The sequence below is a fragment of the Hordeum vulgare genome, chromosome 4H (assembly GCF_904849725.1).
Source record: "Hordeum vulgare subsp. vulgare chromosome 4H, MorexV3_pseudomolecules_assembly, whole genome shotgun sequence".
NCBI lineage: Eukaryota > Viridiplantae > Streptophyta > Magnoliopsida > Poales > Poaceae > Hordeum > Hordeum vulgare.
In genome coordinates, this window is record NC_058521.1 from 29,763,920 (window position 1) to 29,835,420 (window position 71,501).

Consider the following 71,501-nt stretch of genomic DNA (forward strand, 5'->3'; position numbering starts at 1 on the left):
TAAATGGCGCTTTCGTACCGTGTACTACCATATACGATCCCTGAAATAAACTAACCCGTCGTCTTCGTCGTCCATCCGGGAGAACAGAACAAGAGCACTCCATCCATTTCCCTCAATCAAAACAAGTACGGGAGAGAGTCACCGGCCCCGAATTGTTTTCTCCCGCTTCGCTTTACTGGCGGCAGGGCCAAAGCCCTGGGAGCGTGTAAAACAACGCCCGCACCGGCGCATCCCAAGAGCCCGGTTCTTGGAGCATTGCCAAGTTCACAACGCCTAACGACGACGCACCGGATGTACTTACTTGCGCTCCTTGTAATCTTCTCTCCGCGATTTCTTCTATACCGTACGTAGCAGCACGCGTCGTAAACAATTCGCTTTGGTCTTTTGTGTTCGTGCTCGACCCGGGTTTTTTTTGTATATAAACGGCCACGGAAAAGTGCGAGACTCTCATGCAGAGTTCGGCACTTGGGAGGAGACGGAGACAGACCAAGGCACTTGCATTGTAGCTTGTGTGCCGGGAGAGGTCGGGTTGGGAGCGATGGCGGGAGCGGGCGCGAGGACGATGACGGCGTCGCCGTTCCCGACGGTGGAGAAGTGCGCGTCGGTGGGCCGGAGCGGGGACACGGTCGTGGCGGACCTGGACGGCACGCTGCTGTGCGGGCGGAGCTCGTTCCCCTACTTCGCGCACATGGCGTTCGAGACCGGCGGCGTGCTCCGGCTGACGGCGCTGCTCCTGCTGGCGCCGCTCGCGGGGCTGCTCTACTACGTCGTGTCCGAGTCGGCGGGGATCCAGGTGCTCATCTTCGCGTCCATGGCCGGCGCCAAGGTGGACGACGTCGAGGCCGTGGCGCGCGCCGTGCTGCCCAAGTTCTACTGCTCCGACCTCCACCCGGAGTCGTGGCGCGTCTTCTCGGCCTGCGGCCGCCGGTGCGTGCTCACCGCCAACCCGAGGATCATGGTGGAGGCCTTCCTCAAGGACTACATCGGCGCCCACGTCGTGCTCGGCACGGAGCTCGTCGTCTGGCGCGGCAGGGCCACCGGCCTCGTCCGCTCCCCCGGCGTGCTCGTCGGCGAGAACAAGGCCGACGCGCTCCGTCGGGCGTTCGGCGACGCCGCGCCGGAGGTCGGCCTCGGCGACAGGAAGACGGACTACCCGTTCATGAGGCTCTGCAAGGAGGGGTACGTGGTGCCCCCGACGCCCAAGCTCAAGCCCGTGCCGCGGGAGGACCTGCCCAAGCCGGTCATCTTCCACGACGGCCGGATCGTGCAGAAGCCGTCGCCGGCGCTCGCCCTGCTCACCTTGCTCTGGATCCCCATCGGATTCATCCTCTCCTGCCTCCGCATCGCCGCGGGCTCGCTCCTGCCGATGCGCATGGTGTACCACGCCTTCACCGCGCTCGGCGTCCGCGTCACCGTCAAAGGCAACCCGCCGCCGCCGGCCAGCCTCGAGACCGGACAGACCGGCGTGCTCTTCATCTGCTCCCACCGCACCCTCCTCGACCCCATCTTCCTCTCCACCGCCCTCGGCCGGCCCATCACCGCCGTCACCTACTCGGTACGTACTATACATACATGTGCACAGTACAGCAGCGACGACACAGAGCCTACTCCATTGGTCACGTGCTGACGACAGGCAACGGGATCTGGTGCAGGTGTCGCGGCTGTCGGAGATGCTGTCGCCGATCCGCACGGTGCGGCTGACCCGCGACCGGGCGGCGGATGCGGCGATGATCCGGCGGCTGCTCAAGGAGGGGGACCTGGTGATCTGCCCGGAGGGGACGACGTGCCGGGAGCCCTTCCTGCTGCGCTTCTCGGCGCTGTTCGCGGAGCTGACGGACGAGATCGTGCCGGTGGCGATGGAGAACCAGATGAGCATGTTCCACGGCACGACGGCGAGGGGGTGGAAGGGGCTGGACCCCTTCTACTTCTTCATGAACCCGAGCCCGGGGTACGTCGTCACCTTCCTCAACAAGCTGCCCCACGAGCTCACCTGCAAGGGCGGCAAGACCAGCCACGAGGTGGCCAACTACATCCAGAGACTCATCGCCTCCACGCTCTCCTACGAGTGCACAAGCTTCACCAGGAAGGACAAGTACAAGGCGCTCGCCGGCAACGACGGCTCCGTCGTCTCCAAGCCCAACATCGACAAGAAGAAGTTCATGGGCTCCTAATGATTAAACTTTGCCAAGGATCCTCAAAAGAAAAGAAATTACGACACCAGCACTGTCAGTCAAATATTAAAAGATGTAACAAAGAACATACTCGATGCCTTTGTGCTATTGATCTGAGAATATACACTATTCTAATGCGGGTTGCTGGATTAATGCACCTTTCTTCTTTCCTTTTTTTACTTAAAAAGACAAGGGCAATTGTTCTACACCCAGCTGGTCGTCACCAACTGTCGTACCCATCCATTCTGCATCCAGTGGGTGATGAAACAGCTTTGCATGTATGACCTGCAATGAATTCGACCTGCAACGGTTGCTGAAATACGATTCTCTGGTGCCCACACGCACCTGTACCAATATTAGGATATTAAGAACAACTTTAACCACACGACCCAAACGAACATGTCAGTAGCAAGAGTTCATGCCGACGATATGTCAACGGTCGACATACATATGCCAGCCTATATAAAAATATGCAGTTTTCGAGCTGGACGTACTTGTCATCGGGCCAAAACACATGCTAGCACACAAAATGAGGATGTAGTTCTACCACGCTATCTCGTTCGTGATCATCATGCCCACACACCACAACATGAATCACTCGTCATCGAGGTTGAGTATGTCGGTCTGCATCTTCTCGAACCAAGACCGCCTCGAAGAGACCGAGCTCAAGTCCACCTTCATGATCTCAACTCCCTTCGTCATGCAAGCGAGACGGACTTCTCTTGCTCTAGTGGCCTCGGTCTCTGTGGCATCTTCACTTGCTTCTCCGCCTCCAACGCGAGCTTCTTGTTTTGTATGTCCATGAAGGCCTTAATTTGCTCCTCCTTGTCTTGCCGGTGCTTCTCCTCTCTTGAATCCTTGTTGGTGATCATGCCTTGCGAAGTAGCTTGCATGGTAAGGGATGTCGCCTCACGCTTGTCCTCGTTCTTGGAGTTGGTCTTCCCTCACAACTGCGGTGGCTCCCCCTCACCATGGTCTTCAACGACTGCTCTTGGGGTCTTGGTTAATGTCTCTCCAACATTCACAAAAGAGTTTGCCCTTATTTTGTGTGTATGCTTTGGTCTGTTTGCTCTTACGCTTCTTCTTTGCATTGCCTTGGGCGGGGAGCTCATCAAACAATGGCTCTCCATCGATGTCCACTTTGGCATCCTCTTCGTCAAGGCCATAGTCTTCCGGAAACTCATGATCAAGCGGGGAAGACCTGCCCAAGCCGAGTTGGTCCGTCATGAGAGGGTCGGTCATGTCTTCACCAAACGGGTACCCAATGCCATCGTGCCCGACCATCAAAGGTGTGCGGCCATCGTCTCTGTGCGTCTCGTCGGGATCGAACGTGTAAGAGCACAATTTATCCCAAGTAGTTTTCGTGGTTGATGACGATGCCCCTTGCGGACTAATCGTGTGCATTAAACTTCCACAGAATTATCACGTGACACGAGACGGTTATTTCCCCTCAGTGGTTGAAAGAGAAGACGGTGCTTATCTATCGATTTAGTGTTGGTGGACTTGAATCATAGGTAAACCCGTACTATCAAGAGGGGATCCGCGTATGGAAAGGTTGGGTGGAACAAACTCACACACACTTGCACCCCCATCCAATCCCCTGAGCAATGGAGCTTCCTTTCTGCCTCTAAGTGTCGAGAAGTTTTATAAGCGGAAGTACCGCTCTGGGGAGCGATAGTACGGCTCGAGCGGTACTGTGGCCCTCCAGGGTCGGCCTCTCTTCCGCTTATATTTTTCTTCTCGCACCTTTGGGGTCCTGTTTCATTTTGAGCGGAAGTACCGCTTAGGGGGAGCGATAGTACCGCTCCAGCTGTACTACCGCCTTCCCATACCATTCTTTCTTTCGCCTATTTTATTCTTCTGGTATCATTGGCCCCTATCGTCAAGATTGAGCAGAAGTACTGCTTGGAGCTTGGCGGTAGTACCGCTCTCGCGGAACTACCGCCCCCACCAGCCGTGTTCTATCACATGTGATGGCTGGTACTTCCGTGCAAGCGGAAGTACCGCTCCACTGCGCTGTACTACTGCTTAGTTGCGACTTTGGGCAGAATAACGACCAATTTTATTCCCACTATAAATAGAATTCTTCTTCCTCAAAGAGACTTAAACTTTTTCCTCTCTAAGATTCATTGTTGCTCCTAAGCTCAAACTTTCCCGATCTCTCTCTCTCTAGCCATCGATTCTTGTTGATGCTCTAGGGTTTGGAGGAGAAGGCCTTGATCCACACTTCCACCAAGAGAAAAGGTGTTCTTGTTGAGGAACGTCGCATGGGAAACAAAAAAAATTCCTACGCGCACGAAGTCCTATCATGGTGATGTCCATCTACGAGAGGGGATTTCCGATCTACGTACCCTTGTAGATCGCACAGTAGAAGCGTTAAGAAACGCGGTTGATGTAGTGGAACGTCCTCACGTCCCTCGATCTGCCCCGCGAACCGTCCCACGAACCGTCCCGCGATCCGTCCCACGATCCGCTCCGATCTAGTGCCGAACGGACGGCACCTCCGCGTTCAGCACACGTACAGCTGAACGATGATCTCGGCCTTCTTGATCCAGCAAGAGAGACGGAGAGGTAGATGAGTTCTCCGGCAGCGTGACGGTGCTCCGGAGGTTGGTGGTGATCTAATCTCAGCAGGGCTCCGCCCGAGCTCCGCAGAAACGCGATCTAGAGGAAAAACCGTGGAGGTATGTGGTCGGGCTGCCGTGGCAAAAGTTGTCTCAAATCAGCCCTAATACCTCAGTATATATAGGAGGGAGGGGAGGGAAGAGGCAGCCTCAAACCCTCAAGGTTTGGCCAAAATTGGAGGTGGAGGAGTCCTACTCCAATCCTACTTGGAGTAGGATTCCACCTTCCCACTTGGAAACTCTTTCCACCTTGTGTTTTTTTCCTTCTCAAACCTTATGGGCCTTAGTGGGAACTTATTCCAGCCCACTAGGGGCTGGTTTATCTCTTCCCATAGCCCATGAGACCCCTTGGGGCGTGACACCCCTCCCGATGGTCCCCGGCACCCCTCCCGGCACTCCCGGTACACTATTGATGAGCCCGAAACTTTTCCGGTGACCAAAACAGGACTTCCTATATATCAATCTTTACCTCCGGACCATTCCGGAGCTCCTCGTGACGTCCTGGATCTCATCCGGGACTCCGAACAACATTCGGTAACCAATCATATAACTCAAATACGCATAAAACAACGTCGAACCTTAAGTATGCAGACCTTGCGGGTTCGAGAACTATGTAGACATGACCCGAGTGACTCCTTGGTCAATATCCAATAGCGGGACCTGGATGCCCATATTGGATCCTACATATTCTCCGAAGATCTTATCGGTTGAACCTCAGTGTCAAGGATTCATATAATCCCGTATGTTATTCCCTTTGTCCTTCGGTATGTTACTTGCCCGAGATTCGATCGTCAGTATCCGCATACCTATTTCAATCTCGTTTACCGGCAAGTCTCTTTACTCGTTCCGTAATACAAGATCCCGTGACTTACACTAAGTCACATTGCTTGCAAGGCTTGTGTGTGATGTTGTATTACCGAGTGGGCCCCGAGATACCTCTCCGTCACACGGAGTGACAAATCCCAGTCTCGATCCATACTAACTCAACGAACACCTTCAGATATACCTGTAGAGCATCTTTATAGTCACCCAGTTACGTTGCGACGTTTGATACACACAAAGCATTCCTCCGGTGTCGGTGAGTTATATGATCTCATGGTCATAGGAACAAATACTTGACACGCAGAAAACAATAGCAACAAAATGACACGATCAACATGCTACGTCTATTAGTTTGGGTCTAGTCCATCACATGATTCTCCTAATGATGTGATCCCGTTATCAAGTGACAACACTTGCCTATGGTCAGTAAATCTTGACCATCTTTGATCAACGAGCTAGTCAACTAGAGGCCTACTAGGGACAGTGTTTTGTCTATGTATCCACGCATGCAGTTTGTTTCCAATCAATACAATTATAGCATGGATAATAAACGATTATCATGAACAAAGAAATATAATAATAACTAATTTATTATTGCCTCAAGGGCATATTTCCAACAGTCTCCCACTTGCACTAGAGTCAATAATCTAGTTCACATCACCATGTGATTCCAACGAATCCAACACCCATATAGTTATGGGGTTTGATCACGTCTTGCTCGTGAGAGAGGTTTTAGTCAACGGTTCGGAAACTTTTAGATCCGTGTGTTCTTTATAAATCTTTATGTCATCTTATAGATGCTGCTACTATGTGCTATTTGGAAATACTCCAAATATCTACTCTACTATAGGAATCCGTTTCACTACTCATAGTTATTCGGATTAGTGTCAAAGCTTGCATCGACGTAACCCTTTACGAAGAACTTTTTAACCACCTCCATAATCGAGAAAAATTCCTTAGTCCATCAATTACTAAGGATCAATTTTGACCACTGCTAGTGATTCAATCATGGATCACTCTCTGTACCTCTCAACAGACTTTGAGTCAAGGCACACCTCAGGTGCGGTACCTAGCATGGCATACTTCAGATTCTACGGCCAAGGCATAGAAGACGACCTTCGTCTATTCTCTTTATTCTGCTCGGGTCGGGTTTTGAGTCTTACTCAAATTCACACCTTACAACGCAACCAAGAACTCCTTCTTTGCTGATCTATTTTGAACTCCTTCAAAAACTTGTCAAGGCATGCATCTTGTTGAAACTTCTATTAAGCGCTTTCGATCTATCTCCATAGATCTTTGATGCTCAACGTTCAAGTAGCGCAATCCAGGTATTCCTTTGAAAATTCCTTTCAAACAACATTGTATGCTTTACAGAAATTCTACATTACTTCTAATCCACAATATGTCAACCACATATACTTATCAGAAATTCTATAGTGCTCCCACTCACTTCTTTGGAAATACAAGTTTCTCATAAACCTTGTACAAACCCAAAATCTTTGATCATCTCATCAAAGTGTATATTCCAACTCCGAGATGCTTGCACCAGTCCATTGAAGGATCGCTGGAGCTTGCATACTTGCTAGTATCTTTAGGATCGACAAAACCTCCTGGTTGTATCACATACAATGTTTGCTCAAGGAAACCGTCGAGGAAACAATGTTTTGACATCCTATGTGCAATATTTCATAAATAATGCAGCAACTACTAACATAATTCTAACAGACTTTTAGCATCGCTACGAGTGAGAAAGTCTCATCATAGTCAACTGTTTGATCTTGTCGGAAACATCTTTGCGACAAGTCGAGCTTTTCTTAATAGTGACTTATCACCATCATCGTCTGTCTTCCTTTTAAAGATCCATCTTTACTCAATAGTCCTATGACCATCAAGTAGTTCTTCCAAAGTCTACACTTTGTTTTGATACATGGATCCTCTCTCGGATTTCATGGCTTCCAGCCATTTGTCGGAATCCAGGCCCACCATTGCTTTCTTCATAACTCATAGGTTCACTGTTGCTCAACAACATGACCTCCAAGACAGGGTTACCGTACCACTCTGCAGTAGTACCCGATCTTGTCAACCTACGAGGCTTGTAGTAACTTGATCCGATGCTCGATGATCACCATCATCAGCTTTCACTTCAATTGGTGTAGGCGCCACAGGAACAACTTCCTGCGCCCTGCTACACACTGGTTGAAGTGATGGTTCAATAACCTCATCAAGTTCTACCACCCTCCCACTCAATTCTTTCGAGAGAAACCTTTCCTCGAGAAAGGATCCGTTTCTAGAAACAAACACTTTGCTTTCGGATCTGAGATAGGAGATGTACCCAACTGTTTTGGATATCCTATGAAGATGCATTTATCCGCTTTGGGTTCGAGCTTATTAGACTGAAACTTTTTCACATGAGTGTCGAAGCCCCAAACTTTCAAGAAACGACAGTTTAGATTTCTCTAAACCTCAGTCTATACTGTGTCATCTCAACGGGAATACGCTGTGCCCTATTTAAAGTGAATGCGGTTGTCTCTAATGCATAACCCATAAACGATAGTGGTAATTTGATAAGAGACATCATAGCATGCACCATACCAAATAGTGTGTGGCTATGACGTTCAGACACATCATCACACTATGATGTTCGAGGTGGCATGAACTGCGGAACAATTTCCACATTGTCTTAACTACGTACAAAAACTCTTAACTCAGATATTCATTTCTATGATCATATCGTAGACAGTTTATCCTCTTGTTACGACGAACTTCACTCCTGAAACAGAATTGAACTTTTCAATATTTCAGACTTTGTGATTCATTAAGTAAATACTCTTGTATCTACTCAAATCGTCATTGAAGTAAGAACATAATGATATCCACTGCGTGCCTCGGCACCCATTGGACTGCATACATCAAAATGTATCACTTCCCACAAGTTACTATCTTGTTTCATCTCATTGAAAACAAGGCCTTGCTCAGGTGGTATGATTTGCATGTCACTAGTGATTCAAAATCAAGTGAGTATAAAGATCCATCAGCATGGAGCCTCTTCATGCAATTTATACCAACATGACTCAAGCGGCAGTGCCACAAGTAAGTGGTACTATCATCATTACCTCGTATCTTTTGGCACCAATATCATGAACATGTGTAACACTACGATCGAGATTCAATAAACCATTGAAGGTGATTATTCAAGCAAATAGAGTAACCATTATTCTCTTTAAATGAATAATCGTATTGCAATAAACATGATCCAATCATGTTCATGCTTAACGCAAGCACCAAATAACAATTATTTAGGTTTAACACCAATCCCGATGGTAGAGGGAGCGTGCGACGTTTGATCATATCAACCTTGGAAACACTTCCAACACGTATCGTCACCTCGCCTTTAGCTAGTCTCCGTTTATGCCGTGGCTTTCATTTCGTGTTACTAATCACTTAGCAACCCAACCGGTATCCAATACCCTCGTGCTACTAGGAGTACTATTAAAGTACACATCAACATCATGTATATCAAATATACTTTTTTTGACTTTTGCCAGCCTTCTTATCTACCAAGTATCTAGAGTTGCTCCGCCTCAGTGACCGTTCCCCTCATAACAAAAGCACTTAGTCCCGGGCTTGGGTTTAATCTGGGGTCTCTTCATTAGTGCAGCAACTGCTTTGCCGTTTCATGAAGTATCCCTTCTAGCCCTTGCCTTTCTCGAAACTTAGTGGTTTTACTAACCATCAACTATTGATGCTCCTTCTTGATTTCTACTTTCGGAGTGTCAAACATCGTGAATCGCTCAAGGATCATTGTATCTATCCTTGATATGTTATAGTTCATCACGAAGCTCTCACAGCTTGGTGACGGTGACTTTGGAGAACCATCACTATCTTATCTGGAAGATCAACTCCCACTTGATTCAAGCGATTGTCGTACTCAGATAATCTGAGCACACGCTCAATGATTGAGCTTTTCTCCTCTACTTCGTGGACAAAGAATCTTGTCGGAGGTCTCATACCTCTTAACAAGGGCACAAGCATGAAATCACAATTTCATCTCTTTAGAACATCTCTTATGTTCCGTGACGTTTCAAAACGTCTTCGGCGCCTTGCTTCTAAGCCATTAAGTATTTTGTACTGAACTATCGTGTAGTCATGAGAAACGTGTATGTCGGATGTTCACAACATCTATAGACGACGCTCGAGGTGCAGCACACCGAGTGGTGCATTAAGGACATAAGCCTTCTGCGCAGCAATGAGGACAATCCTCGGTTTTACAGACTCAGTCTGCAAAGTTTGCTATTATCAACTTTCAACTAAATTTCCTCTAGGAACATATAAAACAGTAGAGCTATAGCGCAAGCTACATCGTAATTCGCAAAGACTATTAGACTATGTTCATGACAATTAGTTCAATTAATCATATTACTTAAGAACTCCCACTCAAAAAGTACATCTCTCTAGTCATTTGAGTGGTACATGATCCAAATCCACTATCTCAAGTCCGACCATCACGTGAGTCGAGAATAGTTTCAGTGGTAAGCATCTCTATGCTAATCATATCAACTATACGATTCATGCTCGACCTTTCGGTCTCATGTGTTCCGAGGCCATGTCTGCACATGCTAGGCTCGTCAAGCTTAACCCGAGTGTTCCGCATGTGCAACTCGTTTGCACCCGTTGTATGTGAACGTTGAGTCTATCACACCCGATCATCACGTGGTGTCTCGAAACGAAGAACTGTCGCAACGGTGCATAGTCGGGGAGAACACAATTTTGTCTTGAAATTTTAGTGAGAGATCACCTCATAATGCTACCGTCGTTCTAAGCAAGATAAGGTGCATAAAGGATTAACATCACATGCAATTCATAAGTGACATGATATGGCCATCATCATGTGCTTCTTGATCTCCATCACCAAAGCACCGGCACGATCTTCTTGTCACCGGCGTCACACCATGATCTCCATCATCATGATCTCCATCAACGTGTCGCCATCGGGGTTGTCGTGCTACTCATGCTATTACTACTAAAGCTACGTCCTAGCAATATAGTAAACGCATCTGCAAGCACAAACGTTAGTTTAAAGACAACCCTATGGCTCCTGCCGATTGCGGTACCATCGGCGTGCAAGTCGATATTAACTATTACAACATGATCATCTCATATATCCAATATATCACATCACATCGTTGGCCATATCACATCACAAGCATACCCTGCAAAAACAAGTTAGACGTCCTCTAATTGTTGTTGCATGTTTTACGTGGTGACCATGGGTATCTAGTAGGATCGCATCTTACTTACGCAAACACCACAACGGAGATATATGAATTGCTATTTAACCTCATCCAAGGACCTCCTTGGTCAAATCCGATTCAACTAAAGTTGGAGAAACCGACACTCGCCGGTCATCTTTGAGCAACGGAGTTACTCGTAGCGATGAAACCAGTCTCTCGTAAGCGTACGAGTAATGTCGGTCCGAGCCGTTTCGATCCAACAATACCGCGGAATCAAGAAAAAACTAAGGAGGGCAGCAAAACGCACATCACCGCCCATAAAAACTTTTGTGTTCTACTCGAGAAGACATCTACGCATAAACCTAGCTCATGATGCCACTGTTGGGGAACGTCGCATGGGAAACAAAAATTTCCTACGCGCACGAAGTACTATCATGGTGATGTCCATCTACGAGAGGGGATTTCCGATCTACGTACCCTTGTAGATCGCACAACAGAAGCGTTAAGAAACGCGGTTGATTTAGTGGAACGTCCTCACGTCCCTCGATCCGCCCCGCGAACCGTCCCACGAACCGTCCCGCGATCCGTCCCACGATCCGCTCCGATCTAGTGCCGAACGGACGGCACCTCCGCGTTCAGCACACGTACAGCTCGACGATGATCTCGGCCTTCTTGATCCAGCATGAGAGACGGAGAGGTAGATGAGCTCTCCGGCAGCGTGACGGCGCTCCGGAGGTTGGTGGTGATCTAATCTCAGCAGGGCTCCGCCCGAGCTCTGCAGAAACGCGATCTAGAGGAAAAACCGTGGAGGTATGTGGTCGGGCTGCCGTGGCAAAAGTTGTCTCAGATCAGCCCTAATACCTCAGTATATATAGGAGGGAGGGGGAGGGAAGAGGCAGCCTCAAACCCTCAAGGTTTGGCCGAAATTGGAGGTGGAGGAGTCCTACTCCAATCCTACTTGGAGTAGGATTCCACCTTCCCACTTGGAAACTCTTTCCACCTTGTGTTTTTTCCTTCTCAAACCTTATGGGCCTTAGTGGGAACTTATTCCAGCCCACTAGGGGCTGGTTTATCTCTTCCCATAGCCCATGAGATCCCTTGGGGCGTGACACCCCTCCCGATGGTCCCCGGCACCCCTCCCGGCACTCCCGGTACACTACCGATGAGCCCGAAATTTTTCCGGTGACCAAAACAGGACTTCCTATATATCAATCTTTACCTCCGGACCATTCCGGAGCTCCTTGTGACATCCTGGATCTCATCCGGGACTCCGAACAACATTCGGTAACCAACCATATAACTCAAATACGCATAAAACAACGTCGAACCTTAAGTGTGCAGACCCTGCGGGTTCGAGAACTATGTAGACATGACCCGAGTGACTCCTCGGTAAATATCCAATAGCGGGACCTGGATGCCCATATTGGATCCTACATATTCTCCAAAGATCTTATCGGTTGAACCTCAGTGTCAAGGATTCATATAATCCCGTATGTTATTCCCTTTGTCCTTCGGTATGTTACTTGCCCGAGATTCGATCGTCGGTATCCGCATACCTATTTCAATCTCGTTTACCGGCAAGTCTCTTTACTCATTCCGTAATACAAGATCCCGTGACTTACACTAAGTCACATTGCTTGCAAGGCTTGTGTGTGATGTTGTATTACCGAGTGGGCCCCGAGATACCTCTCCGTCACACGGAGTGACAAATCCCAGTCTCGATCCATACTAACTCAATGAACACCTTCGGATATACCTGTAGAGCATCTTTATAGTCACCCAGTTACGTTGCGACGTTTGATACACACAAAGCATTCCTCCGGTGTCGGTGAGTTATATGATCTCATGGTCATAGGAACAAATACTTGACACGCAGAAAACAGTAGCAACAAAATGACACGATCAACATGCTACGTCTATTAGTTTGGGTCTAGTCCATGACATGATTCTCCTAATGATGTGATCCTGTTATCAAGTGACAACACTTTCCTATGGTCAGGAAATCTTGACCATCTTTGATCAACGAGCTAGTCAACTAGAGGCCTACTAGGGACAGTGTTTTGTCTATGTATCCACACATGCACTGTCTTTCCAATCAATACAATTATAGCATGGATAATAAACGATTATCATGAACAAAGAAATATAATAATAACTAATTTATTATTGCCTTTAGGGCATATTTCCAACAGTTCTCCCCATTAATCCCTTGTGGATCTTGTTACTCTTAGGTGTTTGATCACACTAGACAAAAGAGGTCACGTCGAAGCCACAGTCCATTGTGGTGAAGCTTCGTGGTTTCGTTGGGAGCCTCCAATTCAGTTGTGGAGATTGCCCCAACCTTGTTTGTAAAGGTTCGCTCACCGCCTTCAAGGGCACCACTAGTGGAATCACGTCATCTCGCATTGTGTGAGGGCGTGAGGAGAATACGGTGGCCTTGGTGGTATCTTGGGGAGCATTGTGCTTCCACACCGCTCCAACGAAGATGTACTTCCTCTCAAAGGGAAGGAACTTCGAAAACACATCCTCGTCTTCATCGGTTCCACTTGTGGTTACTTCTTACTTTTACTTGTATTAGTTACTTGCTTGTTATTATTGTTGCTAGCATCATATAGGTTGCTCACTTAGTCCCATATCGAGACAACCAATTTGTTGCTAAACTTAATTTGTTAAAGAAAAGCTTAAAATTGTTAGTTTCCTATTCGACCCTCCCCCCTCTAGTCAACCATATCGATCCTTTCATTTGGTATCAGAGCTACGTCTCTTTATTAAGGGTTTCACCACCCAAAGAGTATGGTTGACAAAGGGAAACGGGTTGTGGAGTTACCAGGGGGAGGGGCTGTGAACTCGGTCACCCAAGAGGATTTAAATGAGGCTATTTCCTCTCTTAGATCCTCAGTGGGCTATCGATGACAAAAACATGCTTAAAGATGTCCTTGTTGGCTTCAAAATTCCTATCGATCCATTGCATGTGGTTAACCCCACAACTTCAGAGTCGGAGACCAACCCCGAGAAGGAGAATGCTAGTAGTGATAGAAATAAGTTGCCTCACGGAACGAGTGGGGCAAATACCTTTGCCTCGGTTCCTCCTCTCGTGGTACATGGAGGACCGGTTCACCCACCGCATACTATTAACGTGGGACCTCCTCCTAAAATTGTTAAGAATGATTTTGCTAATTGGGTTTTTCGTATCAAGGCTCATTTGAATAACAGATCAACACAACTTTGGAGAATCATTGAGCAAGGGTATTACCCACATGATCCAAGCAACCTCACGCCAAGAGAAGAGGTCGACAATCAGCTCAATCACTCTGCCTTGTTCATCCTCCAAGCAGTTGTTCCCATTGAAGATCTTGCTCACTTGCGTCCTTTCACTCGTGCCAAATATTGTTGGGAGCACATCATTTCCATGTACAATGGAAGATCAAGTATTCAACGGTCCAACTATGAACTGATTCTTGATGCGACCAATGAATTTGTGATGATATAAGATGAGGACCCTCGTGAGCTCTACCGCAGAGTGACAACTCTTGACATTGCTCTTGAAGATCATGGAAGAAAGGATGTGGATAACAATTGGATCAAGCGGAAGTTTCTCAAGGCCACCATGCCTTTTAACAAGGCCATGTCCTCCGTCATCCGACAAAGGTCGAACTTTCACTCATTGTCCTCAAGTGATGTGTTGGATGAGTTCATAACCATGAACATTTTAAACAAGACCACTAACAACGCTCTTGATCGTGTCCAACGTTCAAGAAAAGACTCCTCCAACCTTGCTTTGAAGGCCAAGGTTGCTTTGGAGGAAGATGAATAAGAAGAAGAGGAAAGTTGCCCCGAAGACACCAAATATGCTTACCACGAGCACATGGCTCTTGCGTCAAGGCAATTTTGGGGCAACAAGAGAAACTCAAGTCCCGACTTCTCCAAGAACAACTCAATTGGGTCCAAGGTCAAGCAACGCGTGAGGACTTGCTACAACTGTGGCAATGTGAGTCACTTTGTGGCAAACTGTCCTTATGAGAATAGGGAAGACAATGGTGGCAAACTTATTTACAAAGACAAAGCCAAGTCCTTCCCCAACAAGAACAACTTCTCCAAGAAGATGACCAAAAAGGTGTTGGTGGCTCAAGAAGAGTACCTCTCCGATGAGTATGATGGCAATCATGAAAGTGGTGAGGTTATGGGAATGGCCTCGGTGGCTATTGCATCCTCTTCCCCAATCAAGGTGTCCCTTTTCGACGCCCCCAACAAGAACCGCATTGCCAAGGGCCTTATGGCCAAGACATCCAACAAGGTAACCTCAAACATCAGAACTACCATTTACACTACCCCTCCCCCTATGGATAGTGGAGACGAACAAGACGAGGTAAATGTTGAGGAAAATTCCTTTGATAGATTCATGAGGAAGGTCAAGGGTAAAACCAAGAAGCATTTTGTTGCTCTCTTGGAACAACTAGGAGAAGCTAGTTACCAAATTGAAACTCATTAAGAAAATATCTCTATGTTACAAGGACATAGTCGTGACTATGCCGATGAGATAGCGGATATTTCCATTTCTCTTGAGAAAGAGCAATGTCTTTGTTTGGCTCTTGAGGAGTCACGCAATGATGACCTTGCTAAATTACAAACGAGTCATGATCATGCTCTTATTCTTACTCGTGTGCTACGATCCAAAAAGGTTGCACTTGGGGTTGACCTTGATAGACTCAAGGAAGAGTTTACCACACTTGAAAAGGCTCACAGGCTTTGAAGAGTGTTCATGCTTCTCTAAAAGAGTCTCATGTTCAACTCCAAGTAAAACTCAATAAGGAAATAGCCACATGTTCTCCTTTTGTATTAATTGATAATGCTCATGCTACTAACCCTTGTTATGAGCATGTGCATCTTATGGAGGAGAATTGTAACAACCCGAGACCGACGCTCCAGACGATTCACCTTTTATTTCGTTGCCGCCATGCGATTAGATTGTCTGTTGCATTCATCATCTGCATTGCATCACCACTCCATCGCGAATTTTCAGAACTTGCATCCGTTACTAGTTGCCAATTCTATCCGTTTCGTCATTGATCGTTTTGAGACCAACCACACACGCACGCATCCGCGACATCGATAAAATATTATTTTAAAAGTGTGTATAAAAATATTCTCGGATTGAATTGAAACTTGGTGTGCCGTCTTGTTTTATTATAGGTAGGACGCATGTCCAATTTCATCGCAATCAGAGTCCGTTTGATACCCGAACGGTCGACCGTAGCGGCACTGTCATCTGTTTATCGGCGGACAGGTTTTCGATGTTTTAAAATATTGTGTCAGGCCGTAAACCTCCCGCTCTTCTCAGCCCAACGCCCCTCTACACGGCCTACCCATCCCACCTAACCCTAGGGCGCACCTGAGACCGTCCGATTGCGATCCTACGGTCGAAATCAGGGCTTAAAACTCTAAACCCTAACCCCTACCTATAAATAGACCCCCGTGCCTAATCTGGACCTTCCCTCACCTCCCACCTCGACTTCAGTGCCACCCCGCTCCCCTCCGCCACTTGGCACGACACCCAGCCACCCAACCGCCGCAGCCGCCCCGCGCCGCAGTTGCAGCGTGCCGCGGAGCTCCCCTGCCCAGCCGCCCTAGCATTGACCGGCGCCCAAGCCTCGTGCTCGTGCACAGGCACGAGGGAGACCGAGCCCCGTCCGCCTCGCCCCGGTGCACCCGGTGGGCCGTCCCACCTCCCTCCGTCGCCCCTTCGGCTCAGTCGGCCCCGCCCCAGGCCTGCCTCAGCATCTCCCGGACCGGCCCATGTAGGCATGTGATGAGCATCCCGTGCCCCTCCATCCCTCGCCCGTGCGCGGCATAGTTGCCCTGCGCTCATGCCCTGTTGGCCCAGCAGCTCGGATCCGGCCCGTAGTTTTTTTAAACCTGCGATTTTATTTAATTTTAGGAAAACAATGCATTATTTTCAAAAGCATGTAGTTTTTAAACCGTGCGTCGGATCGCGACAAATTATATATGTAAAACGTGTAGATTTTTTGCGTAGAAGAATATTTTCCAACTCTCGTGCATATTTAAAACTGTTTAACATGTTGTTTGCATCGGTTTGCGTGTCGACTGTTGTGAATTGCCATGCCCTGCCTTGCATATTTGAAACTGATCATGCATCATATGTGAATTGCATCATGTCGTGCATGTGTTGTGGTGAATATCGTCTGGTGATTCTTATTTTCGGTTTGCTTCACCTCGATAGAGTTCTGCAAGCGTGTCAGAATGTGAGGATCCGTTCGGCTACACCGGCTCGTATGCTTCACGGATTCGATCTTCTTCCAAGCGAGATCACAGGCAAGATGATCATTTCCCTAGATATCATTACTATCATTGCCATGCTAGTTGTCTCGTTTCTTTCGCTATGTCTCGCTGCTACCACCTGTTAAATATCAGCCTCCCAACATTGCCATGAAAACCTTCAACCTTTCTACAACCTAGCAAACCACTAATTGGCTTTGTTACCGCCTGTTTAACCATTGGATAGCGTTGCTAGTTGCGGGTGCATTTGCTTCCATGTGATAACATGGGTTCCTTATTATATTACCTTATTAATGTTATTTAATTTTATGCACCTATATACTTGGTAAAAGTTGGAAGCCTCGGACTTCTAGCCTTGTGTTTTGTCCCACCTTTGTCACCTTAGTTTCAGCTACCGATGTTATGTTCCATAAATGAGCACTCCTAACATGCTTGGAGTTGTTAGGGGACCCCCTAGATTCTCGTTTTGGGATAAAGCTCGTCTAGCAAGGCCCAACATTGGTACTATATTTGCCCGACATAATAATTCTGATAATGATGAAAATAATGCTTGGTTTTGGGTTCATACCGTGCAGTGACCTCACCCAGTGACAGAAGGGGTAGCGAGGCACGCATCATGTTGTTGCCATCAAGGGTAAAAAGATGGGATTTTCATCATTGGTTTGAGATTATCCCTCTACATCATGTCATCTTGCTTAAAGCGTTACTCTGTTCATCATGAACTCAATACACTAGATGCATGCTGGATAGAGGTTGATGTGTGGAGTAATAGTAGTAGATGTAGAAAGTATCGGTCTACTTGTCTCGGACGTGATGCCTATATGCATGATCATTGCCTTAGGTATCGTCATGACTTTGCGCGGTTCTATCAATTGCTCGACAGTAATTTGTTCACCCACCGTGATATTTGCTATTTTGAGAGAAGCCTCTAGTGAACACTATGGCCCCGGGGTCTACTCCACACCATATTTTCAGCCTTACACCTTTTTACTTGGTTGCACTTTCCGCCTTCAGATCTCACTTTGCAAACAATCTTGAAGGGATTGACAACCCCTTTGAAGCGTTGGGTGCAAGCTCGTTTGTGTTTGCGCAGGTACTCTGGACTTGACGAGACCCTCCTTCTGGATTGATACCTTGGTTCTCAAACCAAGGGAAATACTTACTGCTCCTGTGTTGCATCACCCTTTCCTCTTCAAGGTAAAAAACGACGCAAACAAGAGAAGTAGCAAGAAGAATTCCTGGCGTTGCCGGGGAAGGACTTTTGTTGCCGTAGCAACGTCATATGCTTGGGAAAGATCTATATTCATATGTCAACTTGGAGGTAAGCATTCATGAGTTATTATTGTTGACATTACCCTTGAGGTAAATGGTTGGGAGGCAAAACTATAAGCCCCTATCTTTCTCTGTTTCCAGCTGAAACTTTGATCTCATGAGTACCACGTGAGTTGTAGCAATTGTGGAGAACGAAAGGATGATTGAGTATGTGGATTTGCTTTACAAGATCTTATTTGACTCTTTCTGATGTTGTGATAAATTACAATTGCTTCAATGACTACAGGCTATCAGTTGTTAATTCTCGATAAGGTTCTTGATCCATGCTTTACTTTGTGAAGGAATTGTCACTTTAGCATGAGAGATGATATGATGGTATTGTTGTTCTGATCATGATCATGATGCTTGCATATTCGTATCTTGTTTTGTTGACACCTCTCTCTCTAAACATGTGGGCATGTTTATTGATCTAGGCTTTCGCTTGAGGACAAGCGAGGTCTAAGCTTGGGGGAGTTGATACGTCCATTTTGCATCATGCTTTCATGTTGATATTTATCGCTTTTTGGGCTGTTATTACACTTCACGGTACAATCGTTATGCCTTTTCTCTCTTATTTTTGCAAGGTTTACACGAAGAGGGAGAATGCCGGCAGCTGGAGTTCTGGTCTGAAAAAGGATCAAGTTTGAGATGCCTATTCTGCGCAACTCCAAAAGCCGTGAAAATCAACGTGGATTTTTTTGGGTTTTATAAAAAATACTGGGCCGAAGAAGTGCCAGAGGGGCGCCAGTAGGTGGCCACAAGCCTGCTAGGCGCGGCCACCCCCCCCCCCCCGGGCCGTGCCTAGGGGCTTGTGAGCTCCCTGCTGGCCCACTGGCCCCCTACAAGAAGGGTTTCGGTCTAGAAAAAATCAGGAGGAGGCTTTTCGGAGGATTCGCCGCCGCCACGAGGCGAAACTTGAGCAGAACCAATCTAGAGCTCCGGCAGGACGATCCTGTTGGGGGAAACTTCCCTCCCGAAGGGGGAAATCGTCGCCATCGTCATCACCAACACTCCTCTCATCGGAGGGGACTCATCACCATCTTCATCAGCACCATCTCATCTCCAAACCCTAGTTCATCACTTGTAACCAATCTCCGTCTCACGACTCCGATTGGTACTTGTAAGGTTGCTAGTAGTGTTAATTACTCTTTGTAGTTGATGCTAGTTGGATTACATGGTGGAGGAGTTTATGTTCAGATCTTTGATGCTACTCATTACCTCTCTGGTCATGAATATGATTATGCTTTGTGAGTAGTTACTTTTGTTCTTGAGGACATGGATAAGTCATGCTATAAGTAGTCATGTGAATTTGGTATTCGTTCGATATTTTGATGTGTTGTATGTTGTTTTTCCTCTAGTGGTGTTATGTGAACATCGACTACATAACACTTCACCATTATTTGGGCCTAGAGGAAGGCATTGGGAAGTAGTAAGTAGATGATGGGTTGCTAGAGTGACAGAATCTTAAACCCTAGTTTATGCGTTGCTTTGTAAGGGGTTGATTTGGATCCACTAGTTTAATGCTATGGTTAGACTTTGTCTTAATTCTTCTTTCGTAGTTGCGGATTCTTGCGAGAGGGGTTAATCATAAGTGGGATGCTTGTCCAAGTAAGGGCAGTACCCAAGCACCGGTCCACCCACATATCAAACTATCAAAGTAACAAACGCGAATCATATGAACATGATGAAAACTAGCATGACAGAAATTCCCGTGTATCCTCGGGAGCGTTTTACCTCCTATACGTCTTTGTCCAGGCTTGTACCTTGCTACAAAATGGATTGGGCCACTTTGCTGCACCATTGTTACTTTTGTTGCTTGCTACTTGCTACAAATCATCTCACCACACAACTACTTGTTACCGATAATTTCAGTGCTTGCAGATATTACCTTGTTGAAAACCACTTGTCAGATCCTTCTGCTCCTTGTTTGGTTCGACACTCTTACTTATTTAAAGCACTACGATAGATTTCCTATACTTGTGGGTCATCGGTATGGCAAAAGACCAAAGTTGTCGTTTCTTAAAGTTTGGGGATGTGATGCTTATGTTAAAAAGCTTCAGCCTGAAAAGCTGGAACCCAAAGCAGAAAAGTGCGTCTTCATAGGTTACCCAAAAGAGATAGCTGGGTATACCTTCTATCTCAAATCCGAGGGCAAAGTGTTTGTTAATAAAAACAGAGCTTTTCTTGAGAAGGAGTTTCTCTCGAAATAATTGAGTGGGAGGAAGATAGAAGTTGATGAGGTTGTCGAACCTCTAAATCCTCTTGATGGTGGCGCAGGGCAAGGGGAAACCCCTATTGCTGCGGCGCCAGTTGAGGAGCAAGTTGATGATGATGATCATGAAACTTCGGATCAAGTTACTATACGACCTCGCAGGTCGACAAGATCACGTACTGCTCCTGAGTGGTACGGTAATCTTGTCTTAACGATTATGTTGTTGGACAACAATGAACCTGCGAATTATGAAGAAGCAATGGTGGGCCTGGATTCCAACAAATGGCTAGAAGCCATGAAGTCCGAGATAGGATCCATGTACGAGAACAAGGCGTGGACTTTGGAAGTACTACATGAAGGCCGCAAGGCTATTCCGAACAAATGGATCTATAAGAAGAAGACGGACGCAGACGATAATGTGACCGTTTATAAAGCTCGACTTGTGGCAAAGGGTTTTTCACAAGTTCAAGGAGTTGACTACGATGAGACTTTCTCACCGGTAGCGATGCTTAAGTCCGTCCGAATCATGTTAGCAATAGCTGCCTTTTACGATTATGAAATCTCGCAGATGGATGTCAAAACGATGTTCCTTAACGGTTTTCTTAAGGAAGAGTTGTATATGATGCAACCCGAAGGTTTTGTCGATCCGAAGAATGCTAACAAAGTGTGCAAGCTCCAGCGATCTATTTATGGACTGGTGCAAGCATCACGGAGTTGGAATAAGCACTTTGATGAGGTGATCAAAGCATTTGGGTTTATACAAGTGGTTGGAGAATCTTGTATTTACAAGAAAGTGAGTGGGAGCTCTGTGGAGTTTCTAATATTATATGTGGATGACATATTGCTGATTGGAAACAACGTGGAGATTTGGAGAGCATAAAGGATTACTTGAATAAAAGTTTCTCTATGAAGGAGCTAGGAGAAGCTGTTTACATTCTAGGCATTAAGATCTATAGGGATAGATCGAAACGCCTGATAGAACTTTCACAAAGCACATACCTTGATAAAGTTTTGAAGAAGTTCAAAATGGATCAGTCCAAGAAAGGGTTCTTGCCAGTATTACAAGGTATAAAATTGAGTAAGACTCAGTGCCTAGCAACTGCGGAAGATAGAGAACAAATGAGTTCCGTCCCCTACGCTTCAGCCGTAGGTTCTATCATGTATGTTGTGCACGAGACCAGACGTCAGCTTGGCTACAAGTATGGCAGGCAGGTTTCAGAGTAATCCAGGAGTGGATCACTGGACGACGGTCAAGAATATTCTGAAGTACCTGAATAGGACTAAGGAAATGTTTCTCGTGTATGGAGGTGACAAAGAGCTCGCCGTAAAAGGTTACGTCGACGCAAGTTTTGACACCGATCCGGATGACTCTAAGTCGCAAAACAGATGTGTATTTATTCTTAATGGGGGTGCGGTAAGCTGGTGCAGTCCCAAGCAGAGCGTCGTAGCAGATTCTACATGTGAAGCGGAGTACATGGCTGCCTCAGAGGCCGCAAAGGAGGGTGTCTGGATGAAGCAATTCATGACAGATCTTGGAGTTGTGCCGAGCGCACTAGATCCATTGACTCTGTTATGTGACAACACTGGTGCCATTGCCTTAGCAAAGGAACCAAGGTTTCACAAGAAGACTAGACACATCAAACGACGCTTCAACCTCATCTGTGACTACGTCGAAGGAGAGGACGTGAATATTTACAAAGTGCACACAAATCTGAATGTAGGAGACCCGATGACTAAACCTTTTCCACGGGCAAAACATGATCAATGCCAGAACTGTATGGGTGTTCGATTTATTAAAATGTAAATCGCATGGCAATGTGAGGACTAGATTATTGACTCTAGTGCAAGTGGGAGACTGTTGGAAATATGCCCTAGAGGCAATGATAAATACTTATTATTACATTTCCTGTTTAAAGATAATCGTTTATTATCCATGCTATAATTGTATTGAATGAAAACATAGATACATGTGTGGATACATAGACACAACAATGTCCCTAGGAAGCCTCTAGTTGGCTAGCAGTTGATCAAGGATAGTCAAGGTTTTCTGACTATGTGCAAGGTGTTGTTGCTTGATAACTGGATCACATCATTAGGAGAATCATGTGATGGACTAGACCCAAACTATGAACGTAGCATATTGATCGTGTCGTTTTATTGCTATAGTTTTCTGCGTGTCAAGTATTTGTTCCTATGACCATGAGATCATATAACTCACTGGCACCGGAGGAATGCCTTGTGTGTATCAAACGTCACAACGTAACTGGGTGACTATAAAGGTGCTCTACAGGTATCTCCGAAGGTGTCCGTTGAGTTAGTATGGATCAAGACTGAGATTTGTCACTCCGTGTGACGGAGAGGTGTCTCGGGGCCCACTCGGTAATACACCATCACACACAAGCCTTGCAAGCAATGTGACTAAGTGTAAGTCACGGGATATTGTATTACGGAACGAGTAAAGAGACTTGCCGGTAACAAGATTGAAATAGGTATGCAGATACCGACGATCGAATCTCGGGCAAGTAACATACCGAAGGACAAAGGGAATAACATACGTGATTATATGAATCCTTGACATTGAGGTTCAACCGATAAGATCTTCGGAGAATATGTAGGATCCAATACGGGCATCTAGATCCTGCTATTGCATATTGACCGAGGAGTACCTCGGGGCATGTCTACATAGTTCTCGAACCCGCAGGGTCTGCACACTTAAGGTTCGGCGATGTTTTAGTATAGTTGAGTTTTATGTGTGGTTACCAAATGTTGTTCGGAGTCCCGGATGAGATCACGGACGTCACGATGGTTTCTGAAATGGTCCGGAGACGAAGATTGATATATAAGATGACTTCATTTGGTTACCGGAAAGTTTTCGGGCATTACCGGGAATGTACGGGGAGTGACGAATGGGTTCCGGAAGTTCACCGGGAGGGGGGCAACCCTCCCGGGGAAAGCCCAAAGGACTTATAGGTGGCGCACCAGCCCTTAGTGGGCTGGTGGGGCAGCCCAAGAAGGCCTATGCGCCAAAGAAAGAAAACCAAAGAAAAAACAGAAAGGTGGGAAGGAAGAGAAGGACTCCATTTTCCAATCCTAGTTGGACTAGGATTGGAGTAGGACTCCTCCTCTCCCTTGGCCGGCGCACCCTTGAGGGCTTGGCCCTCAAGGCAAGCCTCCTCCCCCTCCCTCCTATATATAGTGGTGATTTAGGGCTGATTTGAGACAACTTTTGCCACGTGCAACTCAGATCTAGACACCATAGTTTTGCCTCTAGATCGTATTTCTGCGGAGCTCGGACGGAGCCCTACAGGAGTAGATCCTTCACCACCACCGAAGCGCTCATCTACTTCTTCGTCTTGCTTGCTGGATCAAGAAGGCTGAGATCATCGTCGAACTGTACGTGTGCTGAACACGGAGATGACGTCCGTTCGGCACTAGATCGGTGCGGATCGTGGGACGGATCGCGGAACGGTTCGCGGGGCGGACCGAGGGACGTGAGGACGTTCCACTACATCAATCGCGCTTCTTAACGCTTCCTGTTGTGCGATCTACAAGGGTACGTAGATCCAAATCTCCTCTCGTAGATGGACATCACCATGATAGGTCTTCGTGCGCGTAGGAAAAAATTTGTTTGCCATGCGACGTTCTCCAACAAGGTGGTCCCTCCCGGTGGACCCCCGGAACCCTATCGGTGGTCCCGATACAATACCGATAAAACCGGAAACCTTTCCGGTGACTGAAACTGGACTTCCCATATGTAAATCTTCACCTCCGGACTATTCCGTAACTCCTCGTGACGTTCATGATCTCATTCGGGACTCCGAACAACTATCTGTGACCACATATACAATTTCCATTACAACTCTAGCGTCACCGGACCTTAAGTGTGTAGACCCTACGGGTTCGGGAACCATGCAGACATGACCGAGACGCACCTCCGACCAATAACCAATAGCGGGATTTTTTGCCATGAAGATTGATATGGCGAAGGCATATGATCGTGTGGAATGGAGCTATCTTCATGGTGCCTTTCCAAGCTCGGTTTTGATCCGTCTTGGATCAGTTCAGTGATGAGGTGTGTGACTAATATCAGGTATGCTGTGAGAGTCAATGGTGAACTTACAGACCCGATTGTACCCTCGAGGGGGCTTCGTCAGGGAGACCCAATTAGCCCCTACTTGTTTCTTTTATGCACTGAAGGCATGTCAAGTTTGTTACTTCAAAAGGAGAATTGTGGCGAGCTACATGGTATTAGGAAGTCATTCCCGTCCTCCAGTTTCACATCTCCTTTTTGCCGATGATAACATCTTTTTTGCAAGAACTGATTCTCGTAGTGTGGATACTTTGGAGTCTACTCTCAACCTTTATTGTAATGGTTCTGGTCAGTTAATCAATAAGGAGAAATCCTCATTATTTTTTGGTCATGGCTGTCGAGAGGGTTTCAAACAAAGGGTGAAGACGAGGCTGAGTATTTCCAGTGAAGCATTCAATGATACATATCTTGGTATGCCTACTGAATTGGGCAGATCACCTACTAGTACCTTCAAATTCTTGACTGATCGTGCTTGGCGCAATATTTCTGGATGGTCTGATCGTCCCGTATCTACAGCTGGTAAGGAAGCTTTATTGAAATCTGTTATACATGCTATTCCGACTTACATGATGAGTTGCTTCCAACTTCCCGTGACCACGTGTGAAACATATACAATTCTCAGTACAATTCTTTGTAATATTGTCTAAGTAATCAATAAAGTTTCGACGTTCTCTTAAAAGAAAAGAGCACGCTCTCCAGAAAAAGAAAAAAAAACAGGTTAATTTGGGACGTTAATTTTGCAGCGGGGGGCTCTGCCGGTTAAACCAACCCCTGTGCCGTAGTCCAAAGCTCAAACTCCAAAACCGCAACCAATGTCCTCCTCCTCCGCTGCCCCGTCCCCGTCGCCGTCCCGCCTGGTGCCGCAGCTCCTGGTCGCCCTCCTCCAGCGCCGCCGCTTCGACTCCGCGCTCCGCCCGTCCCCCACCTTCCGCGGCTTCTCCCCGGCCTCCATCGCCGCCTCGCTCGCCGCCATCCCGCGCCTCATCCTCCCACGCTCCGCGGGCCGCCTCTGCCCGCAGCGGCCCTTCCCCTCCCCGTCCTCCTCCTACCACCGCCGGGTCGCCGCCGCGCTCACCCTCGCCTTCCTCAACTGGTCCCACTCCGACGCCAGCCCGCGCGCCGTCCCGCTCACCGAGGCCCCGCTCCGCGCCGCCGCGCTCTCCCTCGCCCGCGCCCGCGCGCTCCCCGCGCTCTTCGGCCTCCTCCGCGAGCACGCCCCGCTCGTCTCCACCGCCGCGCTCACCGACGTCATCCGCGCGCTCGGCGAGGAGGGCCTCCCGCGCCAGGCCCTCGCCGCCTTCCACCGCGCGCGCCAGCTCCGGTGCTCCCCGGACGCGCAGTGCTACAACACGTTGCTCGCCGCGCTGTGCCGGAACGGCCGGTTCAAGGATGCCAGGTTCCTGCTCGACCAGATGGAGCGCCCCGGCGCGCGCTGCAAGCCTGACTCCTACACCTACACCGTGCTCATTTCCTGGTACTGCCGGATCGGGGCGGGGACCGGGTGCCGGAAGGCCGCCAGGAGAAGGATCTACGAGGCCGGCAGGCTGTTCCGGAGGATGGGGGAGAAGGGGCTGGAGCCGGACGTCGTGACCTACAACTGCTATATCAATGGCCTGTGCAAGACGTACCGCGTGGAGCGTGCGCACGAGGTGTTTGATGAAATGGTGAAGAAGGGGTGCTTGCCAAACCGGGTGACATACAACTCGTTTGTGAGGTATTACAGTGCGGTGAATAAGGTTGACAAGGCTATCGAGTGGATGAGGGAGATGGTGGCGAGGGGGCATGGGGTGGCGACGTCAAGCACTTACACACCCCTTATACATTCACTCTACGAGAGTGGGCGGATCGGGGATGCAAGGCGCTTCATGATCGAGATGGCGGAAAGTGGGCACCTGCCCAGGGAACACACCTACAAGCTTGTCAAGGATGCAACTGAGGAGGCCGGTGAGGAGGCCTTGCCAGCAGAGCTGTGTCACTCCATTGAGGATGGCATCAAGGAAAGGTTTCAGCAGGTCATGCGTCTCAAACCCATAATGCGACCAGTGACAAGATAATCAGGATCAACATTCAGGTTGTGCAAACTTTTAACACAGCAGTGGATCATCCTGCACACAGAAGCTTCTTCATTGAGATGTCCAAGGGCAAGCTGTTGTGGGAGCGCGCTGGGTAGAAAGCTTGGCTGAAAGAGTCTTGCCCTTGAGACTCAGAGTAGATGATGATCCCAGGGCAAAGCACTTAATGGAAATGAGATTGAAGCCCAAAACACCACCAATCAGCACTCACAGAATTGTTCTGAGACAGTTGAGATGAATTTGTGGAGAAGGTAAATAATGTCTGAGATTCTTCTCGCGATCATAATTGATGCGGGAATAGTTGCTGCACAACAACCCTGGCATGTTGTTGTTTACAAGTGGTAAACTTTGTTCCTGTACATTTCTGGGATCATGTAGTTTGCAGCATGACCATCTTAAATTTGTATTTTTGAATTTATCATAAGGAATTTGTTTTTCTCACCCCAGGCCTACACATGTTCAGTTTTCCAGTGTTGCCAGTAAATTGTTACTTGTTAGTGAAATTTTGTGTTTTCTGTTCATAATTACATTAATGCTTTGTAATTTTTGGCAATGGCATCATTGGGATCGCATTTATATTAGAAGTCACTTCATTCTCCATTGCTATATAATGTTTGAGAATTTGGTGAACATGCCCATGAAGTGTATAGTGTATGTCAAGCACTATAAAACAAGCTGTATGAAGGTCACACATTCTTTACTGTGACGAATAAGTCACTCCTATAAAACAAAATGACTTACAAAGGTACCATTTCTACAAAAAGAACTTCACACGTGAACTTGGGATATGAAGAACAACAAGGACCTCAAAATTTAGTTTCACAAATCGCACACAACTTCCAGTCCATGGTTGACAGATGATTTATAATGATCCGTCATACCGATACAGAAGTAGAAACTCTGTAAGCTTATGTTGTCTGCTTTCTGTTTATGGTCTTTGCTGTATATCAAACAACCATCTGTTGCTCCCTCCATTTGATGCTTATGAAATGTTCAGGAATCTGATTCTTCAAGGTTTCCAAGCTGACGGCGGTGGTGGGGGTGTCGGGAACATTGGGGGAACTGCTGAGAAGATGGTGTTCTTATCAATTGAATATCTGCCAGTATCGATGTCAGCTAAAGAAATCAATGCTGCAACCAGGCCAGCATTTGCTGCAAGAGTAGGCTCTGTGTAATTGTAATTTGTGCGGATATCTTTGAAGCCATCATGCTTGTCAGGCCCAGCAACCATTGCTCCGACGAGGATATTAGGGTTTGCTTTCTTAGACTCTCTCCATTTAAAACCTCCTTTGCATCCATATTTGACACCGTTATGAGGGATTGATGCCCCTCTGTGATGAACACGCTTGGGGTACTTCTTTCCAAAACCCACGACGTAGCTCATCTTTTGTGGGTTCTTGCCTAGAATGTAATCAAGCTGCAAATAGAAGGGTTTTGAGTGTCAATTGACTGATGCCTGCTAACGTACATTATACATTATTTTAGTTCAGGAATATTGAGTACAAAACTCTACCTGTGACTTTGCAAACTTGCGGAGGACATCTGTGGTATAGAAATTAGGTCCACAATACCACCCTGGTGTATCTGCAGTGTCCAGATAATCAGCATACAGAGAGGCAAGGAATGCTGCATTGACGACGTACTGAAGTGGTTGAGGCCCTCCATGGTTGAGTTGTATCAGTCCTCCTGCAAAACATTCGGTTACTTAACTTTCCAGTTTGGAAGTGGGTTTAGAGAGGCAGTGAAAAACAAAGAAGGGCATCACCAACCTTTAGTGAAGTTGAATGAATTGAATACTGGTAAATACGAGCACATGACATTGTCAGTTTGGTTGTGGAATGTCCTTAATATTTCTTCATAAGGATACCCTGGGCTTAGGAAGAGCCGCAACCTGCTGAGAAGAACCTGCATAATGTAGAAAGTGTTAACACTGGACCATTTTTCATTAACATTGATCATCATTTTCTACTAATATTCTGATCCCCTTTAAAGCACTTTAATGTTCCTTTTCTTCTCAATTAGATGCTGTCATACTGCTTGTTTGTCATTCCTTTGGTGCTAAATGTTAAGTATTTCTAACACATCCAGTTTAACTGAACATAGGTATGAAGTATGCTAACCTGAGATCCTGGAAGCTTGTCATCCCAGGTGAACACTCCATAGTTTGGACTACCAATCCAGAACGCCCCCGCGTGCTTGGCCATCCCTGGAGCGGTGGCGATCGTGAGGTACGATGTGTTCCCCGTGGCGAAGTACATCCACGCGCCACCCCACACAAACTCATCCCAGTAGCTGGTGGAATTGTAGAACAGCGACTGATCAGAGCCATTGGGGCTGTATCGCCCCCGCTGCAGCCTACCGAACTTGTACAGCGCCTTGGCACCGTGGACAAGCTTGTCAGAGTACGCCTTGCTGTCCTTGAACACTATGGAAGCCGCGGCGAGGGCGGCGGCCATCTCAGCGGCAAGATCCGAGCAGGAGTGGCACTCGATGACAGGCCTCTTGTAGTCAATGTCCTCTGGTCTCATCCAGCAGTAGTGGTCATTCGGCATGGGGCCTTTAGAGGTGTCACCCACGCCAACCTGCAACAAGAAGTTCATATGACACCAGTGGACTGAAAGTTCACCCAATTGAGTGGATCTGGTGCCCAATCTCCCGGGACACGGCAGACCGGCGCAAGCGAGATGAGATGATCAGCCTCGACGAACCTGGGCGACGATCCGGTCGATGGTGTCGGCGGACGAGTTGAAGGTCTTGAGCATGTAGTCGGTGCCCCACTTGATGATCTCCTTGACATGGTCGAGCTCGCCGATGGCCTCGTACTTGGCCCTGTACTCGATCACCGTCCAGCTGAGCATGGTCATGGACCAGGCCATGGGGTAGTTGAACTTGATGGCGTCGCCGGCGTCGTAGAAGCCTCCGACCAGGCTCTTCTTGACGGTGCTGTCCGAGAGGCCGTCCTTCATGCCGGAGTTGCCCCTCCAGCTCACCCCGTTGTGCTTGGGCAGGTGACCAGCTGACAATTCCAGACCATGACACAACGTGAGAACTCACAAGGTGCGTGCACATCTTTTGCGTGTCGGTGCTCCATTTTTGCTCTCGTGTGGATTGATGGTGCATTTTGGCTATGCTTTTTTCAGATACGTATGGAGACAGTCGTCACTTTTTCCAAGGTGAAGTTTCTTCCGGTAAAACATGGGCATACGTGGTAACTCGGCCGGATCTCGACCGTCCAAGGCATGCTAAATGTAGGAGGACAGGATGAGGTGGCGAGGGAGCGAGAGGAGGAGGAGGAGGACAAAGAGCTACAGTGGTAGCTACAATTGTTTGCATGCCCCCAGTTTGTACCACGCAAAAGCAGATCTGGTGTCGGGCCGGTGCAGTGGAGTGCAAGGGTCGACGAACGAGAGGTGGAAGGAACTCGAAGCAAGGTAAAAAATAAAAGAAAGGATGGAGATGAAAAAAAAGGAGGAGGAGGAGGAAGAAGAAGGTGGTGGAAGAACTCACATCGCTGGGCGTTGAAGAACATGAGCGCCTTGTGGAGCGCGAGGGTGTACTGGTCCGGCGGCGGCGGCGGCGGCTTCTTGTGCGGGACGAGCTTGACGATCATCATGACGAAGCCGACGAAGAGGCCGACGCCGAGGACGAGGCCGACGGTCCACATGAAGATCTTGCGGTCGATGACCATGCAGCCGATGTCGACGTACTTCTTCTTCTTCTTGCCTGCCTGGTCGCCCGGGCCGGCCAGCAGCCAGCTCTGCTGCGTCTCGTCCAGCTGGTGCCGCATCATGGCGCCCCGGTCCAGGTCCCGGCTCCGGTCGTCGTCCGTCGCCGAGTCCGCGTTCGAGATCTCCAGCGTCCCGCCCCACGGGTCCCGCCCGAACATCTTGCCCCCGTCGCCTAGCTAATCCGCGACGGCAATGGCCGGAGGAGGAGGACGGAGAGGGGGGAGAGACCAAGGTGCTGCTGCTGCTGGTGGTGGTACTAGGAATGAATGAATGAATGAATGGTGGCCGTCCGGGGTGGTGGTGGTGGTGAGCGATGGCACGGCGCTAGCTATGTTATGATGAAATGAAATGAGGCCGAGACGGTGGTTGGGGCGTTGCTTTCGTCCTCCCCCTTGGCCCCGTCTTTTCGGTTCGGCCTCGTTGCCGCTATCGGATGGGTTGGTTCTAGGTGCGCCGCTTACAGTGGAGGGTGTGTGTGGTGGCCACTCCACTTCACTCGCGCCTGTACCCCGCACCCCGTGGGGCTCAGCTGGGCTCGTGCGCCATTTTGTTGTTACTGTCCGGCCGGCATTAACGTTTGGGTGCAGTAGATCTGGGATCGCTGGCCATCTGGGACGCACCAGCCGCGGTCGTCTCTAGATAGACGGCTTCTCGAACTGCGTCCACGTACGTAGATGGAGAGATTTTACTGCGCAGGTGCCAATAATGCGAAGAGGGCGACAGTCCGCCTAGCCAGCCAACTTTTGCCTCCTCCTCCCCCGTTGCTTTTGCTGAGCTGAGCGCAGCGGTTGCCGTTGCTCCAAGCTTGAAGCAAAGCCATGCGATTCGGGTGCTAGCTCTTGTATGTGCTCGGGCATGCGTCTTTCTTTTGATCTCTTTTGATCTCTCTGGAATGGATGATAGTCTAGGTAGGTGCTACGTGGGGGAGAGGGTTGGTTGGATGCTTGAATTGGAGGGGAAGAAGCCGGCCATGCCGCATGTGGCGGAGGCGGGGAAAGGTACATCCAAGTACTTGTAGTGTAGATGCCCGTTGCCCTGCATGTATATGTGCCCTTTTTTTCTCTTATCTTTTTCATCTATATTTACCGCTGGGCAGCATGACATGTATATGTTCCCGTGCTTTCAAAACTCTATCCACTGCGCAGCATGACATGCGCGCGTCACGTGCATGATCCCTGTATTTTATACGTATAGTATTATAAATTTGGTTGATTCCTGGCTAGCGTAGCTATCCACCCGAATCTAACCACACTAGACAATGCTATCAGGCAGAGACTCGTTGGCATTACATTCCAATATTAGGATTTGATTACGAGCTAGCTAGTGAGGGTGAGGCCGACAAAGTAGTAGGGGCTGGGAATGTTGCTGCTGCGACGATATAAATTAACTTCTGCAACAAGCAGTACGGCGTTGCCACAATAAACAGAAACACCGGGTGCTGCTAGCTGCGGCTACTTAATTCAATATGCATCAGTACTGGCAAGCCACTAATTGCTGGTGCGTGCGTGCATTGCTGCTCCGTCACGTACAAGGATGGTACACGCAACGCAAAGTGGTAAGTAGGAGTTCTTTTGTTTTGTTTCTGGCGGCACATTAAGAAAATCTTGTGTGTAGTGAGACGAGTGGTTAGCTGCGCTGCGTGGCGGCAGCAGGGGCCAAGGCGAGCAGTGGTTGTGGAAGTAAGACGCAATTGAATGAACGCCTTGATGTGTGCACTGCACTGCACACCTTAACTGGTGAGGGGTCACTCTCCTCACGAGCTGGGCTAATTACTCAAGCAAGCTCCTCCCCCTCTTGGCCGGACGGGGACTAAGCAGCTGCACCAACAAAAGAAATATTATTATATTATACCCTCTCGTTTCTAAATATAAGTCTTTCTAGAGATTTCACTATTGAGCTACATACGGATGTATATAGACATATTTTAGAGCGTGCATTTACTCATTTTGCTTCGTATGTAGTCCCCTACTGGAATGTCTAAAAAGACTTATATTTAGGAACTGAGGAAGTAAGTATCAATGTACTACCATCAGCTTATACATTATACTCTTTTTTTAAACTAACATAAAAGCATTTAGAACGCTACTACGTAACAAATAACTTGATGGGGGCGAGCGGACGGATGAGATAAAGGAAATCGAGATCTGGGCGAGCTGTCGGCAGACCGCTGTCGGTGGGGATTCCTTGGACGGAAGGACGCTTGCCAAAGACGACTCATGTCCTCACGCCGGTCAGATCAGGATCATGTGCGTTGCTACTTGGTAGCACCATTTTCTTTTCAAAAAAGGAAGCGAGTGCCACCACAAGCGGGTTATTACAGGGCCCGGCCGTTTTGCCAAGGACCCGGCTTTGAGCTGAGCTGAGCGGAGGTCTCCCTTCTTCATGGGAACCGGATGTTTGTTTCCCCCTGGTCTTTGTTTTTGAAAGGCCGCATGCATGCTAGGTTCGTGGATAAGCTAAGCTGATGCTCGTTGGATTCCATCATATGTTTGTTTTTCTCCGTTGTCGAGAGAAAAGTACCAGTTGGGATTTTATTTGTGGAAGGTTCAAAAGGTGCAGACGGTTGCTCCACTGGAGACTGGAGACGACTGGAGTGGAGGGTGGAGAAGGGAGATGCTGGCATTTTTGGCGCACGCACTTAGAAAAGAAAATGCTGCTAGCGGTGAGCGGCGGATCCGGTCGGGCGCTGCGGTCTCGAGTGTCGGCAGGCAAATCCGGTGAGGAAATCAGAGGCGCCTTGTCGCGTGCGCGCGCAGGCGCACTGAAACCCAGAGAGATTCGCGTGTTGGGGGGAGGGCCGTGACCGAGACCAGACCTGCTAGTGCTACTACTACATGGAGGAGCATGTCCGTCGTCAACCACAGCCCACCCCTACCGTTGGCCCAGGCGTCGTACCTGCTGGCTTCTGGCTAGAGTAGACCTGGTTCACCGGATCCGCCGAAAAAACAAGTACCATGCAACTCCATTGCAAATCATGCACGAAAAAATAAGTGCTCCGGGGGCTCGTACGCTCCCATATGGTACGTGAGCACCTGCATCTGAGGCCAACTCCAACGCATGACTTCAAACGGACGTCCGTTTAGGAGTTGTAATGGACAATGTTCGTTTGGATTTGGATTTGCATCGGTCGGACGCCCTACGCGCGGCCGCATCTTCGACGGCATCTCGTTCGCGTAGATTTTTTGTCTTATTTGTTAATTATTTCCATCAACGATTTTTGTGATACATGGAATGCATTCATCAAATCTTGGCTAGAATAGCAAGCCCAAAAAACAAAACTACAAGAAGGCATCTATTAAATTGCGTGCTAACAGTACATCAATGTATTCTTCTTTCCAAAACCAAAAACTATATTCATTCTACACAATCAATATTTGATTATAAGCAAAACAAACCGAATCCGGAATCACAATGAAAGCTAATAGCACGTACCCCATCATTTTTGTATTTGACAAACACCCATCCAGGATGTTTCGGCGTTGTAGACACGCGACGCACAACCTTTATGAGCGGCATCGATGCGGCAAGCATTTAGGCCACCATCGAGCCTGGACGATAGTCGTTGGTTTATTTGCGGAACCGCCCAAGGGGTAGATTCGAACGGCTAGAGGCGGAGTCAGTACCTGCATGTGGCCTGGTGGCGTTGCCAGGGATGTGCGAACCGGCACCCGGCCAATCCATGGTACAACGCGGTCTCCAATGAACTGTCGCGTACAAATCCGGCCGCCGATTGCATTGAAGGCGGAGCAAGGGTTAGGTGGTGTGAAGAAAACGTGGACAAGAATGATCGCGGTGTGAAGAAAACATGGACGAGCACACGATCAATGCTCGACGGCTACACGGCTGCGGCGGAGGCGGCTAGGAACGAGAAAGGAGGGGGGAAGGGGAATAGAGAAAGGAGAATGTTGCCACCAATGGACGGGCCAGGGCGGACAAGGACACGCGTGCCCGTCCGTACGCGTCCGTTTGGCCGCAAACGTGGCCTAAACTATGGTCAAAAATGGGTCGAAAGCAGATAAAAAGGACATTTATCCGTTTGCTCCCGCATGTTTGGCTATGGTTTGTCTCCGTTTACCGCCAAACAGACACGGGCTCGTGCGAGTTGGAGTTGCCCTGAGGTGCTCCCAGAGCTAGTTCGCTCACATGATACATGAGAACCTGGGCCATCGGATCTGATATCCAATGGTCTCCTGCAGTGCTCCCAAAAATTTGCGACAACAAAGAGAACCCACTTGGAGTCACCTAATTATGCGTAGGTCCTAATCTCCTCGAATGATCATTGGATCTCGAATCTGATGCCAAACTCGATCGTCCATGCACAATCCAGGCTCTTCCGCGTGCAATGCAAGCAAGGAAGAGGGTCAGTCGACGCAACGGCAGACGTTTGCCGGTCATTATCACGTCAGGTTCAAAAGGGAGCATGGCGCACAGGCGACAAGCATGCACGCAGCGAAATACAAAAGCCCAACTCATTTCCTTCACTGGCCAGGCACCGTGAATCCATGATCATTCTACGGAGAGATCAAAGCACGTCTCAGCCTAAACGGTACACAGATAAGAGGTCAGCCTGCCGAATGGATGAACTCCCCTCCCCTCTCCTGAAGCATGCACGAGGCGGGCAGGCTGGACCACATACGGAGCCCCGAGCCGCGGGCCATTGCGCATATCAAAGGTAATGCTGATGAAACGCGACATCGTAATGGCTTGATGCTGATGCCTTGGAAAGGAGAGGGGCCTTCTCTCTTACGTGATTTCGACATGCCAACCATAACGGGAGGATTTTGCTACTCCCCTAGGTGAGACTGCGTCTTCGCGTCGGCCCGCCGGGTGGGTAAGCGCCGGTACGAAATTCACGGGGGAAATCGCCGTGTGCCGGTGATGATCTTGGTGGCATCGAATCGCCAACTTCGCTAGGAATATACTGGGTCCTCAGAGAGAGTACTGATCTGCAAAATGGGTACTGAAGAGCGTGTGTGTTAGTTTACTACTGCTGGTGAAGAATTGGGCATGGAGATAAATAAAACAAGAACACCTTGTGTGCAAAACCTGCCTCGGCGTTACACGAATTATCTCAGGATCCTGCCTTTCTTTTTCTCTGACCAGGTTGGCCCGTATATCAGCAGGTTTGTCCTACCAAACTTCCTGTCAGCTATCTGCGATATTTTTTTGAGAATACAAACGTTAGCAACTGCAATCCAGAAAGCCTCACGTCAGTACTTGAGTGGAGTAAAGTGTAAGAAACGGATACCTTTATTAGCTTTCCGCAGGACTCAGGCATATCTGTTTTCAGTGGGTACTCGACCAGCTACGGAAAAATAAATGACGATCAGATATATGCATAAAGAAGCAAACAGTTATGGTTACTATTTACAAAGAATGAAGAGCTCACAATGAAGCAATCTTCTCCAACCAACGGGGACCTTGCAAGCTGATCGAGTAGTGTACTGTAGTTTACCTCAACATACGGTGGCGTCACACTAATGTAATCAAAAGAAGGATACCTACCTGAGGGAGGGAAGGTCAGAAAGTCCTAGTCAGGTAACAGAAGAACAATTGGTGTTGAAATAAGCCAAATCTTGTTTTACATGTTCTGATGTTTTCTGCATAGCTACACTTCTGGCATATATTAATACTTTCATTACGTAGCAACAGCACGTACATGAACTGTCTAACATAACTACGGTCATCACATCATTGTTTCAAATACTACTTGTACGCAATATATTTCAGTTGATATCTTCATTAACACATGAACTGCATCGTCACAAGGATGTGAACGTGTCAATCTGCTAGCTTTTATATTGCACGCATGCCCCCATAGAATATCTTCTTCCTTGTTTACTTGCAATTGTCTCATCATTCACCTCCTTATAACTTAAGCTAGTAATGTTGTGCTTAAAAAAACACATACCTTTAGATTTTTCAGCATTGTCCAAGAAGTTCTCAACACGAAGCATATGTATGTGCGAAGTATCAAGAAATCCAGTACAGTCCAGATTAGGTTTAAGAACCTCAGAAATAACCCAAGGGTCCAGCTCAACAAAATGCGCCTAAAGGAAAAAAATAAGAAGATGAACGGATGAATCACATTGCATCATTTGTATCGTCTAACAAGTCAGAATTAATTACTTTTGTCTCTAACCTCAAAAGAGGTTTACAAACTTGTATCTGACAGAATCAGAAAGCTAACTCATAACTGTATGACTAGATTGAATTCTCAATGGTTTGTGCTCTCGTGCATAATTAATGAATGGTAGGCATGCATCCAGTACAAATAGTCACACACAAGAATTTCTGTGTACTTTACTAGAAGCATTTCAAATTAACTTAATAACTTGCAAAAATAGATTCAATATCATAATTTTTCCCATCTAAATTGAGATACAGATGGGATGGCAAGAATGATTCATTCTCTTCACAGACAGGACTATGTCGATTTCTGGCATTCGCGACTAAGGCATACAAATTTGAATATAAGTTGACTGCAGATATACCTATGTACTCTACACATAATTAGAATATGTAGCACATAAATGGATGCTCAAGGTCTCACCACTCTGTGGAAGATATTACTTAGCAATTAAAAAACAATACACCACAACTTGATCTAGGAAAATGCATTTAAATATTCAACTGTCCTATATTGATGTTTCGACTAAGTTCCGGGAAAACCTCTGAACAGCCTCGGCTCATGGCTTCAATTCCAACAGATCCAGTACCACTGTACAAGTCTAACCACAAACCAGGTTTGAGTGAAGCAGGAGAACCACCAGCTGACTGCAAATCATAGCCAGCAACCAACAAAGATCTATTAGTACATGAAGAAGATGAACTTGTACAACTGGCATAATCAAATTAAGCTAAGTACTTGTAAAATGTCAAAGGCTGCTCCTCGGACAACTTCCATCATCGGACGAACATTCCTATCTTTTGGTGATAGTAATTTTCTTCTGCGTACTTTCCCAGCTAGTACCTGAAAGAGTCAAAAGAACTTTGAATCCAAAAATACAGCAGTGTTACAATAATTAGAGACTTGTATGCAAAAGTCTATGAACAAGTGCGTGTAAATATCCTGAAGATTACACCCATCGCAAGGGCATGCTTACATGATCAATGAAAAATGGTAGATCTACAATTCTTAAATATATGACTATGTTAGCATAAGATTTGGTTAGCCAGAAAAACGATGAGTTGTGCCAAACACCTGCATTTCTTACAGAAGACAAGCAGGCAACAGCCAACAGGTAGTGCATTCGCCATCAGCTTTAATGGTTGCTAATTAGTCATAAACAAAGTGTATTTTATTTACCCATGCATATGAACACGCGCGTGCTCTTTGTTAGAAGCTGCATCCTTTACTTGATTTCATTTACAGAACCTAACCTATTTGTAGCAACAACATGGCTGCCTCAGACTCAACATTCATATCTGGATTCTGGATTCAACTTGCAACCCAAGTCCCCAGCTTTAGCTCTGTTCATATATACCGTGCATTCCAAGATGATACAAAATAAGTATTGTTTGACTGCTTGCATAACTTATAGATGAACCCGTCATAAATGATTCACAGGCACGAATGCATCAGACCACCTGAGAAGTTTTACAGGTGTCTAAATGCAAGGACCACCACAAATCATGAGGCAGCCAAACTGGAACAGGCAAAGCAACACTTACAAAAAACACAAACTATATCCATAGGGAGTACACTAACTACAATCCTGAAGCACTCTATATGTGACATATGTCCCCCAAGCTGTGGCCAGTGGTTGCGGTGCCACTGCTATGCCGCCACCATCACATGCATGCTGTCTCTCAATTCGGCTCAAAGAAAACACAATACATAGTGTGCACTCCACAAGCATGCTAACAGGCAATGCCGCACTAGGAAAATAATGCACGAATCAGAACCTATAAGACGCTGTTACGGTCCAAACCTGAAGCATCTTATGAGTCTCCCGGCGCTCCACCGGCCTGGCAGGAGCGACAGCGGCCTCCTCCTCCCCTCTACCCGACCGCCGCATCCGCCTCTCTCTCCTCCGCTCTTCCTGCAAAGCAGAAAACCCACTCAAGTCAGCCCAGACGTGACGCCGACGGAACGTAGTGCAACGAGAGAACAAAGGGTTCGATCGAGCAAACCCTGGGATCCGGCTCTGCGTCTTCCTCGAAGTCATCGGGGTTGAGGCCGTAACGCTCCAGGAAACGCCGGCGCTCCCTCGCCGCCTCCGACGCCGCCGCGCCCTTGGGAGCCGCGGAGGCGGCCACCGGGAGACGGCGAGCGGGGAAGCGGAGGGAGAGGCGCGTATGATTTGGACCGGGGAGCGACGGGAGGAAGGGGGTGGATGCGAGAGTGGAGGAAGCCATTGGCGAAGAGCGGTGGGAAATCCGAAGCTTTTGCCGGGAGGAAGGGGATAAGAGGTTTTGCTCTATCCGTTGATTCAGATACTCTCAATCGTCTGATTGAGTTCGAACGGTTTGGATGAACACGGCTAAGATACCCAGGGGCTTTTAGCCTGTGCATTCGGTTTTTCGCTTTGATTCGGTTCGGTTTATATGTTTTCTGGTTTATACGTTTTTTATACTTTGGTTTATATGATTTTATACATAAATATTGTTCGACTCAGTAATAATCAAGATAACCGAAGTTGACGTGAATTTTTAAACTACACATAACCTTTTATCGCATGATTCAATGTGTGTATATAGGTAAGTTTTTCTTTTGTGTATTGTGTACGTAGATTAAATTCTTATATGCTATACGTGATTTGATGGCATATAGTACACCATACGCGTGCGCCAGATCGAGACATATATATAATCGATGAGGCGTTACACAAGATGTATGTACGACTAGAAAATTTGAGGACAACCAATAAGAAAAGAGCGCCATATGCGGTAGATTCTAGGATTTTTCGTAGAAAAGAATATATACCACAAGACACACAAGTTACATAGAAGCTCAGGCCCTGTTTCTTAAAAAAAGTCATAGGATTTTTTTTAGTCCCAACTAAAAAGTCCCTAGTCCCTACTCTTTTCTTTCCAGGGACTAAACAGGAACTAAAGGTCATTAAATGACATGAAAAAGACCATGTTACCCCTAGTAATGTACTATAAATTATTAAATACATGCTAAAAATAGGGGCAATGTTGAAAAAAGTGTTAAAAAGTCTCAAAAAGACCCTCCCATAGGGACTTCTTCTTTTAGTCCCAAATACCTCCTTTTAGTTCCTAAAAGTCCCTCATGTTTCTTTCATATGGGACTAAAAGGGACTTTCTTTAGTCCCTACAGCAAAAAGTCCTTGTAAAGAAACACCCCCTCAGGCTGAATAGGAGCTCTCCACACGCTAACCTCCACGTCGTGCGCTACAAGCCTACAACCTACTAGCGCTGCCGGCCCTGCCTCGTGTTGGGCGGCTGTCTCGCTCATCACCGTCGGGTCGGCGCCGTATGCTAAGTTGTCGACCAGAAAAATGTTATTTTAAGCCCTAAATTTGTAAAGGTTTCGCAAAATAAACTCTCATGTCCAAGTCCCTATCAATTGCATCCTAAATTATTCAATCCCGATCTAAAAGAACACTGGATTCGTTTGCCAAACCGAGATTGTTAATGTGACCGGAATTGAGCTGCGATGTGAGGTGCACGCGCGGAAAAGACTGAATCAGTCCAGTCAGACCCACTCTTTATACAGTACAGACCAAAAAAATAAAAAAACGAAATTATGTGACCAAAAGATAACGTCCCTAAAAAAATTGAATGCATAGTATCCATTTTTTGAAATGTCCCAAACATTTTCCAAATGCAACGTACATTTTAAAATTACATACATATATCTATCTATCTATCTATCTATCTATATATATATATATATATATATATATATATATATATATATATATATATATATATATATATACACACACGTATATAAGTCCCTATCAATTGCATCATAAATTATTCAATCCCGATCTAAAAGAACACTGGATTCGTTTGCCAAACCGAGATTGTTAATGTGACCGGAATTGAGCTGCGCTGTGAGGTGCACGCGCGGAAAAGACTGAATCAGTCCAGTCAGACCCACTCTTTATACAGTACGGACCAAAAAAATAAAAAAACGAAATTATGTGACCAAAAGATAACGTCCCTAAAAAAATTGAATGCATAGTATCCATTTTTTGAAATGTCCCAAACATTTTCCAAATGCAACGTACATTTTAAAATTACATACATATCTATATATATATATATATTTAAAATTACATATATATATATATATATATATATATTAGGGAGCTCCTAATCAGCAATTTAAGCACTGGTTAAGGCAACTGGCGCCTGCAGCGCTCGTTGTTGGGTTGTTCCTGTCTCGCCCTATATTCGTCCATCCGACGCTTTTTGTAGAGAACTGGGAATCGAACTACTCTCGATATGAACAACAACAGGCCTTACTAACCACTAGACCAAGTTTCCGTTGATGACCAACAATAGGAAATAGAAGTACTTGACCCTTCCTGATACAAAATTAAGATATAGTATTATATATCATATATAAAATTACATAAAAAGAAAAATAAACTTTGGAAAGAAATTCAATAAAAAATTTAAAACCAAAAATTTTAAAAAATTGGAAAAGCTTCATACAAATTGAAAAAAAATATCGTAAATTTGAGAAAACTCTACGAAATGAATTTGTTTTCATGAAATTTTGAAAATAAGTTCACAAATTTCAAAAACGTTTATCAAATATGAAAACATCCGTCCAATTGAAAAAAAGTTCACCAATTTTTTTAAAAAATCATCAAATTTGAAAATATTTCAATGCAATTGAAAAAAGTTCATCGAATTTTAAAAATAGTTCATCAAATTGGAAAATAGTTCAATGCAATTGAAAAAAGTTCATCAAATTTGAAAATAGTTCAACGCAGTTGAAAAAAGGTTCACCAAATTTTAAAAAGGGTTCATCAAAGTTGAAAATAGTTCAGCCGAATTGAAAAAAGTTTACCAAATTTTAAATAAATTCATCAAATTTGAAAATAGTTCAACACAATAGAAAAAAAGTTCGCCGAATTTTAATGAAAGTTCATCAAAATTCTAAAAAGTTCATGCAATTAAAAATATTTATCAGATTTTGAAAAAAGTTGATCGATTTTGGAAGAAGTTCATCAAATCTGGAAATTTTTCATCAAAAATGAAAACGAATTCATCTCTTGTGGAAAATGTTCATCGAATTTGAAAATAGTTCATTAAATTTGAAAATTATTTCTTCAATTTTAAAGATAAAGTTTTGGAATTAAAAAAGGGGCGGAGAAAAAAAAGAAAAGAAACAGACAAAAAAGAAAGTGGAAAAGAAAAAAGAAAAAGAAAACTGAGAGAGAAGAATAAAATTGGTAAAACGTCTACATAATCACGGCAAGTTGCGGTGGTTTGGTGGTTACAGTACCTAATGTTGTACACCTTCGTCGACGGTATAAATTTTGCCCATACCCATCACCCATTAGGGTAAATAGATACCTGCGGGTAAAATTATCCAGACTTGCAACACATCAATTTGAGTATTACATAGTCATAAATAAAGACTTATAATAATAATGTATACACAACAACGCTTTAGGACAACAACACATATTCGTAAACATCAACACATTCTGGACATGGACTAACCGTGGTACATATAATACGTTTAATATGTGGACAATTAATATTTAAGTCCTAATTTTCAAATTATATGTGTACAATAGGATGCTTTTTTATACTCAGTTTAAAAAACACAGAAAAATATGGAAAACGGGCTGGCCCATCTCGCGGGAGGTGGTGTGCGCTGCATTAGGGATGGCATCCACCGGGTTTGGGTCTGGGTGGAGCCATCCTATACCTTTATCCATTGCTCCAAATTTTATCCATCATCCATACCCATATTCGTCGACGGATGCAATTTTTGCCCATACCCATCACCCATTAGGGTAATGGGTACCCGCGGGTAAAATTATCCAGACTTGCAACACATCAATTTGAGTATTACATCGTCATAAATAAAAACTTATAATAATAATGTATACACAACAACGCTTTTATGACAACAACACATACTTGTAAACATCAACACATTCTAGACATGGGCTAGCTGCGGTACATATAATACGTTTAATATGTGGACAATTAATATTTAAGTCCAAATTTTCAGATTATATGCGGGTACATGGGTACACGAGTATGAGTTATACTAAACCATACACGTACCCACTATACCCGATGGGTTTAATATTTTTCCATTTATGTATCCATAGGTATTTTTTGACCCATACCCTTACACTAATGGGGTTTTTACCCGCAGGGTATGCGGGTAATGGATATCCATTGCCATCCCTAGCTGCAGGCGCCGGTTTGCAAAATTGCATGTTAATCAGCGCCTGTAACGTCAAATAGGATGCGTCCTTGCTTGATTATTTGTTTTAGCGTGCTCGCTCGTGTCTTTATGGGCTATTGGGCTGCCTGTTAGCCCGCGTTGCTGCCTGTTTTATTTTTCAATTCTGCAACTGCTTTGTTCGATTTGTAGCTTGTATTCCCTTTACCCCTTCGTCACCGACAGTTGAAGCGAAGACATTTAGAGCATGGGAGAGACAGGAGTTGGAGAGTGATTATGTTCCTTGATGTAAACAGTTACACATGATGGCCTTATGTACTGGAGAGAGAGAGAGAGAGAGAGTGGAGCCCAAGAAGATAGGCACGCAGGTCCTGCGCGTTGCAGATCCTAGATACAAGGGAATACATAGGTCACATACAATACTAGTACATGTACAATTTAACGCCCCTCCTTAGCCGGAACGCTGTGCGGATGAACGTTCACGCTGGATCAAAAATCATGGAAGACCTGAGACCGTGGCCCTTTGGTGAAGAGATCGGCGAACTGCGAGCTAGTGGGAACATGCAATACACGAACCTCCCCAAGAGCAACGCGATCCTGAACGAAGTGCAGGTCAATCTCGACATGCTTGGTGCATTGATGTTGTACAGGGTTGCACGCGAGGTAGGAGGCACTGATGTTGTTGCAGTAGACCAGTGTAGCTTGCGGAGCCGGCTGTCGTAGCTCAAGAAGCAGTTGTCATAACCAGCAAGACTCGACGACACAGTTAGCAACCCCCACGGTATTCAGCTTCGACACTCGATCGTGAAGCAGTGGGTTGGCGCTTGGAAGACCATGATACTAGGTTGGAGCCGAGAAAAACACACAACCCAAGGTGGATTTGCGGATGTCGGGGCACCCGGCCTAGTTCGCATCAATATATAACACAATATCCTTAGAGGAGGATTTATAGAACTCCAAGCCGAAGTGTGACTTACCATGAAGATACTAAAGGATCTGTTTGATCAAGGTCATGTGGGTTTCGCGGGGAGTATGCATGAACAAGCAGGCCTATTGCACAACCACTAGTGCAGAATCAGGCAATAGTTCCGGTTCGTAAGGACCTTTAGTGTCGGTTCTACAACCGGCACTGAAGGGTGGGGACAAAAGGCCCCCTAGTGTCGGTTCGTCACGAACTGGGACCAAAGGCCCACCACGTGGCACAGCCCGCGCCAGGGGGCTGGGGGCCTTTAGTCCCGGTTGGTTACACCAACCGGGACTAAAAGGTTTAGGTTTTTTTGTGTTTATGGTTTATTTTTCCTTTTAATTTTATGTTTTCCATTTAATTCTTTTTCATTTCAAACATATTTTATGCTACTACATATTGTACACGTTATGCATATATATAAATAGAATTTCTCGTAAAGCCGATCACATATATATTATCCAATTTCTCGCACGACCATGCACACATACACACCTATATATACAATTTCTCCTACAATTTGCAGATCATTACATGGAGGCATTACAGCTTGTAATGGTATTCTCCTTTGGGATCTATGACCTAGTTGAGCAAAAATCCCGCTATTTCCTATTGAATTGCTCGTACGCGATCCGTTGGTAGGAGCCGATCCCGCATGACTTTCATCTATATTAAAAATAAAATCAATATGAATATATTAGTTGTCTATATATATCAGATCATGATAAAAAAGAATTGTGAATAGTGTTCTGTCAAACGTACCGAAAGTTGTCTATCACTTTAGGACCTTTCACACATCATCACGTGAATGTTCTCGCAAACGTAGTATGCACATAAATTATTCCCCAGCGCCTGCCTCGGGCACTTTACGAGAATAGAATTCAATCAGGTAATAATTAATCGAGCATGATAATGGTATTGAAACTAAAATTAAAGAAATGATAGCTAGCTAGTACTACTTAATTAATTGCCCTGGGTCGCACTCATTTTAGTTTTTGTTTCCATGAGCCTTCAACCTGTTTGATGAACTTTTCCCAAGCCCTGTCCGCGGGCAATGAAAATGAATAAAGGAGTTATTAATTAGTTGATATCAGGAAAGGAACTAAAGGGGCCGACATATAGTTCGATAATGATTGAAATTACCTGTCAACCATCCCCCTCACGATTGCGTAGTCTCCTTCATATTTAAGTAGTGAGTCCACTACTTGAACTTTTCCCTCGTCAACTTCAATGATTGGCAGGATCCAGTGAAAACTGCATGCACACACGTTTGTATAATTAAACGGGCATGTGCATAAATCAACAACTACACTTATTAAAATCTAGTAAGCAAAAAACAGAATTTGTAGTACAAGAAAGTGTCACTTATCCGAAGTTGTAAGGAAGTAGTATTTATGGTTGGGTATTTAGTCGCACCAAAAACTCTAGCAAGCTTTTCTCTGTGTCTTTTCGTTCCCATTGACGCGTCCATGTCTCTTCATTAATGGTATTTGGGTCAATGAACCCAATGCCTTAGCGTACAACTTTTTCATTTCACACATCTTCATTCTGCATAATATCTCAGAAAAGAATATATAGTGAGAATAATTACAGGTAATGAACGAGCACTACAGCTAGCTAGAGACTTAAATTACAGAAAGAAATCACTTACAAACAATAGCAACTAACGAGAGATTTGTCGAGTGTGTCTTCATTGAGTAACTGAAACATTTCTGGAAACTCAACCCACAAATCTTTTTTATTGTAGTAATGCTCTGCCTCAACTTTCACCATGAGGGACTCTCGATCGGTAGTCTTTACTTCTCTCAGGTAACATTGATGCAATTCATACATTCTTGTTGATAGAAGCGGGATCTGCTCAGGCTTTACCATACGTTGGCCGCGAACATATTTCCATTTCAGTTCCTCCTCTATAAATGTTTGGAAGTCCTTGATGCCTAGGAGTTGTTCTATGGTGACACCAACCTCTTTAGCGTGCTATCTACATTTCTCGGTTATTACCAGCTGCTGATCGGTGGTACTCACATGTGTTTGTAGCGGGGGGGGGGGGGGTCGATTGCACTGCCTCTTCTCCTAGCGGGGGAACAGTTTTCCCGCATTTTTTGCCAGCTGCTTGGCTCGAGCTCGAGATCGACTCCTTTTTTGTGTGCTTGATATAAATGCTTGATAGAGCTCTCATAGTCCGAGTCTCTATGCTTGACAGCTGGTTGAGCATTATCAATAAAGTGTTGTATGACATGCTCAGGTATGATCTCCTTTGGCGTCGGGGGCGGTTTCGGTCCAAAATGGACCTTCACTTGGGTTTGCACTTCAGCTTCGTTTTCCTCCTTCGTCAGGTGGTAAGGCAACTGTTAGAGCATATATCTCCATATGTAGTTTTGGTAATTTATGACAATTCCTATGGACTAATGGTTGCCTTAAAGTTATATTTATAGGATTTGTCCATAGGCACTTCTTGATGTCCATCTGTTGGGTTCAAGGAGTTTTATGATGACCAAGATGGTATTCAAGGTATTATCCAAAGAATGGTCATAGAGACACAAGGTTGATCAAGATCTCAGACAAAGAGTAAATCAAGATGATCAACACACAAAGCGTACAAGATGTACCGAGAGGGATCAAGTGATCCCATGGTATGGTAAGCATTGTCCATTACGTGTTTGTGTACTAACCCATGGTCTTCGTGAGAGTTCTATGTGGGGGTTAGGTGTGTTTCCATGGGCTTGCGTCAACAGGTAGATCTCATACAACCCATGAAGGATGACGTCAAGTGGTGATCGTCATCAAGATTGCGGTGTGCAAGTTCAAGTGGATCAGCACAAAGATATCATGCTTGAAGCTTGCCGTCCATTGTGGTGGCAATGGACTTGTGATGATATGCTGAAGAGTGGCTCACCCATAGTAAGTATGGGGGAGAAATCAACTAGTCTTCATCAAGCCAACACAATCAAGAAAGGTGGTCCATCTTGAGGAATCCAAGATCATCATCATCTAGCTCAAGAGGACGAGGTGCAAGGTATAGGTTTGCCCTTGATAGGTTTTCTGTTTAGGATCGTATCGTATTGTACTTGCTGTACTGTCAAGGGGGCTCTCAAGTGAGTATCTTGATCGTATCGTTCGTTGAGATCTCAAACCATTTGCATCCTTGCATCATACTTCTTGGTTCTTGTTTGGTGTTTCTCTTTGTGGGTTTTAGAGCTTATGGTCATCTTCATGACAAGCTCGAGTTCATCGAAAACATAGTCCATATGCATCTACTATGATGTTTTCGATGTTGGAGTTTTTGTCAGTTCTTCATTCATAGAGGACTCACATCTCTATATCACAGCTCTTGTCGTCCTGAATCCAACAAGCTTGGGTTTGCTTGATTCGGAGCTCGTATGCGAAAGTTATGGCTGTTTAAGTGGCGAGCGGTAGTACCGCTGGCCCTAGCGGTAGTACCGCTAGAGCTGGCGGTAGTACCGCTCTCCCAGCGGTAGTACCGCCCCTGGTCAGCGGTAGTACCGCTCCAGGACTTTAGTACCGTCATCTTTGCGGCTATACTACGACGGACTTTTTGCGAAGACTTTCTTGGCGGTGGTTGGCCCGGTAGTATCTTTGCGCTACCATGGGCTCAACGGTAGTACCGCTGCAGCCAGCGGTAGTACCGCTCACTGGAGGGTCAGCGGTAGTACCGCTGGAGCCAGCGGTAGTACCGCTAGGCTCGGGGTGTAAGTGGGGGTAACGGTCTGATTCCTTCCCCCACTATATAAAGGGGGTCTTATTCCCCCTTGGTCTTATCCATCCGTTGAGCTCATGTTCTACCTCCATTGTTGACATTCTTAGAGCTTGCTAACTCTCAATCCCTCCAATGATTCTTGCTTGTTCTTGAGGGAAAAGAGAGAGGAGATCTAGATCCACATCTCCACCAATCACTTTCTCCTCTATGTGAGGGGAACCCCTTGGATCTAGATCTTGGAGTTCTTTGTGAGCTCCTTGTTCTTCCTCTCATATTTCTCCATAGCTTTTGTTGTTGTGGAGGGATTTGAGTGTGAGGGACTTGACCACTTCGTGTGTTCTTGCCATTGCATTAGTTGCATCGGTTTGAGTTCTCCACGGTGATACGTGGAAGTGAGAAGTTGAGAAGCTTATTACCCTTTGGTACTTAGTACCCTAGAGATTGTTCTTCGTGGATGCTTTGGCGTCCTAGAAGCTTGGTGGTGTCTTGGAGCTCAATCATTGTGGTGTAAAGCTCCGGGCAAGCGTCGGGGTCTCCAATTAGGTTGTGGAGATTACCCCGAGCAATTTGTAAGGGTATCGGTGACCGCCCCCAAGGTTTGCCATTTGTACGGGTTCGGTGACCGCCCTCAAGGGTCCCTTAGTGGAATCACGGCATCTTGCATTGTGCGAGAGCGTGAGGAGATCACGGTGGCCATAGTGGCATCTTGGGGAGCATTGTGCCTCCACACCGCTCCAACAGAGATTAGCATCCGCAAGGGTGTGAACTTCGGGATACATCATCGTCTCCGCGTGCCTCGGTTATCTCTTACCCGAACCCTTTACTTATGCACTTTACTTTGTGATAGCCATATTGTTTATTGTCATATATCTTGCTATCACTTAGTTGTTTATCTTGCTCAGCATAAGTTGTTGGTGCACATAGGTGAGCCTAGTTGTTGTAGGTTTTGTGCTTGACAAATTAAACGTTAGTTTTATTCCGCATTTGTTCAAGCCTAAAGCGTAATTATTTTAAAGCGCCTATTCACCCCCCCTCTAGGCGACATCCATGTCCTTTCAGCAACCTCGGAAGAGACTTGAGGCTTTGTGACAACCCAAGACCAACGTTTCAGAAGATTCCCCCTTTATTCCGTTTTCTTCATGTGATTATTTTTATTTGTCGCATCATCATCGCATCATGCGCATCATCCGCATTGCATCGGCATTCCGTTGCCGCCAGTTTTCAAACTTGTATCCGTTATTAGTTGCCGGTTCTCTCCGTGTTCGTCGTTGTCCGTGTTGAGCCCGACCACACACGCACGTGCCCGCGACATCGTCAAAACCCTATTTTAAAAGTATGCATAAAACTTTCTCTGATTGGGTTGAAACTTGGCGTGCGGTCGTATTTAGTCATAGGTAGGCCACCTGCCAAATTTCGTCGCAATCGGAGTCCGTCTGGTACCCGAACGGTCGACCGTAGCGGCACCGTACTCGGTCTATCATCAGACGTTTTTTGGTGTTTTAAAATCGCGTTGCCGTGTCGCACCGTTTCCCTCTCTTCCCCGGCTAGCCTACTCTACACGGTCACTTAGCCGACCCCGCGTTCGAGTTCGTTCGATTCCGACCGCGTGGGCGAAAACGGGGCCGGATTTGGATAACTCTAGCCCGTTTAGTCTATAAATAGAGACCTAGCCTCCAAACCCTAGCCGTCGCCTCGGGATCCGCGCCCACCTACCCCTAGCCGCCGTGCTTTCTCTCCTTAGCGCAGCCGCCGGGCCCGCGAGCCTGCAACTGGCCCGCCCTGGCCCGAAGCCGCGCCGCCGTGTCGCCTCGCTCCCGAGGCACCCGTTCCTCCCGAAGGCGCCCTTAGCCTCCCATGGCGCCCCGGCCAGCCGCCAGCGCCCCAGGCCCGGCCGCACCGCGCCGCCCCGGATCCTCCCGCAGCGCAGCACCGCCGATCTCCCCGAGCTGCTGCCCGAGGTGCCCCGCCCAGCCATGGCGCGCCTTTGCCTCGAACCGCCCCGCCTCGAGGCGCTCGCCTGGGCCGCTCCACGTGCTACCGTCATGGGGCGGCCTCCCCAGTGCCTCGCCTCGTCCTAAGCCAGCGCCCCGACCGGACCAGGCCTGCCTCGCCTCTCCAGGCCGGCCCGATGGCCCAAGGTGAGACCCACTGCCGCCTTGATACGTCTCCAACGTATCTATAATTTTTGATGGTTTCATGTTATTATCTTGTCAAACTTTGGATGTTTTGTATGCCTTTTATATCTTTTTTGGAACTAACCTATTAACTCAGTGCCAAGTGCCAGTTCCTGTTTTTTCCGTGTTTTTGACCCTTTTCACAGGAGGATTTTAAACGGAGTCCAAACGGAATAAAACTTCCGAAAAGATTTTTTCCGAAACAAAGACGATTGGGAGACTTGAGAACCAAGGCAGAGGGTCATCACAGACCCCACAAGCCCCCTAGCCGCGGCCAGGGGGGCCGGCGCCTCCCAGGCTTGTGGGATCCCTGGGCCTCCTCTGCCCTAGCTCCTTCGCCTATATATTGTTGGAATTATGCCCTAGAGGCAATGATAAATAAGTTATTATTATAATTCCTGTATCAAGATAATCGTTTATTATCCATGCTATAATTGTGTTGAATGAAGACTTAGATACATGTGTGGATACATAGACAAAACACTGTCCCTAGCAAGCCTCTAGTTGGCTAGCCAGTTGATCAAGGATAGTCAAGGTCTTCTGACTATGTGCAAGGTGTTGTTGCTTGATAACTGGATCACATCATTGGGTGAATCATGTGATGGACTAGACCCAAACTAATAGACGTAGCATGTTGATCGTGTCATTTTGTTGCTACTGTTTTCTGTGTGTCAAGTATTTATTCCTATGACCATGAGATCATATAACTCACTGGCACCGGAGGATTGCCTTGTGTGTATCAAACGTCACAACGTAACTGGGTGACTATAAAGATGCTCTACACGTATCTCCGAAGGTGTCCGTTGAGTTAGTATGGATCAAGACTGGGATTTGTCACTCCGTGTGACGGAGAGGTATTTCGGGGCCCACTCGGTAATACAACATCACACACAAGCCTTGCAAGCAATGTGACATAGTGTAAGTCACGGGATCTTGTATTACGGAACGAGTAAAGAGACTTGCCGGGAAACGAGATTGAAATAGGTATGCGGATACTGATGATCGAATCTCAGGCAAGTAACATACCGAAGGACAAAGGGAATGACATACGGGATTATATGAATCCTTGGCACTGAGTTTCAATCGATAAGATCTTCATAGAATATGTAGGATCCAATATGGGCATCCAGGTCTCGCTATTGGATATTGACCGAGGAGTCCCTGGGGTCATGTCTTCATAGTTCTTGAACCCGTAGGGTCTGCACGCTTAAGGTTTGGCGATGTTTTATGTGTATTTGAGTTATATGGTTGGTTACTGAATGTTGTTCGGAGTCCCGGATGAGATGACGGACGTCACGAGGGTTTCCAGAATGGTCCGGAGACGAAGATTGATATATAGGATGACCTCATTTGATTATCGGAAAGTTTTCGGCATTACCGGGAATGTACCGGGAGTGACGAATGGGTTCCGGATGTTCACCGGGGGGGGGGGGGGGGGGCAAGCCCACCCGGGGGAAGCCATAGGCCTTAGGGGTGCCTCACCAACCCTTAGTGGGCTGGTGGGCAAGCCCAAGAGGGCCCTTGCACAGGAGATAAAGAAATCAAAGAGAAAAAAAAGGGGAAGTGGGAACGAAGGGAAGGACTCCACCTTCCAATCCTAGTTGGACTAGGATTGGAGGAGGAATCCTCCTCCTCCCCCTTCGGCCGACCCCTTGGGGCTCCCTTGAGCCTCAAGGCAAGGCCCTCCCCCTCCCTCCTATATATACTGAGGTATTAGGGCTGATTTGAGACAACTTTGCCACGACAGCCCGACCACATACCTCCACGGTTTTTCCTCTTGATCCTATTTCTGTGGAGCTCGGGCAGAGCCGTGCTGAGATAGATCACCACCAACATCCGGAGTGCTGTCACGCTGCTGGAGAACTCATCTACCTCTCCGTCTCTCTTGCTGGATCAAGAAGGCGGAGATCATCATCGAGCTGTACGTGTGCTGAACGCGGAGGTGCCGTCCGTTCGGCACTAGATCGGAGCGGATCGTGGGACGGATCGCCGGACGGTTCATGGGACGGTTCACGGGGCGGATCGAGGGACGTGAGGACGTTCCACTACATCAACCGCGTTTCTTAACGCTTCCTGCTGTGTGATCTACAAGGGTACGTAGATCGGAAATCCCCTCTCGTAGATGGACATCACCATGATAGGTCTTCGTGCGCGTAGGAAATTTTTTGTTTCCCATCCGACGTTCCCCATCAGTGGCATCATAAGCTAGGTTCATGCGTAGATGTCATCTCGAGTAGAACGCAAAAGTTTTTGTGGGCGGTGATGTGCGATTTGCTGCCCTCCTTAGTCTTTTCTTGATTCCGCGGTATTGTTGGATCGAAGCGGCTCGGACCGACCTTACTCGTACGCTTACGAGAGACTGGTTTCATCGCTACGAGCAACCCCGTTGCTCAAAGATGACTGTCAAGTGTCAGTTTCTCCAACTTTAGTTGAATCGGATTTGACCGAGGAGGTCCTTGGAGAGAGGTTAAATAACAATTCATACATCTCCGTTGTGGTGTTTGCGTAAGTAAGATGCGATCCTACTAGATACCCATGGTCACCACGTAAAACATGCAACAACAATTAGAGGACGTCTAACTTGTTTTTGCAGGGTATGCTTGTGATGTGATATGGCCGACGATGTGATGTGATATATTGGATGTATGAGATGATCATGTTGTAATAGTTAATATCGACTTGCACGTCGATGGTACGGCAACCGGCAAGAGCCATAGGGTTGTCTTTAAACTAATATTTGTGCTTGCAGATGCGTTTACTATATTGCTAGGACGTAGCTTTAGTAGTAATAGCATGAGTAGCACGACAACCCCGATGGCGACACGTTGATGGAGATCATGGTGTGGCGCCGTGTTGCTGGCTACGCCTATAGGGATTTCCTTGGCAAACATGCAAAGGATTCCCCCGCGGCCTTGGAGCCTTGCGTTGGTGTTCCCTTGAAGAGGAAAGGGTGATGTAGCACAGCGACGGTAAGTATTTCCCTCAGTTTGAGAACCAAGGTATCAATCCAGTAGGAGGATCGCGTCAAGTCACAAGTACCTGCACAAACACAAAGAGCTTGCACCCAACGCTATGAAGGGGTTGTCAATCCCTTATAGATTGTTTGCAAAGTGAGAACTGAAAGCAAAAAGTAAACAAAGCAAAGTAAAAGTAAAAGCTGAGATGATAATTGTGAGTAGACCCGGGGGCCGTAGTGTTCACTAGTGACTTCTCTCATGAAAGCAAGTAGGCGGTGGGTGAACGAATTACTGTCGAGCAATTGATAGAACTGCGCAAAGTCATGAGGTTATCTATGGCAATGATCATACATATAGGCATCACGTCCAAAACAAGTAGACCGATACTTTCTGCATCTACTACTATTACTCCACACGTCGACCGCTATCCAGCATGCATCTAGTGTATTGAGTTCATAAGAACAGAGTAACACCTTAAGCAAGATGACATGATGTAGATGGACAATCTCAAATATATGATGAAAGCCCATCTTGTTACCCTTGATGGCAACAACATGATGCGTGCCTTGCTGCCCCTTCTGTCACTGGGAAAGGTCACCGCACGGTGTGAACCCAAAACCAAGCACTTATCCCATTGCAAGAATCATAGATCTAGTTGGCCAAACAAAACCGAAGACTCAGAGAGACTTACAAGGATATCAAATCATGCATATAAGAAATCAACAAAGACTCAAATATAATTCATAGATAATCTGATCACAAATCCACAATTCATCAGATCTCGACAAACACACCGCCAAAGAGGATTACATCGGATAGATCTCCATGAAGATCATGGAGAACTTTGTATTGAAGATCCAAGAGAGAGAAGAAGCCATCTAGCTACTAACTACGGACCCGTAGGTCTGAAGTAGATTACTCACGAGTCATTGGAGATGCAATGATGTTGTTGTAGAAGTCCTCCAGCTCCAAAGTCCCCTCCGATAGGGCACCGGGAAGGTTCTCCAAATGAGATCTCGCGGAAACGGAAGCTTGCGGCTGCGGAAAAGTGGTTTCGTGGACGCCCTGATTTTTTCTGGGATTTTAGGGAATATATAGGCCAAAGAGCTAGGACAGGGGAGCTCCAGGGAGGCCACAAGCCTGGTAGCCGCGGGCCCCCCGTGGCCGCGGCTACAGGGCTTGTGGGCTCCCTGTGGGCCTCCTGCCTTGGCCCTCAAGTCCCCGGTCTTCTTGTGTTCTGGAAAAATTCATTTCAGGGATTTTATTCCGTTTGGACTCTGTTCCAAAATCAGATCTGAAAAGAGTCAAAAACACAGAAAAAACAGGAACTCGCACTTGGCACTGAATTAATAAGTTAGTCCCAAAAAAGATACAAAAGGTATATAAAACATCCAAAGTTGACAAGATAACAACATGAAACCATCAAAAATTGTAGATACGTTTGAGACGTATCACGCCGGTGACAAGAAGATCGTGTCGGTGCTTTGGTGATGGAGATGAAGAAGCAACATGATGATGGCCATATCATGTCACTTATGAATTGCATGTGATGTTAATCCTTTCATGCACCTTGTTTTGCTTAGAACGACGGTAGCATTATGAGGTGATCTCTCACTAAAATTTCAAGACGAAATTGTGTTCTCCCCGACGGTGCACCGTTGCTACAGTTCATCGTTTCGAGATACCACGTGATGATCGGGTGTGATAGACTCAACATTCACATACAACGGGTGCAAAACAGTTGCACACGCGGAACACTCGGGTTAAGCTTGACGAGCCTAGCATGTGCAGACATGGCCTCGGAACACATGAGACCGAAAGGTCGATCATGAATCATATAGTTGATATGATTAGCATAGGGATGCTTACCACTGAAACTATCCTCAACTCACGTGATGATCGGACTTGAGCTAGTGGAATTGGATCATGAACCACTCAAATGACTAGAGAGATGTACTTTTTGAGTGGGAGTTTAGCAAGTAATTTGATTAGTTAAACTCTAATTATCTTGAACATAGTCTAAGTCCACTTTGAAAATATTGTGTTGCAGATCAATGGCTCACGCGACAGTCACCCTGAATTTTAATACGTTCCTAGAGAAAGCTAAGTTGAAAGATGATGGAAGCAACTTTGTAGACTGGGCTCGTAATTTTAAGTTGCTCTTGCAAGCTGGGAAGAAGGATTATGTCCTTAATGATGCTCTAGGAGATGAACCACCCACCGCGGCTGACCAAGATGCTAAGAACGCTTGGTTAGCACGCAAGGAGGACTACTCAGTAGTTCAATGTGCAGTCTTGTATGGCTTAGAGCCGGGACTTCAACGTTGCTTTGAGCATCATGGAGCATATGAGATGTTCCAAGAGTTGAAGTTTAACTTTCAGAAGAACACCCGGATCGAGAGGTATGAGACCTCCGATAAATTCTATGCTTGCAAGATGGAGGAGAATTTGTCTGTCAGTGAACATGTGCTCAAAATGTCTGGGTTCTCAACCGTTTAGCAGAGATGGGGATTGAACTCCCGCAAGAGGCTATCACTGACAGAATTCTTCCATCATTGCCACCAAGCTATAAGGGCTTTGTGTTGAACTATAACATGCAAGGGATGAACAAGTCACCCGGCGAGTTATTCGCGATGCTGAAAGTCGCAGAGTCAGAACTCCGTAAAGAGCATCAAGTGTTGATGGTGAATAAGACCACTAGTTTCAAGAGAAACGACAAATGAAAGAAGGGTAATTCAAAGAAGAGCGGCAAGCCTGTTGCCAATCCGACGAAGAAACCCAAAGCTGGACCTAAGCCTGAAACGGAGTGCTATTATTGCAAGGGTATGGGTCACTCGAAGCGCAACTGCCCCAAGTATCTGGCTGATAAGAAGGCGGCCAAAGAAAAATCAAGTATATTCAATATACATGTTATTGATGTGTACTTAACCAGCTCTCATAGTAGTGCCTGAGTATTCGATACCGGTTCTGTTGCTCATATTTGCAACTTGAAACAGGAACTACGGAATAAGCGAAGGCCGGCGAAGGATGATGTGACGATGCACGTGGGAAATGGTTCCAAGGTTGATGCAATCGCCGTCGGCATAGTTTCACTTCAGTTACCATCAGGATTAGTTATGAACTTAAAGAAATGTTAGTTAGTGCCTGCATTAAGCGTGAACATTATATTTGGATCTTGTTTATTGCGAGACGGTTACTCGTTTAAGTCAGAGAATAATGATTGTTCTATTTCTACGAGTAATATCTTTTATGGTCATGCACCCAATGTGAGAGGATTGTTCATATTGAATCCTGATAGTGATAATACACATATACATAACATTGAGACCAAAAGAGTTAGAGTTAACAATGATAGCGCCATGTTTTTATGGCACTGCCGCTTAGGTCATATTGGTGTAAAGCGCATGAAGAAACTCCATACCGATGGACTTTTGGAGTCACTTGACTTTGATTCACTTGACACGTGCGAACCATGCCTCATGGGCAAGATGACTAAAACTCCGTTATCCGGAACAATGGAGCGTGCAAATGACTTGTTGGAAATCATACATACCGATGTGTGTGGTCCGATGAGTGTGGAGGCACGCGGCGTATATCGTTATTTTCTCAACTTCATTGACGATTTGGGTAGATATGGTTATGTCTACTGGATGAAGCACAAGTCTGAAACATTTGAAAAGTTCAAGCAATTTCATAGTGAAGTTGAAAATCATCGTAACAAGAAGATCAAGTTCCCACGGTCTGATTGTGGGGGTGAATATCTGAGTTTCGAGTTTGGTGCTCACTTAAGACAATGTGGAATTGTTTCACAGTTGACACCGCCTAGAACACCACAGCGTAATGGTGTGTCCGAACATCATAATCGTACTTTATTAGAGATGGTGCGATCTATGATGTCTCTTACCGATTTGCCGTTATCGTTTTAGGGTTATGCATTAGAAACAGCTGCATTCTCTTTAAATAGGGCACCATCGAAATCCGTTGAGACGACACCATATCAGCTGTGGTATGGCAAAATACCAAAGTTGTCGTTTCTTAAAGTTTGGGGATGTGATGCTTATGTCAAAAAGCTTCAGCCTGAAAATCTAGAACCCAAAGCGGAAATGTGCGTCTTCATAGGTTACCCAAAAGAGACAGTTGGGTATACCTTCTATCTCAAATCCGAGGGCAAAGTGTTTGTTGCTAAGAATGGAGTTTTTCTCGAGAAGGAGGTTCTCTCGAGAGAATTGAGTGGGAGGAAGATAGAACTTGATGAGGTTGTCGAACCTCTCATCCCTCTGGATGGTGGCGCAGGGCAAGGGGAAACCCCTGTCGTTGCGACGCCAGTTGAGGAGGAAGTTAATGATGATGATCATGAAACTCCGGATCAAGTTCCTGTCGAACCTCGCAGGTGAACGAGACCGCGTACTACTCCAGAGTGGTACGGTAATCCCGTCTTATCAATTATGTTGTTGGACAACAATGAGTCTGCGAATTATGAAGAAGCAATGGTGGGTCCGGATTCCAACAAATGGCTGGAGGCCATGAAGTCCGAGATAGGATCTATGTATGAAAACAAAGTGTGGACTTTGGAAGTACTACCTGAAGGCCGCAAGGCTATTTAGAACAAATGGATCTTTAAGAAGAAGACGGACGCTGACGGTAATGTGACCATTTATAAAGCTCGACTTGTGGCAAAGGGTTTTACACAAGTTCAAGGAATTGACTACGATGAGACATTCTCACCCGTAGCGATGCTTAAGTCCGTCCGAATCATGGTAGCAATAGCTGCATTTTTCGATTATGAAATCTGGCAGATGGATGTCAAAACGACGTTCCTTAACGGTTTCCTTAAGGAAGAGTTGTATATGATGCAACCCGAAGGTTTTGTCGAGCTTATTTTTGACGTTTACTAGTTTTCTTATTTTTGACGTTTGTGATATGTTTTAGCTTGCGTCTCATTGTTGACGTGTCTAGGGGTGCGTCTTTGGGTGTCAAGCGCGGTGGGAAAAGTCAGGGAGGTCGTGGCGGTGCTCATGTTGTCGGGGTAGAGAGGGAGCGGTGAAATTCCTAAAAATGCTAACAAAGTGTGCAAGCTCCAGCAATCCACTTATGGACTGGTGCAAGCATCTCGGAGTTGGAATAAACGCTTTGATGAGGTGATCAAAGCATTTGGGTTTATACAAGTGGTTGGAGAATCTTGTATTTACAAGAAAGTGAGTGGGAGCTTTGTGGCGTTTCTAATATTGTATGTGGATGACATATTGTTGATTGGAAACAACGTGGAGCTTTTGGAGAGCATAAAAGGTTACTTGAATAAAAGTTTCTCTATGAAGGACCTAGGAGAAGCTGCTTACATTCTAGGCATTAAGATCTATAGGGATAGATCGAAACGCCTGATAGGACTTCCACAAAGTACATACCTTGATAAAGTTTTGAAGAAGTTCAAAATGGATCAGTCCAAGAAGGGGTTCTTGCCAGTATTACAAGGTATAAAATTGAGTAAGACTCAGTGCCCAGCAACTGAGGAAGATAGAAAGACAATGAGTTCCGTCCCCTATGCTTCGGCCATAGGTTCTATCATGTATGCAATGATGTGCACTAGACCAGACGTTAGACTGGCCATAAGTATGGCAGGTAGGTTCCAGAGTAATCCAGGAGTGGATCACTGGACGGCGGTCAAGAATATCCTGAAGTACCTGAAAAGGACTAAGGAGATGTTTCTCACGTATGGAGGCGACAAAGAACTCGCCGTAAAAGGTTACGTCGATGCAAGCTTTGACACAGATCCGGACGACTCTAAGTCACAGACCGGATACATATTTATTCTTAATGGGGGTGTGGTAAGCTGGTGCAGTTCCAAGCAAAGCTTCGTAGCTGATTCTACATGTGAAGCGTAGTACATGGCTGCCTCGAAGGCGGCTAAGGAGGGTGTCTGGATGAAGCAGTTCATGACGGATCTTGGAGTGGTGCCGAGCGCACTGAATCCAATAACTCTGTTTTGTGACAACACGGGTGCCATTTCCTTAGCAAAGGAACCACGGTTTCACAAGAAGAACAGACACATCAAAAGACGCTTCAACCTCATCCGCGACTACGTCGAGGAGGAGGATGTGAATATCTACAAAGTGCACACGGATCTGAATGTGGCAGACCCACTGACTAAACCTCTTCCACGGGCAAAGCATGATCAACACCAGAACTGTATGGGTGTTAGATTTATTACAATGTAATTCACATGACGATGTGAGGACTAGATTATTGACTCTAGTGCAAGTGGGAGACTGTTGGAATTATGCCCTAGAGGCAATGATAAATAAGTTATTATTATAATTCCTGTATCAAGATAATCGTTTATTATCCATGCTATAATGTTGTTGAATGAAGACTTAGATACGTGTATGGATACATAGACAAAACACTGTCCCTAGCAAGCCTCTAGTTGGCTAGCTAGTTGATCAAGGATAGTCAAGGTCTTCTAACTATGTGCAAGGTGTTGTTGCTTGATAACTGGATCACATCATTGGGTGAATCATGTGATGGACTAGACCCAAACTAATAGACGTAGCATGTTGATTGTGTCATTTTGTTGCTACTGTTTTTTGCGTGTCAAGTATTTATTCCTATGACCATGAGATCATATAACTCACTGGCACCGGAGGATTGCCTTGTGTGTATCAAACGTCACAACGTAACTGGGTGACTATAAAGATGCTCTACAGGTATCTCCGAAGGTGTCCGTTGAGTTAGTATGGATCAAGACTGGGACTTGTCACTCCGTGTGACGGAGAGGTATCTCGGGGCCCACTCGGTAACAAACATCACACACAAGCCTTGCAAGAAATGTGACTTAGTGTAAGTCACGGGTCTTGTATTACGGGACGAGTAAAGAGACTTGCCGGTAAACGAGATTGACATAGGTATGCGGATACTGACGATCGAATATAGGGCAAGTAACATACCGAAGGACAAAGGGAATGACATACGGGATTATATGAATTCTTGGCACTGAGGTTCAGTCGATAGGATATTCGTAGAATATGTAGGATCCAATATGGGCATCCAGGTCCCGCTATTGGATATTGACCGAGGAGTCCCTTGGGTCATGTCTACATAGTTCTCGAACCCGTAGGGTTTGCACGCTTAAGATTCAGCGATGTTTTATGCGTATTTGAGTTATATGGTTGGTTACCGAATGTTGTTCGAAGTCCCGGATGAGATCACGGACGTTACGAGGGTTTCCGGAATGGTCCAGAGACGAAGATTGATATATAGGATGACCTCATTTGATTGCCGGAAAGTTTTCGGCATTACGGGGAATGTACCGGGAGTGACGAATGGGTTCCGGATGTTCACCGGGGGGCAAGCCCACCCGGGTGAAGCCCATAGGCCTTAGGGGTGCCGCACCAGCCCTTAGTGGGCTGGTGGGAAAGCCCAAGAGGGCCCTTGCGCACGAGATAAAGAAATCAAAGAGAAAAAAGGGAAAGTGGGAAGGAAGGGAAGGACTCCACCTTCCAATCCTAGTTGGACTAGGATTGGAGAAGGAATCCTCCTCCCCCCCTTCGGCCGACCCCTGGGGCTCCCTTGAGCCTCAAGGCAAGGCCCTCCCCCTCCCTCCTATATATACTAAGGTATTAGGGCTGATTTGAGATAACTTTGCCACGGCAGCCCGACCACATACCTCCACGGTTTTTCCTCCAGATCCTATTTCTACGGAGCTCGGGCGGAGCCGTGCTGAGATAGATCACCACCAACCTCCGGAGCGCCGTCACGCTGCCGGAGAACTCATCTACCTCTCCGTCTCTCTTGCTGTATCAAGAAGGCCGAGATCATCGTCGAGCTGTACTTGTGCTGAACGCGGAGGTGCCGTCCGTTCGACACTAGATCGGAGCGGATCGTGGGACGGATCGCGTGTCGTTCGTGGGACGGTTCGTGGGGCGGATCGAGGGACGTGAGGACGTTCCACTACATCAACCGTGTTTTTAACGCTTCCTGCTGTGCGATCTACAAGGGTACGTAGATCAGAAATCCCCTCTCATAGATGGACATCACCATGATAGGTCTTCGTGCGCGTAGGAAAAATTGTGTTTCCCATCCAACGTTCCCGATCATATATTCCCTAAAATCCCTGAAAAAATCAGGAGATCAACGAAAATACTTTTCCACCGCCACAAGCTTCTGTCTCCGCAAGATCCCATCTGGGGCACGTTCTGGTGCCCTGTCGGAGGGGAGATTCGGATACGGAGGGCTTCTTCATCAACACCATGACCTCTCCGATGATGCGTGAGTAGTTCACCATAGACCTACGGGTCCATAGCTAGTAGCTAGATGGCTTCTTCTCTCTCTTGGATCTTCAATACAAAGTTCTCCATGATCTTCATGGAGATCTATCCGATGTAATCTTCTTTTGCGGTGTGTTTGTCGAGATCCGATGAATTCTGGATTTATGATCAGATTATCTATGAATCTTATTTGAGTTTCTTCTGATCTCTTATATTCATGATTTCATATCCTTGTAATTCTCTTCGAGTTGTGGGTTTTGTTTGGCCAACTTGATCTATGATTCTTGCAATGGAGAAGTGCTTGGTTTTGGGTTCATACCGTGCGGTGACCTCATCCAGTGACAGAAGGGGTAGCGAGGCACGCATAGTGTTGTTGCCATCAAGGGTAAAAAGATGGGGTTTTCATCACTGGTTTGAGTTTATCCCTCTACATCATGTCATCTTTCTTAAGGCGTTACTCTGTTCATCATGAACTCAATACACTAGATGCATGTTGGATAGCGGTCGATTTGTGGAGTAATAGTAGTAGATGCAGAAAGTATCAGTCTACTTGTCTCGGACGTGATGCCTATATGTATGATCATTGCCTTAGATATCATCATGACTTTGCGCGGTTCTATCAATTGCTCGACAGTAATTTGTTCACCCACCGTAATATTTGCTATTTTGAGAGAAGCCTCTAGTGAACACTATGGCCCCCGGGTCTACTTCACACCATATTTCCAGCCTTACTCTTTTACTTCGTTGCACTTTCCGCCTTCAGATCTCACTTTGTAATCAATCTTGAAGGGATTGACAACCCCTTTATAGCGTTGGGTGCAAGCTCTTTTATGTTTGCGCAGGTACTCTAGACTTGACACGATTCTCCTACTGGATTGATACCTTGGTTCTCAAACTGAGGGAAATACTTACTGCTCCTGTGCTGCATCACCCTTACCTCTTCAAGGGAAAACCAACGCAACCCCAGTCTCCGTCAACGTGCCAATCTCTGGCGCTGTTGTCTGTTGCCGTAGCAGAAGAATTTCTGGCGTCGTTGCCGGGGAGGATCAAGTCAAGAACTCATCCAAGTAAGTGTCGCAAACTCATCTCTTGCATTTACTTTTTTTGCCTCTCGTTTTCCTCTCCCCCACTTCTGAAAAACAAAAATTTACAAAAATATTTGCCTTTTTCGTTCGCCCTATTCTCTCGCTTGCTTTCTGTTCGCTTGTGTGCTTGTTTGCTTGCTGAAGTCACCATAACTGAAAACACCAAACTTTGTGACTTCTCGAATACTAATAATAATGATTTTATTAGTACTACGATTGCTCCCGCTACTAGTGCGGAATCATACAAAATCAATGCCGCTTTGCTGAATCTTGTTATGAAAGAGCAATTCTCCGGCCTTCCTAGTGAAGATGCCGCATCCCATCTTAATACCTTCATTGAGCTTTGCGATATGCAAAAGAATAAAGATGTGGATAATGATGTGATTAAATTGAAGCTTTTTTCCTTTCTCGTTGTGAGATCGAGCAAAATTTTGGTTGTCGTCTTTGCCCAAAAATAGTATTGATTCTTGGAATAAGTGCAAAGATGCTTACATATCCAAGTATTTTCTGCCGGCTAACATTATCTCTCTCCGTAATGATATCATGAATTTTAAGGAACTTGATCATGAACATGTTGCACAATCTTGGGAGAGAATAAAATTGATGATTAGAAATTGTCCCGCTCGTGGCTTGAGTCTTTGGATGATTATACAAATCTTCTATGCTGGCTTGAATTTCGCTTCTAGAAATATCTTGGACTCCGCCTCAGGTGGAACGTTCATGGAAATCACGTTAGGAGAAGCCACAAAACTCCTAGAAAATATCATGACAAACTACTCTCAGTGGCACACTGAAAGGTCACCTACTAGTAAGAAGGTACACGCTATAGAAGAAATTAACTCGTTGAGTGCTAAGATGGATGAGTTAATGAATTTGGTTGCTAGTAGAAGTGCTCCTTTAGATCCTAATGATATGCCCTTGTCTTCCTTGATTGCGAGTAGCAACGCTAGCTTGGACGTTAATTTTGTTGGTAGGAATAAGTTTGGCAACAACAATGCTTTTAGAGGAAACTATGTTCCTAGGCCTTTTCCTAGTAACCCCTCTAATAACTTTGGAAACTCCTACAACAATACTCATGGAAATTACAATAGATTACCCTCTGATCTAGAGAGTAATATCAAAGAGTTTATCAACTCACAAAAGATTTTCAATGCGTCCATAGAGGAAAAACTACTCAAAATTGACGATTTGGCTAGGAGCATTGATAGAATGTCTAGTGATATTGATGCTTTGAAAGTTAGATGTGCTCCTCCCAAGATAAATATGGATGAAACTTTGAAAGCTATGCGTGTTTCCATGAGTGAGAGCAAAGAAAGAACTGCCCAAATTCGTGCTAGACATGAATGGCTTAAAAAGGCGTGTTCTCTTGATGAGAATCACGAAGATCTTAAAGTGCTTGGTGTAACTCCCATTTAATCTTTGTTTTCTTGTGTCAAACCTAATGATGATGGGGTTGGATATGAATCCACTTTGGTTGAAAAACGCCCCAATGATTTGGAGTCCATCTATCTTGATGCTAAAAGCAATGAAAGTGGAGTAGAAGATATTAAAACCTTGAGTAGTAATGAAAATACTACTTTGGATTTCAAGGAATTCAATTATGATAGTTGCTCCTTGATTGAATGCATTTCCTTGATGCAATCCATGCTAAACTCTCCACATGCTTATAGCCAAAACAAGGCCTTTACCGATCATATCGTCGAAGCTATGATAAAATCTCTTGAAGAGAAACTTGAATTGGAAGTTTCTATCCCTAGAAAGCTTCATGATGAGTGGGAACCTACTATCAAAATCAAAATCAAAAACTATGAATGCAATGCTTTGTGTGATTTGGGTGCTAGTGTTTCCGCGATTCCAAAGTCTTTATGTGATGTTCTGGGTTTTAATGAGATTGAAGAGTGTTCTCTTAATTTGCATCTTGCGGATTCTACTATCAAGAAACCCATGGGAAGGATCAATGATGTTTTTATTATTGCAAATAGGAACTATGTACCCGTGGATTTCATTGTGCTTGACATTGATTGCAATCCTACATGCCCTATCATTCTTGGTAGACCTTTCCTAAGGACTATCGGTGCTATCATCGATATGAAGGAAGGGAATATTAGATTTCAATTTCCTTTAAAGAAGGGCATGGAGCATTTTCCTAGAAATAAAATAAGATTGCCTTATGGATCCATGATGAGGGCTACTTATGGTTTGAGCACCAAAGACGACGATACGTGATTCTATCGCCTTATGCCTAGCTAAGGGTGTTAAACAATAGCGCTTGTTGGGAGGCAACCCAATGAATTTATCTTTTTCTTTCTGTTTTGGACATACACACCACCATAATTCTGTTATGATAGTGTCTTTTGTGTTTCTTTTTGTGTTTGAGGCAAGCAAAACCTTTATGAATAGTCTTGGTGATGGTTGTTTGATTCTGCTGGAAAAAGACAGAAACTTTTCGCTCACGAGATTATTTTTCATTTTTATCCAAAGATCTTATGAGTTGGTTCTTTTTGCTGCTGGTTGATATGCCTTTTTCCCACGCAGTCGTAATTTTTCAGAATTTTTGAGGTATGAGAAGTATACGAAGTATACAGATTGCTACAGACTGGTCTGTTTTTAACAAATTCTGTTTTTGTTGAGTTGGTTGCTTGTTTTGATGAAACTATGGATAGTATCGGGGGGGGGTATTAGCCATGGAAAAGTGAGAATACAGTAATCTAACACCAATATAAATAGAAATCAAGATTGCTACAGTACCTAAAGAGGTGGTAGTTTGTTTTCTTGTGCTAATGATATCACGAGTTTCTATTTAAGTTTTGTGTTGTGAAGTTTTCAAGTTTTGGGTGATGATCTCATGGACAAAGGGATAAAGAGTGGAAAGAGCTCAAGCTTGGGGATTCCCAAGGCATACCAATCCAAATTCAAGGACACCAAAAATCCCGAGCTTGGGGATGCCCCGGGAAGGCATCCCCTCTTTCGTCTTCAATCCATCGGTAACATTACTTGGAGCTATATTTTTATTCACCACATGATATGTGTTTTGCTTGGAGCGTCTTGTATCGTACGAGTCTTTTCTTTTTGTTGTGTCACAATCATCCTTGCTGCATACCTTTTGAAGATAGACATGCACTCATCGTGGATTTGCTAGAATGCTCATCGTGCTTCACTTATATCTTTTGAGCTAGACAGTTTTGCTCTATGTGCTTCACTGAGATCTTTTAGAGCACGGCGGTGCGTGACTTGGTAGTTGGCTTGTGCTATGAAAGTAGTCCCAAAGGTGATAGGTACCCAAAGAGGATATAAAAATATCCATCTTCATGTGCATTGAGTAGAAAGAAAAGTCCGATTCCTCCCAATTAGTTTTGAAACGTGGATTTGGTAATATTAAGAGTTATGTTAGTAGGGTGTTATGAATCTAGAAATACTTGTGTTGAAGTTAGTGATTCCTGTAACATGCACGTATGGTGAACCGCTATGTTAGGAAGTCGGAGCATAATTGATCTATTGATTGTCATCCTTTGTGTTGCGGTCGGGATCGTGCGATGGTTAACACCTACCAACCCTTCCCCTAGGAGTATGCGTTTAGCACTTTGCTTTGATTACTAATAAAAACGTTCGCAACAAGTATGTGAGTTATTCATGACTAATGTGAGTCCATGGTATAGATGCACTTGCACCTTCCACCATTGCTAGCCTCTCTACTACCACACAATTCTCATCGGTGCACAAACCCACCATATGCCTTCCTCAAAACAACCACCATACCTACCTACTATGGCATTTTCATAGCCATTCCGAGATATATTGCCATGCAACTCCCACCGTTCCGTCTCATGACTTGTGCCGTCACTCTCATATTGCCATTGCATGATCGTAAGATAGCTAGCGAGATGTTTCAACGTCATACGCCAAGGTAGATCGTTGCACATCCCGGTACACTGCCGGAGGCATTTCCTATAGAGTCATCATCGTTGTGAGCTTTTGAGCTGTGAGTAAATAAAAGTGTGATGATCATCATTATTAGAGCATTGTCCCATGTGAGGAAATAAAAAAAGGCCAAAGAACCCAAATAAAAAAGAGAGGCCAAAGAGCCCAAATAAAAAAAGGAGAAAAAGAGAGAAGGGATAATGCTACTATCTTTTTCCACACTTGTGCTTCATAATTGTACCATGTTCTTCATGATTGAGAGCCTCTCGTTTCGTCACCACCATATGCTAGTGGGAATCTTCATTATATAACTTGGCTTGTATATTCCAATGATGGGCTTCCTCAAATTGCCCTAGGTCTTCGTGAGCAAGCAAGTTGGATGCACACCCACTAGTTCTCCTTTTGAGCTTTCATATACTTATAGCTCTAGTGCATCCTTTGTATGACAATCCCTACTCATTCACATTGATATCCATTAATGGGCATCTCCATAGCTCTTTGATACGCCGAGTCAATGTGACCATCTCCTCCTTTTTTGTCTCACAACCACCACCACACTCTATTCCACCTATAGTGCTATATCCATGGCTCACGCTCATGTATTGCGTGATAGTTATAAAAGGTTTGAGAAAGTAAGAGTGCAAAAAGAATTACTTGGCCAATACCGGGGTTGTGCATGATTTAAATTAGTTGTGTGAGGATGATGGAGCATAGCCAGACTATACGATTTTGTAGGAATAACTTTCTTTGGCCTTGTTATTTCGAAAGTTCATGATTACCTTGCTAGTTTGTTTGAAGTATTATTGTTTTCATGTCAATAGCAAACTATTTTTTTGAATCTTACGGATCTGAAAATTCATGTCACATGAAAGAAGTTACAAAGGATAACTATGCTACGTAGCATTCCACATGAAAAATTCAGTCTTTATCACTTCCCTGCTCGAGGACGAGCAGGAGTTAAGCTTGGGGATGCTTGATACGTCTCCAACATATGTATAATTTTTGATGGTTTCATGCTATTATCTTGTCAAACTTTGGATGGTTTGTATGCCTTTTATATCTTTTTTGGAACTAACATATTAACTCAGTGCCAAGTGCCAGTTCCTGTTTTTTCCATGTTTTTAACCCTTTTCAGAGGAGGATTTTAAACGGAGTCCAAACTGAATAAAACTTCTGAAAATATTTGTTCCGAAACAGAAGACGATCGGGAGACTTGAGAACCAAGGCAGCGGGTCACCACGGACCCCACAAGCCCCCTAGCTGTGGCCAGGGGGGCCCGTGCCTCCTAGGCTTGTGGGATCCCTGGGCCTCCTCTGCCCTAGCTCCTTCGCCTATATATTCCCTAAAATCGGAGAAAAAATCAGGAGATCAACGAAAATACTTTTCCGCCGCCGCAAGCTTCTGTCTCCGCAAGATCCCATCTCGGGCACTTCTGGTGCCCTGCCGGAGGGGGATACGGATACGGAGGGCTTCTTCATCAACACCATGACCTCTCCGAAGATGCATGAGTTGTTCAGACCTACGGGTCCATAGCTAGTAGCTAGATGGCTTCTTCTCTCTCTTGGATCTTCAATACAAAGTTCTCCATGATCTTCATGGAGATCTATCCGATGTAATCTTGTTTTGCGGTGTGTTTGTAGAGATCCGATGAATTGTGGATTTATGATCAGATTATCCATGAATCTTATTTGAGTTTCTTCTGATCTCTTATATGCATGATTTCATATCCTTGTAATTCTCTTCGAGTGGTGGGTTTTGTTTGGCCAACTTGATCTATGATTCTTGCAATGGGAGAAGTGCTTAGTTTTGGGTTCATACCGTGCGGTGACCTCGCCCAGTGATAGAAGGGGTAGCGAGGCACGCATCGTGTTGTTGCCATCAAGGGTAAAAAGATGGGGTTTTCATCATTGGTTTGTGTTTATCCCTCTACATCATGTCATCTTGCTTAAGGCGTTACTCTGTTCGTCATGAACTCAATACACTAGATGCATGCTGGATAACGGTCGATGTGTGGAGTAGTAGTAGTAGATGCATAAAGTATCGGTCTACTTGTCTCGGACGTGATGCCTATATGTATGATCATTGCCTTAGATATCGTCATGACTTTGCACGGTTTTATCAATTGCTCGACAGTAATTTATTCAACCACCGTAATATTTACTATTTTGAAAGAAGCCTCTAGTGAACACTATGGCCCCCGGGTCTACTTCACACCATATTTTCAGCCTTACTCTTTTACTTCGTTGCACTTTCCGCCTTCAGATCTCACTTTGCAATCAATCTTGAAGGGATTGACAACCCCTTTATAACGTTGGGTGCAAGCTATTTTGTGTTTGCGCAGGTACTCTGGACTTGACGCGATTATCCTACTTGATTGATACCTTGGTTCTCAAATTGAGGGAAATACTTACTGCTCCTGTGTTGCATCACCCTTTCCTCTTCAAGGGGAAAACCAACGCAAGTCCACTCTGCGTCAACGTGCCAATCTCTGGCGCTCTTGTCTGTTGCCGTAGCACGCCTCTAATCCTCGCCCTAGGCGATGTATAGTATTTTGCGCATTCCCTTGTTCGGGCCACTAGTTGCAGATTCGGCCCGTGGATTAATTTAGGATATTCTGCGATTTATTTATTTCAGGAATATATATAGATATTTCAAACGCCCGTAGAATTTCATCCGTATGTCGGATCGGAGCGAATTATATATGTATCTTGTGTAGTTTTCCGCATAGATTAATATTTGCAACTTGCATGCATGTTTGAAATAGTTTGCCTTATCATATGCGTAGTTTTGCGTGATGTCCCAATAGGGAATTGCTCCGTAATTATTTTTCGTGCGTGTACGGATTGCTCAAACCCCGTAGATAAAATGCTCATGTTTTAGGAACCCTTTTCCCATGTATTTTAGAGTAGTTGTTGGTATTTTTGCATCTAGGATTCCATTGCTAGTTTGTCATACCGCGTTTAGGACATATTCCCGCATATTCGTGTGGCGTTATTTTTATTTTGCAACCACACATGTTATATATGTTTTCGGGGTAGAAAAATCCATAAAATTTAACTGTGCATTTAGTTTTAGCTTTTGAGCAAGTTAGTGCGCGTGATATTTTTCCATATGGCCGTTTTGTTTATTTTGTCGAATTTATTCCGTGCATGATATGAAGGAGTTGTCAACTAGGGATATGCCCTTGGATGTGTTGACTAGCCCCTGGTAATTTTGGTTGCAATAGAAGTCCATGTGTTAGGTGTGGTTTGCTTGTTCTAAACTTGCTAGAAAATAGTGCTGATTTGGAGATGCTGAAATATTTCTAAGTCTGAAATCTGTTATATTTTGTTGCTGTCTTTGCATGAGTTTATCTCGTGATCTGTAGCTCTTTTGAGGTTGGTGCAAAGGAGTTAGTTGTAGACTTTAAGATTCTCTAGCATGCTGTCGATTTTCATGCCATTTGGAGTCCTGTAGCTTATAGTTTTGCTGTTGTCAATATACCTTCAGATCGAAAACAGCACTGTCATAAACTGGTATTTTCACTAAGTCTTAAACAGTATGTGTGATGCCATTTTGTGAGTTCTTTTCCTAGTGATCCATGCTTCCATGCTAGGTGTTATTAGTTGTATGTTGTAGTGCATCTTGCCCTCTATTGTCTCATGGCTTGGTTGAGCATATTGGATTTGTGTAGCTCGTAGTTGTGGGGTGTAGAAAATGCTATGTGGCTGATTTTGGTAGACTGTAGTGATTTCTTGTTTAGCTCGTAGTTGTTGAACCGTTCCTCTGTTTTGACCGTGTCCTATATGAAACTTGCTTAGAATCTCGTGTAGTTTCATATTTTCTTGCTGGTTGTATGTCTTGGGATGCTTGTGACTGTCGTTGCACATGTATTGCATTTATGCCATCATATCTTGCGGTGTTTGTATCTTTTGAACCGTAGCTCCGTTGGACATGTTCTCTATATGTAAATTGATTGAAACGACGCGTAGAATCACGTGAACCTATTAATTTTTCTGTTTAACAAATATTTAAACATGTTAATTCAGATCTGGTCAGAATTACAAATTAACGTGTGGGGTCATTTCGGAGATGATATATGACGTTTCTGACCTCATTTAAAATGCCTAGATAGGTAGTTTAATTACGATTCACCTCTTGCCATGTTTAACCACATTTAATATTGCCGTGTACCTAATCGGGATAGAAGTAAATAATTGGTATGTGGAGTTTCGTCAATATGCAACTCGTTACATATTGAACTTCACTTAATGTGTAGTGTTTGATTGTTGTGAATTGACATGCCATGTCTTGCATATATTCAACCATTCATGCATCATATGTGTTGTGCATCGTGTGGTGTATCTCGTGTGTTGATTCTTGTTTCCGGTTTGCTTTGTCTCGATAGAGTTCCGCAAGCGTGTCGGATTGTGAGGACCCGTTCGACTACATCGGTTCGTCTGCTTCACGGAGTGATTCTTCTTCCAAGCGGGATCTCAGGCAAGATGACCATTTCACCAGATACCATTACTATCATTGCCATGCTAGTTTTATCATTTCTATCGTTATGTCTCGTTGCCTACCACCTATTAAATATTAGCCTCCCAACATTGCCATGAAAACTTTCAACCTGTTCACAACCTAGCAAACCACTGATTGGCTATGTTACCGCTTGCTTTACCATGTGCTAGCGTTGCTAGTTGCAGGTGCAATTGCTTCCATGTGATAACATGGGTTCCTTGTTATATCACCATATCAAATGCTATTTAATTTAATGCACCTATATACTTGGTAAAAGGTGGAAGGTTTGGCCTTTCTAGCCTAGTGTTTTGTTCCAACTTTGCCCCCTTAGTTTCGGCTACCGGTGTTATGTTCCATAATTGAGCGCTCCTAACACGATCGGGGTTGTTATGGGGACCCCCTTGATAATTTGTTTTAGATTAAAGCTGGTATGGCAAGGCCCAACATTGGTACTACATTTGCCCAACATAATAATTTTGTTAATACTGAAAGCATAGGGCGTCATGAACCCGAGGAGTAATTCTACATAGTACAGGGAGGGCCAGTGCTGATGGTGCTGGTCCAAAAACAGAGCCACTTGCGGGGCCACCCGGGGCAACTCGGGGGATGTCTATCCGGCCACCGTACGTAGTGCTCATTCGTCGTGTCTTGAGAACGAGATACGCGCCTCCTATCGGGATCGTCGACACGCCGGGCGGTCTTGCTGGATTAGTTTTACCTCTGACAAATGTCTTGTGCATCGGGATTCCGGTGATGCTTTGGGTAATCTTAGAGTTGAGGTTTTCCACTAAGGTGTCCAACGAGATCGCGAGCTTCGTGATCGAGGATTTCTATGCGGATTGTGGTAATTTGTGATAGACTAGTTGGAGCACCCGTGTAGGGTTAAATCTTTTGGAAAGCCGTGCCCGCGGTTCTGTGGCAATGTGGAAACTTTGTTTAACACTAGTTCTAGATATCTTGAAGTTAACTTAACTAAAACTTGCCAACTGAGTGTCTAACTGTGACTGTCTCTTTC

At 45.6% G+C, this 71,501-nt stretch overlaps 4 protein-coding genes and 1 long non-coding RNA gene across 7 annotated transcripts; 3 read left to right on the forward strand and 2 right to left on the reverse strand.

The window, feature by feature from the left end:
* Positions 1–80: 80 nt before the first annotated feature.
* LOC123451105 (glycerol-3-phosphate acyltransferase RAM2-like) lies at positions 81–2,324 on the forward strand. The gene is made up of 2 exons (XM_045128115.1): positions 81–1,555; positions 1,653–2,324. The coding sequence occupies exons 1-2, from the start codon at positions 539–541 to the stop codon at positions 2,169–2,171; spliced, it is 1,536 nt and encodes a 511-aa protein (XP_044984050.1). The 5' UTR covers positions 81–538; the 3' UTR covers positions 2,172–2,324.
* A 23,225-nt stretch (positions 2,325–25,549) lies between these two features.
* On the forward strand, positions 25,550–27,330 carry LOC123447699 (pentatricopeptide repeat-containing protein At1g77405). Its single transcript, XM_045124330.1, has one exon. It carries the CDS (start codon positions 25,568–25,570, stop codon positions 26,807–26,809), a length of 1,242 nt encoding a protein of 413 aa, XP_044980265.1. The 5' UTR covers positions 25,550–25,567; the 3' UTR covers positions 26,810–27,330.
* A 177-nt stretch (positions 27,331–27,507) lies between these two features.
* Positions 27,508–31,009, reverse strand: LOC123447698 (endoglucanase 10). Its single transcript, XM_045124329.1, has 6 exons — positions 30,335–31,009; positions 29,536–29,843; positions 28,948–29,409; positions 28,597–28,732; positions 28,341–28,513; positions 27,508–28,244 (listed from the first exon to the last, which is right to left on the reverse strand). Exons 1-6 carry the CDS (start codon positions 30,711–30,713, stop codon positions 27,837–27,839), a joined length of 1,866 nt encoding a protein of 621 aa, XP_044980264.1. The 5' UTR covers positions 30,714–31,009; the 3' UTR covers positions 27,508–27,836.
* Positions 29,792–30,294, forward strand: LOC123447700. The gene is made up of 2 exons (XR_006631528.1): positions 29,792–29,884; positions 29,968–30,294. It is a non-coding gene; the product is annotated as an uncharacterized LOC123447700 (long non-coding RNA).
* A 3,911-nt stretch (positions 31,010–34,920) lies between the features above and the next one.
* LOC123447701 (putative rRNA methyltransferase YlbH) lies at positions 34,921–38,943 on the reverse strand. Of its 3 annotated transcripts, none has more exons than XM_045124334.1 (9): positions 38,692–38,943; positions 38,490–38,600; positions 37,424–37,528; positions 37,228–37,332; positions 36,467–36,605; positions 35,945–36,060; positions 35,804–35,860; positions 35,602–35,708; positions 34,921–35,515 (listed from the first exon to the last, which is right to left on the reverse strand). In XM_045124334.1, the coding sequence occupies exons 1-8, from the start codon at positions 38,914–38,916 to the stop codon at positions 35,622–35,624; spliced, it is 945 nt and encodes a 314-aa protein (XP_044980269.1). In that variant the 5' UTR covers positions 38,917–38,943; the 3' UTR covers positions 34,921–35,515; positions 35,602–35,621. The 3 variants fall into 3 exon arrangements, with proteins under 3 accessions (XP_044980269.1, XP_044980268.1, XP_044980267.1); XM_045124333.1 differs by having other exon boundaries at positions 35,588–35,708; XM_045124332.1 differs by having other exon boundaries at positions 35,606–35,708; positions 38,692–38,942.
* Positions 38,944–71,501: the final 32,558 nt, after the last annotated feature.

Coding starts and splice junctions, on each gene's coding strand:
- LOC123447701 (XM_045124334.1), bottom strand. CDS start 38,916: ATGGCTTCCTCCACTCTCGCATCCACCCCCTTCCTCCCGTCGCTCCCC. Junction 37,333..37,423: donor CAGCCTTTGACATTTTACAA/GTACTTAGCTTA, acceptor TATGATTTGCAG/TCAGCTGGTGGTTCTCCTGC. Junction 36,061..36,466: donor CAATGCTGAAAAATCTAAAG/GTATGTGTTTTT, acceptor TCCCTCCCTCAG/GTAGGTATCCTTCTTTTGAT.
- LOC123447699 (XM_045124330.1), top strand. CDS start 25,568: ATGTCCTCCTCCTCCGCTGCCCCGTCCCCGTCGCCGTCCCGCCTGGTG.
- LOC123447698 (XM_045124329.1), bottom strand. CDS start 30,713: ATGTTCGGGCGGGACCCGTGGGGCGGGACGCTGGAGATCTCGAACGCG. Junction 29,844..30,334: donor GTTCTTCAACGCCCAGCGAT/GTGAGTTCTTCC, acceptor TGGAATTGTCAG/CTGGTCACCTGCCCAAGCAC. Junction 29,410..29,535: donor TCGACCGGATCGTCGCCCAG/GTTCGTCGAGGC, acceptor TTCTTGTTGCAG/GTTGGCGTGGGTGACACCTC.
- LOC123451105 (XM_045128115.1), top strand. CDS start 539: ATGGCGGGAGCGGGCGCGAGGACGATGACGGCGTCGCCGTTCCCGACG. Junction 1,556..1,652: donor TCACCGCCGTCACCTACTCG/GTACGTACTATA, acceptor GATCTGGTGCAG/GTGTCGCGGCTGTCGGAGAT.